At 42.0% G+C, this 72089-nt stretch overlaps 3 protein-coding genes across 3 annotated transcripts; 2 read left to right on the top strand and 1 right to left on the bottom strand.

The window, feature by feature from the left end:
- Positions 1-43866: 43866 nt before the first annotated feature.
- LOC127294255 (probable calcium-binding protein CML21) lies at positions 43867-44726 on the top strand. Its single transcript, XM_051324037.2, has one exon. It carries the CDS (start codon positions 44009-44011, stop codon positions 44513-44515), a length of 507 nt encoding a protein of 168 aa, XP_051179997.1. The 5' UTR covers positions 43867-44008; the 3' UTR covers positions 44516-44726.
- A 4676-nt stretch (positions 44727-49402) lies between these two features.
- On the top strand, positions 49403-52667 carry LOC127294251 (reticulon-like protein B2). Its single transcript, XM_051324030.2, has 6 exons — positions 49403-49566; positions 49795-50001; positions 50089-50269; positions 51230-51371; positions 51449-51518; positions 52180-52667. Exons 2-6 carry the CDS (start codon positions 49806-49808, stop codon positions 52341-52343), a joined length of 753 nt encoding a protein of 250 aa, XP_051179990.1. The 5' UTR covers positions 49403-49566; positions 49795-49805; the 3' UTR covers positions 52344-52667.
- A 519-nt stretch (positions 52668-53186) lies between these two features.
- LOC127331659 (uncharacterized) lies at positions 53187-53792 on the bottom strand. The gene has a single exon (XM_051357838.1). The coding sequence runs from the start codon at positions 53790-53792 to the stop codon at positions 53187-53189; it is 606 nt and encodes a 201-aa protein (XP_051213798.1).
- Positions 53793-72089: the final 18297 nt, after the last annotated feature.

Genomic DNA, 72089 nt, shown 5'->3' with positions numbered 1-72089 from the left:
GAAGGTTGATGGTGGCGGAATGTAGTGCGGCGCAACACCAGGGATTCCGGCGCCAACGTGGAACCTGCACAACACAATCACAGAACTTTGCCCCAACGTAACAACGAGGTTGTCAATCTCACCGGCTTGCTGTAAACGAAGGATTAGATGTATAGTGTGGATGATGATGTTTGTTTGCAAAGAACAGTAAAGAACAATTGCAGTAGATTGTATTTCAGATGTAAAGAATAGGATCGGGGTCCACAGTTCACTAGTGGTGTCTCTCCCATAAGATAGCAGATGTTGGGTGAACAAATTACAGTTGGGCAATTGACAAATAAAGAAGGCATAACAATGCACATACATATATCATGATGAGTACTATGAGATTTAATCAGGGCATTACGACAAAGTACATAGACCGCTATCCAGCATGCATCTATGCCTAAAAAGTCCACCTTCAGGTTATCATCCGAACCCCCTCCAGTATTAAGTTGTAAACAACAGACAATTGCATTAAGTATGGTGCGTAATGTAATCAACACAAATATCCTTAGACAAAGCATCGATGTTTTATCCCTAGTGGCAACAGCACATCCACAATCTTAGAACTTTCTGTCACTGTCCCAGATTTAATGGAGGCATGAACCCACTATCGAGCATAAATACTCCCTCTTGGAGTCACAAGTATCAACTTGGCCAGAGCCTCTACTAGCAACGGAGAGCATGCAAGAACATAAATAACATATATGATAGATTGATAATCAACTTGACATAGTATACAAATAGATGATCTTGATCATGATAGGCAGCTCACAAGATCTAACATGATAGCACAATGAGGAGAAGACGACCATCTAGCTACTGCTATGGACCCATAGTCCAGGGGTGAACTACTCACACATCGATCCGGAGGCGATCATGGCGATGAAGAGACCTCCGGGAGATGATTCCCCTCTCCGGCAGGGTGCCGAAGGCGATCTCCTGAATCCCCCGAGATGGGATTGGCGGCGGCGGCGTCTCTGGAAGGTTTTCCATATCGTGGCTCTCGGTACTGGGGGTTTCGAGACGGAGGCTTTAAGTAGGCGGAAGGGTAGGTCAGGGGGCCACACGAGGGCCCCACACGCCAGGGCCGCGCGGCCAGCACCTGGGCCGCCCCGCCCTATTGTGGCGGCGCCTCGTGGCCCCACTTCGTCTCCCCTCCGGTCTTCTGGAAGCTTCGTGGAAAAATAGGCCCCTGGGCGTTGATTTCGTCCAATTCTGAGAATATTTCCTTACTAGGATTTCTGAAACCAAAAACAGCAGAAAACAGCAACTGGCTCTTCGGCATCTCGTCAATAGGTTAGTGCCGGAAAATGCATAATAATGACATATAATGTGTATAAAACATGTGAGTATCATCATAAAAGTAGCATGGAACATAAGAAATTATAGATACGTTTGAGACGTATCAAGCATCCCCAAGCTTAGTTCCTACTCGCCCTCGAGTAGGTAAACGATAACAAAGATAATTTCTGAAGTGACATGCTATCATAATCTTGATCATACTATTGTAAAGCATATGAGATGAATGCAGCGATTCGAAGCAATGATGAAGATAATGAGTAAACAAATGAATCATATAGCAAAGACTTTTCATGAATAATACTTTCAAGACAAGCATCAATAAGACTTGCATAACAGTTAACTCATAAGCAACAAATTCTTAGTAGAAAGCTTTGAAACAACACAAAGGAAGATATAAGTTTCAGCGGTTGCTTTCAACTTCAACATGTATATCTCATGGATAATTTTCAACACAAAGTAATATAACAAGTGCAATAGGTAAACATGTAAGAATCAATGCACACAGTTTACACAAGTGTTTGCTTCTAAGATAGAAAGAATAGGTAAACTGACTCAACAATAAAGTAGAAGATAGGCCCTTCGCAGAGGGAAGCATGAATTACTATATTTGTGCTAGAGCTTTTCATTTTGAAAACAAGAAACAATTTTGTCAACGGTAGTAACAAATCATATGTGTTATGTATAAGATATCCTATAAGTTTCAAGCCTCATGCATAGTATACTAATAGTGCCCGCACCTTGTCCTAATTAGCTTGGATTAACACGGATTATCATTGCATAGCATATGTTTCAACCAAGTGTCACAAAGGGGTACCTCTATGCCGCCTGTACAAGGGTCTAAGGAGAAGGTTCGCATTGGATTTCTCGCTTTTGATCATTCCCAACTTAGACACCCATACCGGGACAACATAGACAACCGATAATGGACTCCTCTTTAATGCATAAGCATTCAACAACAGTTAATTTTCTCATAAGAGATTGAGGATTTGCGTCCAAACTGAAACTTCCACCATGATTCATGGCTTTAGTTAGCGGCCCAATGTTCTTCTCTAACAATATACATACTCAAACCATTTGATCATGAAAATCACCGTTACTTCAGACAAGACGAACATGCATAGAAACTCACATGATATTCAACAAAGGTAAAAGTTGATGGCGTTCCCAGAAACATGGTTACCGCTTAACAAGCAACTTATTAAGAAATAAGACACATAAGTACATATTCTTCACCACAATAGTTTTTAAGGCTATTTTCCCATGAGCTATATATTGTAAAGGCAAAGAATGGAAGTTTTAAAGGTAGCACTCAGGTAATGTACTTTGGAATGGCGGAGAAATACCATGTGGTAGGTAGGTATGGTGGACACAAATGGCATAGTATTTGGCTCAAGGATTTGGATGCACGAGAAGAATTCCTCTCAATACAAGGCTAGGCTAGCAAGGTTGTTTGAAGCAAACTCAAGTATAAAAGGTGCAGCAAAGCTCACATATGAACATATTGTAACTATTATAAGACTTTACATTGTCTCCTTGTTGTTCAAACACCTTAACCAGAAAATATCTAGACTCTAGAGATCAATCATGCAAACCAAATTTTAACAAGCTCTATGTAGTTATTCATTAATGAGTACAAGGTACATGATGCAAGAGCTTAAACAAGATCTATATGAGCACAACAATTGCCAAGTATCACATTATTCAAGACATTAAACCATTTACCACATGCAGCATTTTCCGTTTCCAACCATATAACAATGAATGAAATAGTTCAAATTTCGCAATGAACATTAAAGATAAAGCTAAGAACATATTTGTTCATACGAAACAGCGGAGCATGTCTCTCTCCCAAACAAAGAATGCTAGGATCCGATTTTATTCAAACAAAAACAAAAACAAACAGACGCTCCAAGTAAAGCACATAAGATGTGATGGAATAAAAATATAGTTTCACTAGAGGAACCTGATAAGTTGTCGATGAAGAAGGGATGCCTTGGGCATCCCCAAGCTTAGACGCTTGAGTCTTCTTAAAATATGCAGGGATGAACCACGGGGGCATCCCCAAGCTTTGACTTTTCACTCTTCTTGATCATATTGTATCATCCTCCTCTCTTGACCCTTGAAAACTTCCTCCACACCAAACTCGAAACAAACTCATTAGAGGGTCAGTGCATAATTCATATATTCAGAGGTGACATAATCATTCTTAACATTTCTGGATATTGCACAAAGCTACTGAAAGTTAATGGAACAAAGAAATCCATCTAACATAGCAAAACAGGCAATGCGAAATAAAAGGCAGAATCTGTCAAAATAGAACAGTTCGTAAAGACGAATTTTAAAGTGGCACCAGACTTGCTCAGATGAAAATGCCCAAATTGAATGAAAGTTGCGTACATATCTGAGGATCACGCACGTAAATTGGCAGATTTTTTGATTTTTCTACAGAGACTACTGCTCAAATTCGTGACAGCAAGAAATCTGTTCCTGCGCAGTAATCCAAATCTAGTATTGACTTTACTATCAAAGAATTTACTTGGCACAACAATGCAATAAAATAAAGATAAGGAGAGGTTGCTACAGTAGTAAACAACTTCCAAGACTCAAATATAAAACAAAAGTGCAGAAGTAAAATAATGGGTTGTCTCCCATAAGCGCTTTTCTTTAACGCCTTTCAGCTAGGCGCAGAAAGTGTGTATCAAGTATTATCGAGAGATGAAGCATCAACATAGGTGGTGGGAGTTTTCTCAACTATGCATTTTATCTTATCTATGTGAGTTTCAGAGGGTCCCTTTTCATTATTCTTAGGTTTGCTATCCTCGTCAAACAAATTTTCAGGAACCAACCAACCATAGTTATTTTCCAGTGCCTCAAACATTCCTGCGAGCTTGCAAGGTATTGATGTCTTAATATCCCCTCCATCATTAACATTATTAGTGTACTTGATACGTCTCCGACGTATCGATAATTTCTTATGTTCCATGCCACGTTATTGATGATATCTACATGTTTTATGCATACTTTATGTCATTATTATGCGTTTTCCGGAACTAACCTATTGACGAGATGCCGAAGGGCCAGTTGCTGTTTTCTGCTGTTTTTGGTTTCAGAAATCCTAGTAAGGAAATATTCTTGGAATCGGACGAAATCAACGCCCATGGTCCTATTTTTCCACGAAGCCTCCAGAAGTCCGAAGGGGAAACGAAGTGGGGCCACGAGGTGGGGACACAGTAGGGCGGCGCGGCCCAAGCCCTGGCCGCGCCGGCCTAGTGTGTGGCCCCACCAGGACTCCACCGACCTTGCCCTTCCGCCTACTTAAAGTCTCCGTCGCGAAAACCCTACCACGTTCGACGAAACCAGAGAAAACCTTCCAGAGCCGCCGCCATCGCGAAGCCAAGATCTGGGGGACAGGAGTCTCTGTTCCGGCACGCCGCCGGGACGGGGAAGTGCCCCCGGAAGGCTTCTCCATCGACACCACCGCCATCTTCATCAACGCTGCTGTCTCCCATGAGGAGGGAGTAGTTCTCCATCGAAGCTCGGGGCTGTACCGGTAGCTATGTGGTTCATCTCTCTCCTATGTACTTCAATACAATAATCTCATGAGCTGCCTTATATGATTGAGATTCATATGATGATGCTTGTAATCTAGATGTCATTATGCTAGTCAAGTGGATTTTACTTATGTGATCTCCGGAGACTCCTTGTCCCACGTGTGTAAAGGTGACAGTGTGTGCACCGTGTGGGTCTCTTAGGCTATATTTCACAGAATACTTATTCACTGTTATGAATGGCATAGTGAAGTGTTTATTTATATCTCTTTATGATTGCAATGTGTTTTGTATCACAATTTATCTGTGTGCTACTCTAGTGATGTTATTAAAGTAGTTTATTCCTCCTGCACGGTGTAATGGTGACAGTGTGTGCATCGTGTAGTACTTGGCGTAGGCTATGATTGTGATCTCTTGTAGATTATGAAGTTAACTATTGCTATGATAGTATTGATGTGATCTATTCCTCCTTTCGTAGTGTGAAGGTGACAGTGTGCATGCTATGTTAGTACTTGGTTTGGTTATGTTGATCTGTCATGCACTCTAAGGTTATTTAAATATGAACATTGAATATTGTGGAGCTTGTTAACTCTGGCATTGAGGGTTCGTGTAATCCTACACGGTTAGTGGTGTTCATCATCCAACAAGAGGGTGTAGAGTATAGCATCTATCTATTTATTCTGTTATGTGATCAATGTTGAGAGTGTCCACTAGTGAAAGTATGATCCCTAGGCCTTGTTCCTAAATACTGCTATCGCTGCTTGTTTACTGTTTTACTGCATCTTTACTTCCTGCAATATTACTACCATCAACTGCACGCCAGCAAGCACTTTTTTGGCGCCGTTACTACTGCTCATACTTATTCATACCACTTGTATTTCACTATCTCTTCGCCGAACTAGTGCACCTATTAGATGTGTTGGGGACACAAGAGACTTCTTGCTTTGTGGTTGCAGGGTTGCATGAGAGGGATATCTTTGACCTCTTCCTCCCTGAGTTCGATAAACCTTGGGTGATCCACTTAAGGGAAACTTGCTGCTGTTCTACAAACCTCTGCTCTTGGAGGCCCAACACTGTCTACAAGAATAGAAGCACCCGTAGACATCAAGCACTTTTCTGGCGCCGTTGCCGGGGAGGAAAGGTAAACGGCACACACACACCGGATCCCGGCAACGAAGCACTTTTCTGGCGCCGTTGCCGGGGAGGAAAGGTAAAAGGCACTCATACTCCGGTCCCAGGTAACTAAGTACTTTTCTGTTGCTGTTGTGTGTGTGCTCGAAGCTATTTCCTTTAGATCCTGCAATTGCATCTTTTTGTTTCTTGTTTACACTAGTTAGGCATAATGGACAACAATGAGCTTCTTATTCTATTTCCTAATTTAAGACATGGATGGTTTGATGCGAAAATTAAAAAACCTATGGAACATATTAGTATGAACGCTTTGAACACCATTGTTGCTAATGATATGGAAAGTTCTAAGCTTGGGGAAGCTGGCTTTGATGAGCATGATATTTTTAGTCCCCCAAGCATTGAGGAGAAAATTTACTTTGATGATACTTTGCCTCCTATTTATGATGATTATAATGATAGTGGTCTTCTGGTGCCACCTACTATGGAGAGTAAATTTTATTATGATTATACTATGCCTCCTACACTTGATGAGAATAATAATGATAGCTACTTTGTTGAATTTGCTCCCACTACAACTAATAAAATTGATTATGCTTATGTGGAGAGTAATGATACTTTTATGCATGTGAATAAGAATTCTTTATGTGATACTTATATTGTTGAGTTTGTTCATGATGCTACTGAAAATTATTATGAGAGAGGAAAATATGGTTGTAGAAATTTTCATGTTACTAAAACACCTCTCTATATGCTGAAATTTTTGAAGTTACATTGGTTTTATCTTTCTATGCTTGTTACTTTGCTCTTCATGAACTTGTTTATTTACAAGATTGCTATGCATAGGAAGCATGTTAGAATTAAATGTGTTTTGAATTTGCTTCTTGATGCTCTCTTTTGCTTCAATTCTTATTTCTTGCGAGTGCATCATTAAAATTCCTGAGCCCATCTTAATGGCTATAAAGAAAGCACTTCTTGGGAGATAACCCATGTGTTTATTTTACTACAGCAATTTTGTTTATATTTGAGTCTTGGAAGTTGTTACTACTGTAGCAACCTCTCCTTATCTTATTTTATTGCATTATTGTGCCAAGTAAAGTCTTTGATAGCAAGGTTCATACTAGATTTGGATTACTGCGCAGAAACAGATTTCTGTCTGTCACGAATCTGGGCAGAATTCTCTGTAGGTAACTCAGAAAAATCTTCCAATTTACGTGCGTGATCCTCAGATATGTACGCAACTTTCATTCAATTTGAGCATTTTCATCTGAGCAAGTCTGTTGCCATTTTAAAATTCGTCTTTATGGACTGTTCTGTTTTGACAGATTCTGCCTTTTATTTCGCATTGCCTGTTTTGCTATGTTTGATGGATTTTTTTGTTCCATTAACCTCCAGTAGCTTTGGGAAATGTCCAGAAGTGTTAAGAATGATTGTGTCACCTCTGAACATGTGAATTTTTGATTATGCACTAACCCTCTAATGAGTTTGTTTCGAGTTTGGTGTGGAGGAAGTTTTCAAGGGTCAAGAGAGGAGGATGATATACTATGATCAAGAAGAGTGAAAAGTCTAAGCTTGGGGATGCCCCCGTGGTTCATCCCTGCATATTTCAAGAAGACCCAAGCGTTTAAGCTTGGGGATGCCCAAGGCATCCCCTTCTTCATCGACAACTTATCAGGTTTCTTCCCCTGAAACTATATTTTTATTCCATCACATCTTATGTGCTTTGCTTGGGCGTCGGTTTGTTTTTGTTTTTGTTTGAATAAAATGGATCCTAGCATTCATTGTGTGGGAGAGAGACACGCTCCGCTGGTTCGTATGAACACATGTGTTCTTAGATTTTAATGTTCATGGCGAAGGTTGAAACTGCTTCGTTCATTGTTATATGGTTGGAAACGGAAAATGCTACATGTAGTAATTGGTAAAATGTCTTGGATAATTTGATACTTGGCAATTGTTGTGCTCATGTTTAAGCTCTTGCATCATATACTTTGCACCTATTAATGAAGAAATACATAGAGCTTGCTAAAATTTGGTTTGCATATTTGGTCTCTCTAAAGTCTAGATAATTTCTAGTATTGAGTTTTGAACAACAAGGAAGATGGTGTACAGTCTTATAATGTTTACAATATGTCTTTTATGTGAGTTTTGCTGCACCGGTTCATCCTTGTGTTTGTTTCAAATAACCTTGCTAGCCTAAACCTTGTATCGAGAGGGAATACTTCTCATGCATCCAAAATCCTTGAGCCAACCACTATGCCATTTGTGTCCACCATACCTACCTACTACATGGTATTTCTCCGCCATTCCAAAGTAAATTGCTTGAGTGCTACCTTTAAAATTTCCATCATTCGCCTTTGCAATATATAGCTCATGGGACAAAATAGCCTTAAAAACTATTGTAGTATTGAATATGTACTTATGCACTTTATCTCTTATTAAGTTGCTTGTTGTGCGATAACCATGCTCCTGGGGACGCCATCAACTCTTTGTGGAATATCATGTGAGTTGCTATGCATGTTCGTCTTGTCTGAAGTAAGGGAGATTTACCACTCATTAAATGGTTAGAGCATGCATAATGTTAGAGAAGAACATTGGGCCGCTAACTAAAGCCATGAATCATGGTTGAAGTTTCAGTTTTGGACATATATCCTCAATCTCATATGAGAACATTAATTGTTGCTACATGCTTATGCATTAAAGAGGAGTCCATTATCTGTTGTCTATGTTGTCCCGGTATGGATGTCTAAGTTGAGAATAATCAAAAGCGAGAAATCCAAATGCGAGCTTTCTCCTTAGACCTTTGTACAGGCGGCATAGAGGTACCCCTTTGTGACACTTGGTTAAAACATGTGTATTGCGATGATAATCCTGGTAATCCGAGCTAATTAGGACAAGGTGCGGGCACTATTAGTATACTATGCATGAGGCTTGCAACTTGTAAGATATAATTTACATGATACATATGCTTTATTACTACCGTTGACAAAATTGTTCCATGTTTTCAAAATAAAAGCTCTAGCACAAATATAGCAATCGATGCTTTCCTCTTTGAAGGACCTTTCTTTTACTTTTATGTTGAGTCAGTTCACCTATTTCTCTCCACCTCAAGAAGCAAACACTTGTGTGAACTGTGCATTGATTCCTACATACTTGTATATTGCACTTGTTATATTACTTTACATTGACAATATCCATTAGATATACATGTTACAAGTTGAAAGCAACCGCTGAAACTTAATCTTCCTTTATGTTGCTTCAATACCTTTTACTTTGAATTATTGCTTTATGAGTTAACTCTTATGCAAGACTTATTGATGCTTGTCTTGAAAGTACTATTCATGAAAAGTCTTTGCTTTATGATTCATTTGTTTACTCATGTCATTACCATTGTTTTGATCGCTGCATTCATTACATATGCTTACAATAGTATGATCAAGGTTATGATGGCATGTCACTCCAGAAATTATCTTTGTTATCGTTTACCTGCTCGGGACGAGCAGGAACTAAGCTTGGGGATGCTGATACGTCTCCGACGTATCGATAATTTCTTATGTTCCATGCCACATTATTGATGATATCTACATGTTTTATGCATACTTTATGTCATTATTATGCGTTTTCCGGAACTAACCTATTGACGAGATGCCGAAGGGCCAGTTGCTGTTTTCTGCTGTTTTTGGTTTCAGAAATCCTAGTAAGGAAATATTCTCGGAATCGGACGAAATCAATGCCCAGGGTCCTATTTTTCCACGAAGCCTCCAGAAGTCCGAAGGGGAAACGAAGTGGGGCCACGAGGTGGGGACACAGTAGGGCGGCGCGGCCCAAGCCCTGGCCGCGCCGGCCTAGTGTGTGGCCCCACCAAGACTCCACCGACCTTGCCCTTCTGCCTACTTAAAGTCTCCGTCGCGAAAACCCTACCACGTTCGACGAAACCAGAGAAAACCTTCCAGAGCCGCCGCCATCGCGAAGCCAAGATCTGGGGGACAGGAGTCTCTGTTCCGGCACGCCGCCGGGACGGGGAAGTGCCCCCGGAAGGCTTCTCCATCGACACCACCGCCATCTTCATCAACGCTGCTGTCTCCCATGAGGAGGGAGTAGTTCTCCATCGAGGCTCGGGGCTGTACCGGTAGCTATGTGGTTCATCTCTCTCCTATGTACTTCAATACAATAATCTCATGAGCTGCCTTACATGATTGAGATTCATATGATGATGCTTGTAATCTAGATGTCATTATGCTAGTCAAGTGGATTTTACTTATGTGATCTCCGGAGACTCCTTGTCCCACGTGTGTAAAGGTGACAGTGTGTGCACCGTGTGGGTCTCTTAGGCTATATTTCACAGAATACTTATTCACTGTTATGAATGGCATAGTGAAGTGTTTATTTATATCTCTTTATGATTGCAATGTGTTTTGTATCACAATTTATCTGTGTGCTACTCTAGTGATGTTATTAAAGTAGTTTATTCCTCCTGCACGGTGTAATGGTGACAGTGTGTGCATCGTGTAGTACTTGGCGTAGGCTATGATTGTGATCTCTTGTAGATTATGAAGTTAACTATTGCTATGATAGTATTGATGTGATCTATTCCTCCTTTCGTAGTGTGAAGGTGACAGTGTGCATGCTATGTTAGTACTTGGTTTGGTTATGTTGATCTGTCATGCACTCTAAGGTTATTTAAATATGAACATTGAATATTGTGGAGCTTGTTAACTCCTGCATTGAGGGTTCGTGTAATCCTACACAGTTAGTGGTGTTCATCATCCAACAAGAGGGTGTAGAGTATAGCATCTATCTATTTATTCTGTTATGTGATTGATGACCCACAAGTATAGGGGATCGCAACAGTTTTCGAGGGAAGTAAAACCCAATTTATTGATTCGACACAAGGGGAGACAAAGAACACTTGGAAGCCTTAACAGCGGAGTTGTCAATTCAGCTGCACCTGGAAACAGACTTGCTCGCAAGAGTTTATCAGTAGTAACAGTTTTATAGCAGTAGCAGTAGTGAAATAACAGCAGCAGAGTAACAAAGACAGCAGCAGTGATTATAGTAAACAGCAGGATTAAAATACTGTAGGCACGGGGACGGATGACGGGCGTTGCATGGATGAGAGAAACTCATGTAACACTCATAGCAGGGCATTTGTAGATAATAATAAAACGGTGTCCAAGTACCAATGTTACGGAAATCGATAATCGTTAACTGCTCGGCCGGGTTGGGAGTAGCGATTAATCAGAATTCAGACGATTAACTGATTTAATCGGTCGACTATTAATCGGTGCAACCTACACAAATTAGCACTTAAAACAATTTATATAAGAAAAATAATAGTATATGAGCCTCTATATGTCTCTCCCTACTTCTCTAAAGCCTAAAATCCTATAAAAACTTGTAGCTTCTCCTCCTTGACCTAATCTTTAAGGTCAGGAGCGAATCAGGATCCACTAGCCGAAGCCGTGTTCCTTCCTTCCACTTCTTCTCCTCTCACCTCTGAAGTTTATATTCTCCCACCACCTACTAGGGTACGACCCCTCTTACACCTCAACCACCTAACCTATTGAAGGCGTCCTCCAGTTCCTGGACAAGCTCCTCATGGTGATCGAGCTCCTATATCTGAGGTCTGGGAAACTATGAGTAACTGGTCTGGGAGGGCAAGAAACTATTTGGCAACAGTGGAAATGAAGCTACTGGAGGCTGCAATCAAGTGGGAGGCTCGCAAAATCTACTTTATTGGGGAGGGGGAGCGCATGTATTAGCGATATGCATTGAAAATATTGTAAATTTTTTGACCAAGTGTGGTAGTTAGTCGGGAAAATACCTAGTAATCGGACTTTCGGACTGATTAATCGGGCTAAAGGATTAACACAAGAGATTAATGGTAATCGACACGGTCAAGCCCCTAGTAGCGATTAATCGGCCTAGTAATCGTTGAATCGGCCTAGTTTTTAAACAATGCCAAGTACAAAGCAATCAATAGGCATGTGTTCCAATTATAGTCGTACGTGCTCGCAATGAGAAACTTGCACAACATCTTTTGTCCTACCAGCCGGTGGCAGCCGGGCCTCAAGGGAAACTACTGGATATTAAGGTACTCCTTTTAATAGAGTACCGGAGCAAAGCATTAACACTCCGTGAACACATGTGATCCTCACATCGCTACCATTCCCTCCGGTTGTCCCGATTTCTGTCACTTCGGGGCCATCGGTTCCGGACAGCGACATGTGTATACAACTTATAGGTAAGACCATAAACAATGAATATCATGATGAAACAATAACATGTTCAGATCTGAGATCATGGCACTCGGGCCCTAGTGACAAGCATTAAGCATAACAAGTTGCAACAATATCATCAAAGTACCAATTACGGACACTAGGCACTATGCCCTAACAATCTTATGCTATTACATGACCAATCTCATCCAATCCCTACCATCCCCTTCGGCCTACAGCGGGGGAATTACTCACTCATGGATGGGGGAAACATGGCTGGTTGATGGAGAGGCGTTGGCGGTGATGATGGCGATGATCTCCTCCAATTCCCCGTCCCGGCGGAGTGCCAGAACGGAGACTTCTGGCTCCCGCGACGGAGTTTCGCGATGTGGCGGCGTTCTGGAGGGTTTCTGGCGACTTCGACTTCTCTCCGTGCGTTTTTAGGTCGAGGCCAATAAGTAGTCCGAAGGAGGGCGTCGGAGGCCGGCCGAGGGGGCCACACCACATGGCCGCGCGGGCCCCCCCTGGGCCGCGCCGCCCTATGGTGTGGGGCCCTCGGGCCTCCACCTGACTTGTCCTTCTGGCTCCGTCAGTTTTCTGGGAAAATAGGGCCTTCTGCATAAATTCCGAGGATTTTCCCGAAAGTTGGATTTCTGCACAAAAACGAGACACCAGAACAGTTCTGCTGAAAACAGCGTTAGTCCGTGTTAGTTGCATCCAAAATACACAAATTAGAGGCAAAACAATAGCAAAAGTGTTCGGGAAAGTAGATACGTTTTGGACGTATCAACTCCCCCCAAGCTTAGCTTATTGCTTGTCCTCAAGCAATTCAGTTAACAACTGAGCGATAAAAGAACTTTCACGAACACATTTGCTCATATGATGTATATATTCTCATACTATGGCTAATACTCAAGCAGTTCATAATGAGACACATGCAAATAAGATCATCTAACAGCTATGTCAATCATGAAGAGGTACCAACAATTAATAATAAGCATCATGAATCATGTATATAAGCAGGATTGCAATGTTCATAAGAAAGTATGATAAAGTGGTATCTCGCTTGCCTGTATTTGATTGGCAAAACATAAATGCCCGGGCACCTCTGGAGTTCATAGAAAGACTAGAAGTAGTGATTGTCAAAGATAAAAGCATCAAAATTATACCACAATCAATCATATTTTGAGACAAGCATATTATACTAAGAATGACAGTTGTGCTCTCAAGATAGTGCTCAAAGAAATAATGGAGACACAACATAAACGTAAAAGATTGACCCTTCGCAGAGGGAAGCAGGGATTAACATGCGCTAAAGCTTTTCATTTTTATAAAGACAGGAGTAAAATTATTTTGAGAGGTGTTTGTTGTTGTCAACGAATGGTAATGGGTACACTAACTACCTCGCCAACCGGACTTTCAAGAGCGGCTCCCATGAATTATTTCATATTTATTTGGCACTCCTTCCAACCTTTCTTTCACAAACCATGGCTAACCGAATCCTCGGGTGCCTGCCAACAATCTCATACCATGAAGGAGTGCCTTTTTATTTTAGTTTTATTATGATGATGACACTCCCCCCAACCTTTGCTTACACACGCCATGGCTAACCGAATCCTTCGGGTGCCGTCCAACAATCACAAACCATGGAGGAGTGTCTATTTAAGTTAATTAATTTGGGACTGGGAATCCCATTGCCAGCTCTTTTTGCAAAGTTATTGGATAAGCGGATGTGCCACTAGTCCATATGAGAGTCCATCAAAAATAAATGACAAGGTTGAAAGCTAAACACCACATACTTCCTCATGAGCTATGAAACATAAACACAAATTGAGAAGCATTTTGAAGGTTTTAAAGGTAGCGCATGAGAATTTACTTGGAATGGTTTGAAATGCCATGCATAGGTATTTATGGTGGACACTTTGGAACAACTTGGTTTTCATGTGTTTGGAAGCACGAGCAGCATTCCCGCTCAGTACAAGTGAAGGCTAGCAAAAGACTAGGGAGCGACAAATCAAGAGAGCAGTAACTGTCATAATCATGCTTGCGGCAAAATAAATTAACTGAGGCATAAAAGTGGTACAAGAACTCTGAAGCAATATAAATCATCAAGGCTTAATTGACTTTTTGTTCAGTCATATGCATGCGTGAGCATGTGCCAAGTCGATATAAATGAATTATTCAGAGGAGGATACCACAATGCCATACTTACTTATGAATAAAACAATGCAAGCAAACATCCATGACATGCTACTCATATTAATAGATTGGAGCTAAACATGAGAGATCATAAACTACTAGACTTTCTCAAATAACATATACCTCACATGAACCAACTAAGCATGCTCACATGGATGAGTATATGTACAAAAATGAAAACAAATAGAGTTTATACCAGCCTCTCACCACAATCAGATTGTCGTAGATCGTCATTATTGCGTTTCACTTGTGTAGCTTGGATAATATGAAATGAAAACCACGCTCCAGCCACCGAAGACCATTGATCTCAAGATGAACTTTACAAACCAAAGAAGAACAGCAAATATTTTTGGTGTTTTCGAATTGCAAATAAGAACAAAAGGAAACAAGCAAACAAAGCAAAATCTTTTTGGGTTTTCTTATAGCAAACTAGCAATAGCAAATAAAGCGAAACAAATGCAAGAAACCAAAGCAAACAAATGGTGAAGAGAAACAACAGAAATATTTTTGGTCTTTTTGTGTTTTGGAAAGGAAACAAAGCAAAAACAAGAAATAGCAAACTAGAAGAAACACAGAAAAGCGAGATGGCAGAAATCTGCCAAAACCTGACAGCAGTACAGAAATCGATTTTTACAAAAATCTTACGTTGCTCAGCTCGAAAAGTGTTCAACTAATGAAAGTTAGATAACAACCTGGGGAACCTGCACAAAAATTGGCAGCTCAAAATAACGTTCTGGCTGTGCGCACGAATTTTTCTAGTAACAGTCCAGAATCTGTTTTCAGGCAGCACTTCCCCAAATATCATCTCCCTCTCATTAGAAAACCACTCAAAGAGACTAAACAAGTATGTACAAGTATCCAGCAATCATAATATGCAAAGAATGAGTGATGCCGGTATACCTCCCCCCAAGCTTAGGCTTTTGGCCTAAGTGGAGTTCAATCCCATCGAGACCATGAGGTAGTATCTCCGTAGTACGACGAAGATGGATCGTATTCCTGGCATGTGCTAGAAGATGCACCCGGATACGTGACGGTGTAGTCGTGGGAGGCCTCGGCGTCCTCGGAGTCATGCTGCTGGTGGAAGTCTTGTATCTTCATATGTTCATCCACCTCCTCCTTAGTGCACGACCATGATTGCCTGTCAATACTGAACAAACCTGGTTGGGGAAGAGGGATTTCCTTCTCATCCCCGTCAGCAAACAATATTCTATAGACCATATTATCTAAAGTAGAATCAGTGGTAACAAAATGATGACTCTTCATAGCAGCAATATCGAGTCTCCTAGGGGCCAATGGCACATCATTAGGATCAAGAGGAAGCCTTAGATATGTTAAAACGCGCAGTGCAATAGTTCCTCCAAAAATAGGCCCTCTATTAGACATGCGGCGAGCAATAAGAGAACCAAGGTGATAAGATGTCCGACCAGTAAGTGCAATATTCAAGAAAGCAAGATGGTAACTAGAAATATTGCTAGTGTTCTCCCTACCAAGAATGCTAGTAGCAATGTAATATGCAAAATACTTAATGGCGGGGAGTTGAATGTTCCTTATCTTGCCACACTGAATGGTGCGACAATCATCATCGGTAATCCCTCGATAGAGCTCCAACAAATCCCGGGGGTTGTCATCAATCCTACTTGCTGTACCTACAGGGGCAATATCCAATGCACGACAAAAATCTTCCAGTTCCATAGTAACAGGATTACCATAGATCTTGAATGCAACTGTCGGCTCATATTGCTTGTTGTGGAACTTGAAACTCTCGACGAAGATTTTGGTGAGCATGTAGTATTGCTCCCTTTCATCTCCCACATAGGTGGCTAAGCCCGCCCTATTGACAAGGGTGAAGAAATCCTCCAATATCCCTGCATTCCTCAGAAAATCATAGCATGGAAAAGACGAAGCATTAGGAGCCCCATTGTCCTCTTCGGGCGCGAAGCTAGGCGCGATGATATCCTCGTTGTACGATCGCCTAAGCCGGGTGGCGGCCCTAGAAGGCCTCCCGGTGCTGGTTGTTCCTTTCTTGAACAACTCTCCAAAGTTGAACTTCTTCATCTCTTCTCTGAAATTTTCAACAAGCAACATAAAATTTGATTTGGTGACATATAATTGAGGGAAACTACTATAGGAACTTGCTAGAGTACTAATCATGCATCAAAACTAGTTTATACAACTTAGAACAAGCATGCAAGCTCACTAAACATGTTACCTACTGCAGCAAAATATTCAAGATATACTCAACCAAACAAAATTCTACTTGGATAGGTGGAGGAGTCACATACCGGAGAGCAAATGTGCCAAATTTCAGACAAAAATCTGGGCTGAGCAAAGAGATCGAGAAATCTGGAGCTCTTGAGCAAAAACGCGAGTGAGAGGAACCTGGTGCGAGTTTTTTTGGGAGAGAGAAGATGCTGGGAGAAAGAGATGAGATAGTGGGGCAAGGAGGGGCCCACACCACAGGGTGGCGCGCCCCCCTCCTTGGCCGCGCCGGCCTGTGGTGTGGCACCCTGTGGTGCCCCACAGGTCATCCTCAGGTGCTCCCAGGTGCCTCATCGAAAAATAGGACCAACGGTATAATTTTTGTGAATTTTTGAAAACTTTGAAAAATGCACATTTCTGGGTATTTAGTTTATTATTACTGGCCAGGAAAATTTTGAAATCTCCAATTAACTAAGGAACTTTGCAAATTAAAAGTGCTACAGCAACTAGAGCAAATGGAGGAAGAAAGAGATGTTGTTTACCTCCTCTATGCATATAAAAAGTATTTGTTAACAAGGTTGATCAAGTCTTGCCACCAAATAAATTTTACATAGCATAGGAAGAAATAAACCTCAAATCAATCATGTTACCTTGAATTGTATTGATATGGATCCAATCACGAGAGTTTGATATTCTTCTTTAGGCTCATATATAGGACAATCAATAGTTCCAACTTTGATAGTTCTCACATTAAAAATAGTATTGACTCCACATACTTTATCAATCTTCTTGGGGAAATAGACGGTATGCTCCTTATCATCAACATTAAAAGTAACCTTTCCTTTATTGCAATCAATAACAGCCCCTGCGGTGTTAAGAAAGGGTCTCCCAAGAATAATAGACATATTATCATCTTCAGGCATTTCCAACACAACAAAATCAATTAATATCAAGCAGTTAGTAGTAACTTGAACAGGAACATCCTCACATATACCAACAGGAATAGCAGTAGATTTATCAGCCATTTGCAAAGATATGTCAGTAGGTATCAACTTATCTAAGTAAAATCTCTTGTAAAGAGAAAAAGGCATAACACTAACACCGGCTCCCAAGTCACATAGAGCAGTTTTAACATAATTATTCTTAATAGAATAAGGAATAGTAGGTATACCTGGGTCGCCCAACTTCTTTGGCACTTTGCCATTGAAAGAGTAATTAGCAAGCATAGTGGAAATTTCCTCATTGGGGATTTTCCTTTTGTTAGTAACAATATCTTTCATATATTTTGAATAAGGAGGCAATTTAATAGCATCAGTCAAAGGGATTTGTAAGAATAAAGGTTTCATCCAATCACAAAATTTATTATAGTGTTCTTCTTCCTTTGATTTTAGTTTCTTAGCAGGAAAAGGCATTTGCTTTTGCACCCAAGGTTCTCTTTCATTACCATGTTTCTCAGCAATAAAATCTTCTTTAGTTTACTTTTTATTTTTAGCATGCTTTTCAGGTTCTTCTTCTACCTCTTCTTTATCAGAAGCATCCTTCTTATCATTATCTTTATCATGTTCATTACCACTTTCAGTTTCAGCATCAGAAATAGAAATACTATTAGGATCATTAGCAGGTTCAGAGGATTCTACAACATTTTTATGTTTCTTCTTCTTTTTCTTCTTAGAAGGAGCACTAGGTTCAATGCGTTGAGAATCTTGTTCAATTCTTTTGGGATGCCCTTCAGGATATAGAGGATCCTGGGTAGAGACACCACCTCTAGTTGTTACTTCATAAGCATGTTTCTCTTTAGAATTATTCCCTAATAAGTCATTTTGCACTTTAGTGAGTTGATCAATTTGAGTTTGAATCATATGAAAATGTTTAACAAGCATCTTAACATCATTGGAGGTTCTCTCTACAATATCATGCAATTCACTAATAGCTCGAGAATTTTCCATTAAATGATTCTCTACTCTCATATTAAAATTTTCTTGCTTAACAATATAATTATCAAACTCATCTAAGCATTGTGCAGGAGGTTTCGAATACGAAATATCTTCCCTAGTAAAGCGTTGAAGGGAGTTTACCTCAATCATGGATGAAGGGGGAATTATCTCACATATATCTTCTATGGGAGGAAGATTCTTCACATCTTCAGATTTAATACCTTTCTCCTTGAGAGACTTCTTGGCTTCCCTCATATCTTCATCATTTAATTTAATCATACCCCTCTTCTTCAATATTGGCGTTGGAGTTGGTTCAGGCGTAGTCCAATCATCATGATTCCGGCCTATTTTAGCCAATAATTCTTCAGCGTCGTCTGGAGTTCTTTTCCTGAAAACACAACCAGCACAACTATCCAGGTATGCCCTAGACTCAATGGTTAGTCCACTATAAAATATATCAAGTAAATCATGCTTTTCCAAATCATGATCAGGCCGATCTCTAATAAGAGAGCAAAATCTCGCCCAAGCCTCAGGCAATTTCTCTCCATCTTCCTGGTCAAAATTATAAATTCTCTGCAAAGCAATATGTTGAGCACTAGCAGGAAAGTATTTACGGAAGAAAATATCAAGCAATTCTTTTGGACTTTTAATAGAATTAGGCGGCAATCTATTATACCAAGTTTTAGCGTCATCCTTTAATGAGAATGGAAAGATTTTAGCAACAAAGTAAGTATGCATCTTGACATCATCAGAAAACAAGCTACTTAGAGTAGATAACTCAATCATGTGTTCAACAGCACTTTCTTTTTCAGTACCACAAAAGGGTGTTTTCTCAACAATAGCTATATGAGATAGATCAAGAGAAAAATCATAATCTTTATCCTTAATGTTTATAGGAGATGTGGCAAACTTAGGATCAGGAGACAGTTTATATCTAACAGCATGTTCTGCAAGCAACTTTTTAATTTTTTCTTGCATCAGTAGTAGCATTGCATTTTTCAATAAAATCATCATTAAGCTCCACATAATCTTCATCAGGATCATCACTAGAATAATCAAGTTCAGGTGAATTAACAGGTGTAGTAGCATTAGGAGTTTCAGTATTTTCAATTTGTCTAGACCTAGCAATCGTAGCATCTAGAAAGGATCCCAATGAACCACTATCATCAAGCACAGCAGAAATATTATCAATATTATGAGAGTTTTCAGATTCAGCAGAAGTACCCGCATGTGAAGCATGTGGCGGTGAAACAAGTTTATCAATCACAGATGGTGAATCAAGTGTAGCGGAGGTACTCAGAATTGTACCTTTTCTTGTAGTGGATGGTAATATGGCGATCTTAGTATCGCGAGGTTTACCCATGATGGAAAATTTGCAGCGAACAATATCAATCCAAGTGAACTTCCAAATAAAGCTATGCTCCCCGGCAACGGCGCCAGAAAATAGTCTTGATGACCCACAAGTATAGGGGATCGCAACAGTCTTCGAGGGAAGTAAAACCCAATTTATTGATTCGACACAAGGGGAGACAAAGAACACTTGGAAGCCTTAACAGCGGAGTTGTCAATTCAGCTGCACCTAGAAACAGACTTGCTCGCAAGAGTTTATCAGTAGTAACAGTTTTATAGCAGTAGCAGTAGTGAAATAACAGCAGCAGAGTAACAAAGACAGCAGCAGTGATTATAGTAAACAGCAGGATTAAAATACTGTAGGCACGGGGACGGATGACGGGCGTTGCATGGATGAGAGAAACTCATGTAACAATCATAGCAGGGCATTTGCAGATAATAATAAAACGGTGTCCAAGTACAAAGCAATCAATAGGCACGTGTTCCAATTATAGTCGTACGTGCTCGCAATGAGAAACTTGCACAACATCTTTTGTCCTACCAGCCGGTGGCAGCCGGGCCTCAAGGGAAACTACTGGATATTAAGGTACTCCTTTTAATAGAGTACCGGAGCAAAGCATTAACACTCCGTGAACACATGTGATCCTCACATCGCTACCATTCCCTCCGGTTGTCCCGATTTCTGTCACTTCGGGGCCATCGGTTCCGAACAGCGACATGTGTATACAACTTATAGGTAAGACCATAAACAATGAATATCATGATGAAACAATAACATGTTCAGATCTGAGATCATGGCACTCGGGCCCTAGTGACAAGCATTAAGCATAACAAGTTGCAACAATATCATCAAAGTACCAATTACGGACACTAGGCACTATGCCCTAACAATCTTATGCTATTACATGACCAATCTCATCCAATCCCTACCATCCCCTTCGGCCTACAGCGGGGGAATTACTCACTCATGGATGGGGGAAACATGGATGGTTGATGGAGAGGCGTTGGAGGTGATGATGGCGATGATCTCCTCCAATTCCCCGTCCCGGCGGAGTGCCAGAACGGAGACTTCTGGCTCCCGCGACGGAGTTTCGCGATGTGGCGGCGTTCTGGAGGGTTTTTGGCGACTTCGACTTCTCTCCGTGCGTTTTTAGGTCGAGGCCAATAAGTAGTCCGAAGGAGGGCGTCGGAGGCCGGCCGAGGGGGCCACACCACATGGCCGCGCGGGCCCCCCTGGGCCGCGCCGCCCTATGGTGTGGGGCCCTCGGGCCTCCACCTGACTTGTCCTTCTGGCTCCGTCGGTTTCGGGAAAATAGGGCCTTCTGCATAAATTCCGAGGATTTTCCCGAAAGTTGGATTTCTGCACAAAAACGAGACACCAGAACAGTTCTGCTGAAAACAGCGTTAGTCCGTGTTAGTTGCATCCAAAATACACAAATTAGAGGCAAAACAATAGCAAAAGTGTTCGGGAAAGTAGATACGTTTTGGACGTATCAGTGATCAATGTTGAGAGTGTCCACTAGTGAAAGTATGATCCCTAGGCCTTGTTCCTAAATACTGCTATCGCTGCTTGTTTACTGTTTTACTGCATCTTTACTTCCTGCAATATTACTACCATCAACTGCACGCCAGCAAGTACTTTTCTGGCGCCGTTACTACTGCTCATACTTATTCATACCACTTGTATTTCACTATCTCTTTGCCGAACTAGTGCACCTATTAGGTGTATTGGGGACACAAGAGACTTCTTGCTTTGTGGTTGCAGGGTTGCATGAGAGGGATATCTTTGACCTCTTCCTCCCTGAGTTCGATAAACCTTGGTTGATCCACTTAAGGGAAACTTGCTGCTGTTCTACAAACCTCTGCTCTTGGAGGCCCAACACTGTCTACAAGAATAGAAGCACCCGTAGACATCAGTACTTTACTCTATCAATGTCCATCTTTTCAAGGGTACTAGCAAAGTTGGTGTAGGAACCAAGCATCTTATATTTAATAAAGACTTTTCTAGCCTCTCTTGCTACACCACCAAATTCTTTAAGAAGGGTTTCTAAGACAAAATCTTTCTTTTCTCCTTCCTCCATATCAGAGAGTGTAAGAAACATATGCTGAATTATAGGATTGAGATTAACAAATTTAGTCTCCAACATGTGTACTAAAGAGGCAGCAGCAATTTCATAAGTAGGAGCAAGTTCTACCAAGTGTTTATCTTCAAAATCTTCAGCTATACTAACATGAGTGAAAAAATCTTCTATATTATCTCTTCCTATTATAGACCCTCGGCCTACCGGTATGTCTCTTAGAGTGTACTTAGGAGGGAACATGATGAAATAAACAAAAGGTAAATAAAGTAAATGCAAGTAACTATTTTTGTGTGTTTTTAATATAGAGAACAAGACAGTAAATAAAGTAAAGCTAGCAACTAATTTTTTTGTGTTTTATTTAAGTGCAGCAAACAAAGCAGTAAATAAAATAAAGCAAGACAAAAACAAAGTAAAGAGATTGGAAGTGGAGACTCCCCTTGCAGCGTGTCTTGATCTCCCCGGCAACGGCGCCAGAAATTTGCTCGATGCGTGTAGTTGACACGTCCGTTGGGAACCCCAAGAGGAAGGTGTGATGCGCACAGTAGCAAGTTTCCCTCAGTAAGAAACCAAGGTTTAATCGAACCAGTAGGAGTCAAGAAGCATGTTGAAGGTTGATGGTGGCGGAATGTAGTGCGGCGCAACACCAGGGATTCCGGCGCCAACGTGGAACCTGCACAACACAATCACAGAACTTTGCCCCAACGTAACAGCGAGGTTGTCAATCTCACCGGCTTGCTGTAAACGAAGGATTAGATGTATAGTGTGGATGATGATGTTTGTTTGCGAAGAACAGTAAAGAACAATTGCAGTAGATTGTATTTCAGATGTAAAGAATAGGACCGGGGTCCACAGTTCACTAGTGGTGTCTCTCCCATAAGATAGCAGATGTTGGGTGAACAAATTACAGTTGGGCAATTGACAAATAAAGAAGGCATAACAATGCACATACATATATCATGATGAGTACTATGAGATTTAATCAGGGCATTACGACAAAGTACATAGACCGCTATCCAGCATGCATCTATACCTAAAAAGTCCACCTTCAGGTTATCATCCGAACCCCCTCCAGTATTAAGTTGTAAACAACAGACAATTGCATTAAGTATGGTGCGTAATGTAATCAACACAAATATCCTTAGACAAAGCATCGATGTTTTATCCCTAGTGGCAACAGCACATCCACAACCTTAGAACTTTCTCACATCGTCCTGCATTTAATGGAGGCATGAACCCACTATCGAGCATAAATACTCCCTCTTGGAGTCACAAGTATCAACTTGGCCAGAGCCTCTACTAGCAACGGAGAGCATGCAAGAACATAAATAACATACATGATAGATTGATAATCAACTTGACATAGTATTCAATATTCAACGGATCCCAACAAACACAACATGTAGGATTACAAATAGATGATCTTGATCATGATAGGCAGCTGACAAGATCTAACATGATAGCACAATGAGGAGAAGACGACCATCTAGCTACTGCTATGGACCCATAGTCCAGGGGTGAACTACTCACACATCGATCCGGAGGCGATCATGGCGATGAAGAGACCTCCGGGAGATGATTCCCCTCTCCGGCAGGGTGCCGCAGGCGATCTCATGAATCCCCCGAGATGGGATTGGCGGTGGCGGCGTCTCTGGAAGGTTTTCCGTATCGTGGCTCTCGGTACTGGGGGTTTCGCGACGGAGGCTTTAAGTAGGCGGAAGGGTAGGTCAGGGGGCCACACGAGGGCCCCACACGCCAGGGCCGCGCGGCCAGCACCTGGGCCGCACCGCCCTGTTGTGGCGGTGCCTCGTGGCCCCACTTCGTCTCCCCTCCGGTCTTCTGGAAGCTTCGTGGAAAAATAGGCCCCTGGTGAAAGGACACGGATGTCGCCTAGAGGGGGGGGGGGTGAATAGGCGATTTAAAACTTTTACGAGATGGGCTTAACAAATGCGGAATAAAACTAGCGTTTACTTTGTCAAGCCCAAAGCCTATAAACTATGGTTCACCTATGTGCACCAACAACTTATTCTAAGCAATGGTTCACCTATGTGCACTAACAACTTATGCTAAGCAAGACAAGCAACTTATGTGATAGCAAGATATATATATAACTTCAAGAACGATGGCTATCACAAAGTAAAGTTCATAAGTAAAGAGCTCGGGTATAGGAATAACCGAAGTGACGCGGAGACAACGATGTAGCCCGAAGTTCACACTCTTGCGAGTGCTACTCTCCGTTGGAGCTCTGTGGAGGACAAGTCACTCCAAATGCACGAGGGCCACCGTATTCTCCTCGAGAATTCCCACCAAAAGGGATGTCCTCGATCCACTATGGGACCTTAGGAAGGTCACCGAACCCGCACAGAGCTTGGGGCTATCTCCACAACACATCAGGATCAGATGTGTAGTATATAACACCACATAAGATAGGTTTAGGTTGTGATACTTAGCACGAATACGTGAATTTCTACTATTTGTCTCAACATTTATCTTAATTGCATATTTGCAATGAGACAAACTTGAAACAAAATGGCTTGGGATAGTTAAAGTTAACCTAGTTTTCTTTGGAAGTACTAACAAAATAGTATACCATATATATGTGCTATTGAGGACTACTTCCTATAGTATAATTAGTTCTAACATGTCTACTCTAAACACATAATTGTTTAGAATATACCACTTATAACTCTACGATTTCTCTATGTGGTATGCTCTAGATAAGCCTTCTTTAAATTAAGGACTATGGTTCTAACATTATGGACACAGTTTCCAGGATTTTAAGGCCTAAGCTTTCGAACTATTCCCTAAATCCTACTCCTTATCATCCTTTTGTTATCGTACTTATGATGTTCTACTCCATCATACCATGATTCTCAAGTGAATCATATATGATTACCCACTTTACCATGAAATGTAGAGTTGTATAACACTTATCACTCTTCCTTACCTCCTATGATTGACTCATCATAGACATATATTACCTTATATTACTTATCTCCCTTACTTAACATCCGTCATTTGACATTTTAAATGACTCTTACTTAACATGACTTGGTATACATCTTCCAATAGGATATCTTCCTTATGGTTGTATCCTCTCTTTGGACTACCATGTGTTGTATACCAACTGTGGTCTACTACCACCAATTATCTTAAGCTCCAATGGTGTTCTAGTTATTTGGAATGAAGCAAGATAACTAATTTTACTTAAGAAAGATAGATAAGAAGAATTGACTCAAGTGTGTCAGGATTATTCTCAAGTGAATACCCATCTCAAGTCAAAAGAATAGTTGGTTTAGCATAGTTGACTTAACTAATACACTTCCTATAGACACTACCAAACCTATAGGTCTCCTTTAAAGGGTTTTAATCCTAGGGTCAAAGCATTTGCTCTGATACCAGCTGCGGTGACCCAGCGTACCACTGCATGGTGTAGTACACAAGTCGTTGACATAACATAAGTGAAACACCGTTTCACTCATATTACATCTCTCAGAGTGGTACAACAGAAACATATGCGAGTCCAAGGTATGTCTATAGAAGTACACACGAACTGTTTACATAAGATCCACACAGCCTCCTACATTACAGTGAGGTAAAACTTCAAATAAAGCTCCAAAAGAACGACTCGTAGTCTATCTTATAGCTAACTCAAGTTTAAGAGCTAATTGGCTTTCTATAGAAATCTAGCTACTTAGGTGCTAGGATTAGGGAAATGTTCCCTTCTATTACTAGTCTAAGTTTCCACTCTAGCTGATGCAGAAGTTGACTCCATTGACTTCTTTGATTGGCTTCTTCATCTTGTTGCAGTTGACTCCTTTGTCTTTGAGTTCCACGGTAGTTTCTCCTTCGGTGCCTCCATAGCTAAGCAGGGGATTTAAGAGTGGGATGAGTACGAGCGTACTCAACAAGTTCATATTAGGAAATAGGTGTATCATGCACTAGCTATAGCCACAGACCAGAAACTCATAGGCCAATGCAAGTTTTCATAAACATTTCTTCAAAAGGTTTATTTTATTCTGAAAACTATGCCCGTCAGTCTTCACAGGTTGACTAGAACTTCGTGGAGTTCCTTTCCTGCCGCGTTCGCAGTTCCCTTCCCGGAACAGGGAGTGACAGTCACAATTCAGTATCCTTTGCAGAGGTGCGTTACTTTTCCCATAAGAGACCTTATCCTTGATACCTATCCGAGATGCATGCTCGTCCACACTTCCTTGGTGTGGGGCCAGGTGTAAGATCCAAGCCAATCACTGCCTTCTCCGCGACCCTGCAAACCCACCCTTTTGTCCAACCGTACACCCCCAGTAGACTTCCCCCGATAATACGGCTTTACTCACGGTGTACTCCGGACAATCCATCATAGATGGTAGAGCTTAACATCACTAATGGATGGGGATTTAAAAGGATATCCCAACCTATTGCGGCAGTGCCTCCAACACCCCACCGGCTCTACCAATCCGTTGGCATGCAGAAGGGAAAAGATACAGCTGACTTCCCCAGAGCCATTATAGATCTTATGGTCAACGCGATATGTACGGCGCTAGAATCACTGGACGGCATTATTAATTAATCCTAGGGTGATATAACCCATGCAATGGAACCTCCACCATATCAACACATACCATGGTTCCATTGCCCACCACATAGTCATATTCATAATTGTAAAATAATACTTTGCTTTTCAATGCATGAGTGATAAGTATAGTACTTTGCATATAGTTTGATACAAATAATCAAATGACATGAGCAAGCGATGAACTTGCCTTTCTTGACTGCAAGATTATGCAGGCAAAAGCTTCGATACGTGATAACTCCAAATGCTGAAATACCATCATCGTCCGGTAAGGACAATGCTTAAAGAACGAGCAAAGATGATATAATGCATAGTATGAGATGCAATCGTCCCGAGCGTAACCTAACCTCAATGATTTAGGATGTATGAGTTGTAAAGATTTCTTTAGGGTTGGTTGCATTTTTAGAATGGTTCTCAAACAAGGTTCTTATTAGGGTTTGGTTATATTAGCATCATAACCAAGTGATGTAAGGCATCATAACAATCATACACATAAGAATAGTGATGGAATAATATGTAAAGAACAGTTGTCAATTTTAAGTTCTACAGAACATGGTTGATGATTATTTATATTATACTTCAAAAGAATAACTTTTGAAGAACATGTTGTTTAAGAAATAATGAGTATTTCAAAGAAGGATTAGGGCTTCTAAGGTTTGATTGACATTTGTACTTCAAAAGAATAACTTTTGAAGAACAGGTTAAATAAGGGTATGAATTACTATGCATAGGAGCTATGGCTTTCTAGGGTTTACTATTGAATTCATTTAGTTCCACTAATAGGAACTAGTTGGGTTCTTAAACAGAATGGGTTTCTATATAGCAAGTATTGGTAAGGTTATTACTATGGTTTCCCATATACATCATGTCAAAGGATGGTTATTTAAGATGGTTCTATAAATTAGCTATTAGGGTTTACTATGGTTTCACAATTGTTTTACTAAATAGTCTCTAATGGTTTCTAAGCTAAGTGACTTATCATTTACTAAGTAGGGTTTAGTTGATTAGGAGCATGTGATGTGATTTGCTACACAAGGTTGGTATTAGGGTTTATCACTATGGTTCTACTAGGGTTTGATGGTTGAGGTTGATCCTAATGGTGTGGTATATAGAATTGATGATCAATGGTGCTAATATGTGGTAACAAGCTAGGGTTTATACCTAGGTGAAACTAGTGAATCATATAGGTTTTAATTAAGAATAGGAACATGAAATGATAATCTCATGTGACTTGGTTTATGCTAATGGATCATAAGCATGCATTCATTGGTTTCTTATTAGGGTTCTATAGGTATATGTGAATCTCATATGATCTCATATGACACATAACTAGGGTTTTAGAGTTACTACTAATTTAGGTTGATCTCCTAAAATGATAATTGGTAATAGAGTTGTGGTTACTAATTACTTTGAATCAAAATTAGTAATGGTTTAACATTTTATTAATTTTCCACAAGAATTAATAATTAGGGTAACTCCTATTTTGGTTTAATTAAGAATCAGGGTTTAATAATTGTTATTAGGGTTTAAAATAATTAACTTGTTAACTAAAGATGTTTAAGTAAATAAGTTTTGGATTTACCAAAATAATATTGGCTTATAATATTTTCTTGAGTTATTACTTATTTAAAGAAAATAGGAAATAGTAATTTGCAAATTAGGGTTTATGAATTACCACTAATAATTAAGTTAATGCAAATATGATAAAGAAAATTAATCTTAACATTTTAATTAGTTACTGAATAGTTAAAATTTAATTTTGGAACTTAATTATTTATTGAATTCAATTTGCATTTTGAATAAATGAAATGGCATAATTAATAAGGTTAAAAATAAGTGAATTTTTATTTTGACACACATTTTTGTTTTATATTTTATTTGAATAGAGTTTATTTTTGTGAGCATTTTGATATATAATTTATATTTTTCTGAGTTGAAATGAATTTTCTATGATATTACAAAGTTTCTGAAATTTTCTGGAATTTGAAATTAACAAAAAAACTAAGTGTACCGGTTCACTGCCTAACTACAGATACTGACGGGTGGGTCCCTTTGACTAGTCAACTGCCACGCGGGCAAAGACTAGTCAATGAGGTCCTGAGGCCCCACCTGCCACGTCGACCTGCCGGCGGCTCAACGCCGGCGACCAGGGCACGACGGAGACGCCGTTTTAAGGCCTCCCAGGACGGGCTACTGGCGGCATTCGATTCACTGCAACATCCTGAGCAAGATAGTGGTGATGGTTTTCACGGGGAGTCACCGGAGCGTCGACGGCGAGAGGAACTGCGGCGGTGAACTCCGGCCAACATGCGAAAATAAGCTACAGACGGCGAGAAGAGGCAAATTAGGGGTCTATGGATGCGCAATCTTACGCTGAAGCTTCAGGCGTGGTCGACTCCAGCGATTGTCGACGGAGATGATGGCGATTGACGAACTCCCGGCGAACCCGACGGAAAGGGAACGCCGAAATTCTTCCTCGACTTGGCTTCCCCCGATGCTCTACTCCTCCAGGATGCTCTAGGCGGCCTGGCGCTTCCAACGAGCCACTGCACGGACCCTGGGGTGCCCTCCATCGACGGCGCCATGGAGGTCGCCGGTGACAGAGTCTTGTAGAAAGAGGAAGAACTAGGAAACGAGAGAGGATAAGGATGGGAGTCTAGGGTTTCTTGAGCCGTGGCGATCTCTCCGACCCTCTTATAGCTCCAAACACGGTCTCGTTCGACGGCGAGGCTTGGCGGTGAGCGTCCAGGATGCGGCGATGTTCTAGGTTAGGGTTTCCGGGCGGGAATCGTGATGCTCCGACTGGCAGTGGATGCAGATGGAATTCCCTTCGACTCTGGGTGAGTTTTGGCGTCCGGCGGCGTCCTTATCCACAGCGAGGACGTGGCGGAGCTTCGTCGGCTCGCTGTCGAGCGTGGAGAAGAGAAGGAAGATGACGGTCTCCTTTTTGTTTGACGCCAGCGACGAAATGGTAAGTGGTGGGTTGGGCTGGTTTCGTTCGTGGGCTGGGTTACTGGTGGGCTTGGTGTGGACGTGGTAGTGATGGGCTGCTGCGGTGCTGAGGTCCACCAGGTAAGGCTTTCCCTCTCTTTTCCTTTTTAAAATTTTCTGCTTTTATTTTCTGGTTTGAATTTGGTATTTGAATTCACATTTGAATTCTGTTTTGTTTTACAGGTTCTAAAATACTTGAGTATCAAGATAATTTGATAATCATGCTTACTGCATGGTTTTATTATTTTAAACAAATAGTTTGGTTAGGATTTAATTGAGATCTTGTGAGACTTGAATTAAATAGAAATGGTTTAGGTATTTATCTTAACTCTTTAAATTTGGGAATCAAACCTATTTTGAATGATTTGAAGTTTATAACCAGTGCATAGTAAACAGGTCCTTAAGTTTTGTTATTACTTAACAATAGTGAGGTTCACATATATTTTAATTAAAGTTAGAGTTTAAAATGAAGGGTAATGTGAATGGGTTGGTTCATAATTTTATGTGAGTGATTATTTCTAGGGTCTAAGAAAATGGTTGAACAAACTCTATAATTACCAATCTTGCTTAGCAACTTCTAGCTTAAATTATCTGAGATAGATCCTATGCTCATCCTGGTTAACTCAACTACTTATCTGAATACTATTTCATTTGGTTCATTTAGGCAAAGTATTTGAATTGCAAAGTAGAATAGGATATTGGTTTCCTTCTACTCACCCAATGGAATCTAGTCTAAAGGTATATATGGCTTGGGTTATTATTTGTGATACATGATACACAAGTTAGGAAACAATATTCTATGTGGGGTGAATTCTACTTGAAAGGTTTAGAGTTTTGGGAGTACTTCACTAATTGAAGTATTGAATAGACATGAGGTATGGCAGGGTTGTAATTATAATCCAAGTTAATCCATGGGTTGGAATTCAAATGTAGTTTAGGGTTTAAGTAGTGATCACCAATGTGATACACAACTAGGTTTAGGATATGGTATAAGCTTTGATCATATTTTAGTGGCTAGGGTTATCCTCCTCACTTAGGTAGAACTAATGTATCAAGGCAATGCTAGATTTGTCTTAAGTGTTTGAATATGCAAGGTTTAAATACAATACCATTACTACTCTATACAAGGCATGAGTATTGGTCTGGTTAACTACTAATGATTTAATTATCATTTCATGTGAAGAATGAGATCTATGAATCACTTGTAGAGGTTTAACTTAGCATCTCAATTTATAAGGTAAGATCATGCATTAGACATGATCCACTTATTCCTCACTAATCTCTCTTCTTTAATCCTTATCTCAACACACTCACTTAAACTCTTAGGGTTTATGATCATCACTCAATTTGTAATGATCAAAGTATTGGCCTTCTAATAATTCATTAGTGAATCATGGTTCTCTCTCCAAGATCAAGTATTTGTCCATATACTTGAGTATACATATGTAGCTTAAGCTCTCTGAGATAGGTGGGGTTTCCTCTAGGGTTTATGATCATTACCAAGGTGTAATGATCACAACTCTTGTCTCTCCATAATTACTAGAAGAATAGGTTCTTACTTACTATCAAGTTTTAGCTAGGTCAAATAGGGTTTAGTACTTGACTTATATTTCTTGTATCATTGGTTAGTATCAACAAGTACCTCGATTGGATAAGGTTTAAATAGTAATCTAGGTTCTATTCAATGGATAGAATAAGCATATGAATGATTCTCTCCTTCCTCTAAGGTTTAATGGAATGAGTTAGGAAACAAGGTTGGAATGATCCACAGTTAATGATGAATGAATATGAGTGTTCTTGACTTGGTTCAAGTATTGTAGTTGAAAAGATATACCATGTGACTCATGGTAGGAACATTTATCTAGTAGAAGACATGGATAAGATAAGTAAAGAATAGTTTCTTAATTAATTGTGTTCTTTGATTTATAGTTGAATAATTATTCATGTGTTGTTGTAAGGAATGTCAGGTTGAGATCCTTTATAAGATCTTGTAGTTGATCCTTACTTAAGGTGTTGTTTGTTGTAAATCTAATTCATTTGATCTAGCCCATAGATCAAACCATCTCTACCCAAAACAAGGTTTTAGCAAAGGTCACAGTGAAGTTTATAGCGCTTGACTTGATGATCTACTTCAATTCCAGCAAGTCAAGTGAAACTTCAGTTACTATGGTAAGTTTTATTTGAAAGCGCGAAAATTCCCCGGATTTTCTATGCATGGATGCAATGCACACTTTGGTGTTCTCTCATTTTGTTGCCTCTAAACCTGGGATATTACAACGGTTGAAGTTGTTGGTGTTGTTCTGGTAGTTGTGGTGGTGGTTGGGATGGCTTCCTAGCCTGGAGTATCCTCCACTCCGGTTCTGGAAACCGGGGCGTGAAGTCTGCATCTGAGGTTTGTTGTTTCTGGGGGCAAAACCTCCGCTTGAGCTGGGGCGATACTTGGGAGTATTGCTGGGCCCACTCTGGTGCATCATGCGGCGTTTGCGGTTCTCATTGGCTTGGTTCAACTTGCCCTCCATCTGAATGGTGGAGTCAACAAGGGCTTCAAGGTCGGCAAAGGGGATGTTGACTAGGACAGTTTGCATCTCATCATGCAGTCCATTCAGGAATCTCTCCTGCCTCTTCTCTGTGGTGTCAGTCTCATCGGGGGCGTACCTTGACAGGGTAAGGAACCTGTCGCGGTATTCTACCACCGTCATCCGTCCTTGCTTCAGTTCGCGGAATTCATCCCGCATCTTCTTGATGAGACCCGGGGGCACATGGTACTTGCTGAACTTGAGCTTGAAATCTGCCCAAGTCATGACTTGACCTCCATTCATGGCACGGGTGCTGGTCCACCAGGCTCGGGCTGGTCCGACAAGATAGTGGGTTGCAAACAGGACCTTCTCATTGGCTTCAACTCCGGCGACCTCCAAGTTGTTCTCCATGGTCTGGAGCCAGTCGTCGGCGTCGAGGGGTTCCTCAGTCTTGCTGAACACCGGAGGGTTGGTATTCTGGAAGTTCTTGAGTTTGGATCCGGGATGATCATGATTCCCATGGCCTTGATTAGCAAGGTTTTGCAGGGCTGCTATGTTGGCTTGACGTTCAGCCCTTTCAGTCTCCCTGTCTTGAAGCAGGGTTTGCAGCAGTTGCATCATGGCATCGTTGTTGTTGCGATTGGGAGGGGCCATCTGAATATACAGGAGATTATAAGATAAGAGGGAAATTCTATGGTTTATTTTGAATTGAGTTCAAAAACTTGTAAAAACTTGAATGCTTTGGATGACACACACAAACATTCATTCATTCATTCCACATCACATATTACAAACTAGTAGTTCAACACTCCAATGGTTTTAAGAACCATTTCACATGCTACGATACAACCGACGGGATACAACTCATGCCTACATCAGTGCTCAGGTGTGGCTGCCCTCATCCTCAATGTCGATGGGAACGAGATCATCAGGTCCAGGCTCCAGGAACGCGTAATCCTCCTCCTCAGTGAACTCGTCATCCTCGAAATCGTCATCGTCACTCAGGAAGGCACCTCCTCCCTGAATATCGATATCGGCTTCGTCCTCCTCCATCTCCTGCAGCTGTTCCTCCTGGGCCTTCACCGTGGTCTCAAGTGACGCTATCTGAGCGCGAAGGCGCGTGATAGTGACATCCTTCTTCGCACACCGCAGGCGAAGCTTGTTGCGGTCCCGAGACAGCATCTTGATAGCGTCGCCATGGGTGGCCAGGGCGAGGTGAGTCTGGTTCGCGTACATCCTGGCGTTATCCAGATCTTGCTGAGTATGGTACAGCATGAAGTCTAGATGCTCGGCGTGATGCCTCAGCTCAGGGTGAGACTGCAGTGCCATGGGTACTCGTGCGGCATCACGCTTCACTAGGTGAGCGAAACGGGACGCAAGCAGGCGCACCGCGTTCTGTCCGCAGAGGCATGCCAGTGCCTCCTGCAGGCCACGTGCAAGGCCATCGAGCCAGTTGCTCTCACGGAAGGAGAACAGGATTCTCTCCATGGTAGGAGACTCCATGTTCCCCCTCAGATCTACAGTAATGATCCATTGCATCTCGCCGCCAGGCTGATCGTTCACTTGGATCCCATGGAACTCGGGCTGGAGGCGCCCCAGAAAGTTCGAGACCGCAGTGAGATCATGCTCGAAAATCAAGCTGCCTCCATTACCAAGTTGGTAAAACTTGGTGTTGACGGGTGCGTTGGGCTCCATCTGAAAGTGAATTGGGAGAGTAAGTTAGAGATTTGAACAAGTGTGGCAAAATTTTAAGTAGACATAGTAAGAGAGAGCATGTTTTAACCATTTTCGAAAAATCCTCCAAGACAAGAGTACGAATAAGTTTTTCATAAATATTCTTTTCATGTTGATTTCAAAGGTAGGTTTTTATGAACGCCCATTCTAACTAAGGTTTTCTAAGGTCAAATAATGGCTCTGATACCAACTTGTCAACACCCGGATTTTTAAGTCCAGATGCATATTATGTCATTCATCGCAATCCCAGGATAATGTTGTTGCGAGGCATAATAGTCGAATATCACAGTCATTATTTATTACAAGCCATAATGTCATACAATCTTGAATCACATGATTCATCTTACATAAATAGTTGATCCTTCAATCAACATACATACACAAGTTCATACATAGCGGAAGCGTAACTATAGATGGACTCTCTAGTCCACAGGCCAACATCTGACGTCAGAAACCCCTAGTTGTCGTAGGCGTCCTGCTGGTCATCCTCGTGATAATTCTATTCATCATCGTACTCTGGCCATTTGAATAGCCAGGGACAAAACCGTAAGTACTTTAAGTACTTGCAAACTAATACTAGTGTAAAAATGCTCACTAAATGTATTCAAACTCTAGTTTACTTGCATAAGCCAAATTTTAGTTCACAAGCTTGAATCATGTGCTAACTAACTCAAATGGGAACATTAGTGTCATTCCCACATCATTGGTAATATTTCGACAAGTCACCACATCACCCTTCACATTCACTAAGGTTTTCAAAATATCTGACACTGGAAACTGTATGACCCTTCCAACCGTCCGTAACCGTGGACACGGCTATTCGAATAGATTGACACTCTGCAGAGGTTGCACACTTGTGCCACAACATTTGATTTCATCCGTCGGAATAACTCCGAGTCACCGTAACACAGTACGCGGATCATCAACCATAACCTTTCACTTACACATCCTAGTATGAGCACCTCTCCCCATGAGCTTGGCCTCCCAGTGAAAACCAACTGTTAACCTGGGAACTGCACAGGGCTTGGCCGTACAATTTCACCTCAATTCACATCATATCTTAACAACGGAGGCAGCCTCGGCATAACCCCTATGATGTGTGTTCAGAGGGAACTCATACTAAAATCTATAAACTTCCAGTTAAGCCCTACCCATAATCAGGTATTGTGGGGGTACTCAAAAATTGGAAAGGTATCGCATTCAAACCAATATCAGGGTTTTATCAAAAATCACTATCTTCTCTTGTTCACCATCAACTTCTCATCATTCAATGGAATGCTTCACCATTCCAAGGTTTCAACAAGTCATATGTTCCCATCTAGAGTAGTCAAGTTTTAGTATTTTAGCACTAGCACTAATCATGAGGGGTGCTACATTGCTTCGCTAACTTTGCTACTCTAGTAGTTATATTTACTATGCCATTTGATATCAACTCTTTGAAAACACAACAAGTAAAACTTGTATAGTATAAAGGTAGGATAGGATGGTATGAATAAAGATAAGAATCATGGTGCCTTTCCCAAGGAGGGCTTTGCACTTTGCAAGAGTATTAGCTTGCCTTGGTAGTTCTCTAGGTTTTCTTCTTCCTCTTCTGGGTAGAATTCTCCTTCCTCTTGGAAATCTCCGGTGCTAGCGTCTAAATTTGAATACGAGGTATAATCACTAAACAAGCTCAAGGACTATGCTAAGCACATCATTATCTCACACAATCTAGGCTAAACACACACATAAAATAATTAGGTGCATTGGTTTTCTTTATTAAAGAGAAAATGATTTCCTCTCATAGCATATGTAGTTAATAAATCCTCATTTAGTTCTTGAGGAAACTAATTTCCTCTCATTGAAATCTTCTTAAGATTTAACTTCTCAAATAACCATACTTGAATTCATATTGACCAAAGTCAACATTCATTATTAGTATTTGAGAAAATGATTTAAATGAGGTATGTCACCTCATACCATTTTATAATTTTATAAATGATTTAAATCTCCAAATACTCATATAGCAGTGTTTGGACCTGGGATACAAACATCACATGAATTCATTTGGGACAAGATTTAAATGAAGTAAAATACTTCACATGTTTTACGTAATAGTTTTGGACAATATCACATAGCTAAACTAGCCATATAGTCCATTAATTAATCTAGGGCATGATCATGCAGAGTGACCACACCATTTTCTTGCAGAAACAATTAGTGTAAGTCAAATGTGAGCTATAGGAGTTGGAATTAATTCAATATCTATTTTGGTTGATTTTTAATAATTATTTGAATGTGAAAAAGTCCCTGACTTCTTCTTTTTATCATTTTATTTCCACAACAGATCTCGAGGTGAGACCAGTGGCATAATGTAGATCTTTTTGCTAGCTTTCCAAATATATAAAGTTTGTTAAATTTGGCCAAGCCAAACAGATTCTATGAATTTTCAAAGGTGGGTTATGTATTGAATTCAAACTAAATTTATTAAACAAGTTTTGAATTAAAAAGGCCGGCGGGAAAAACTACTGGGATCAATTGTTTAAAAACAGCCCAAGGCCAGCCCACCACGCATCTGTGCACGCGCGGGCCGCCTGACAGTGGGCTCCACCCGTCAGCGACGCTTAACGCCGAAGCGGTATGAATCAACAGGGGGCGTTGGATTAGAACGCGATCTAACGGCTCTGGTGCATCGTCGTCGACGGCGAGAGAGAGTTCGCCGGCGGCGCAGGTAGGGGGTCGGAGGGCTTACGGTGGCTCCAACTAGGGTTGGCAGTATGCTCGACGAGGTTGTAGACGACGGCGAGGCTCCTGGTAGCAGTGGCGTCGCTTGGGGAGGCCTGGATCGACGGCGATTGCTGCAGAGCTTCCGCGGCAGTGATGCGTCGATTGGCCTTGCTCCGGCGACGATTGAGGTGGCTACTGGTGCTGGGCGAGGTGGTGGTGAGTGGTGATCATGGTGGTGTGCTTGGTGGTGTCCAGGGAGTGCTCTATTTATAGGAGGGAGGGGGTGCTGCGAGGCATGGAGCTGGTCGTCGCGAGCGCGGCGTCTCTGGCGAGCTAGAGGGCTAGGCGTGACGCAGCGACGATCGTGAGGGTACGGCGAATCCACGAGCGTCCGCGGCGAGTTAATGCGACGCGTACGGTGGTCGGGCGGGCGCGTGTACTGTCGCAGCCGTGGCGGGCGCGTTCGTCCTCTCCGGCGGCCGTGGTCGCCAAGGCATGACGTCGGCGTGTCCGGCGAGCTCCGCGTGGCGAGAAAAGTACTACGGCGCGCGGATGTGGTCGGGTACGGCGAGATTTGGCGGGCGCCGCGTGGGCATGTCCGTGCGCCAGTGACGTCGCCCATGCCGCTCGCGGCGTACCTGGGCGCGCGTTGTCCGGGTCCTGTCGTCGTCTCCTCGGTCAAAGGCGAGTACGGGAGATCTTCTGGGATCGAGGGCGAGCTACTGGACAAGGTGGCGAGGCCGATCGTGGAGGGAAAGAGAGGGGAAGGTGTCGAGGTGGAACGTGGCCGGCATGGCCATGTCCACGCCATGTCTGGCCTCTCCTGGTGTTTCCTTGGCATGGGCTCGGTGTAGGAGTGTCTAGGGGTCATGGCTAGGGCAAGTAGTGGTCAAGGTTTGGCCAGGTTTGATCACATTTCAAATTTTGGGAATCTTACATATGTTTCAATGTCTCATCTTCTCTTGATCATAACTCTTGATCCATACTGAATTTGATATCATGATCTTTACAAAAGTTGTTCACCTTGTTGTGTACTTGGATGACATGCAAAGAGTTGGATTTGTTTAGTTTAGAAATTTTGAAATAGAGAGGCTCAAAGTGGTGACCAGACTATAAAAGTCAGAAATGACCATTATCATATGTGATCATATTTTCAATTTTGAGTTTGGTTTAAATGGTATATCTTGGATTCTCAAAGTTGTAATTACTCTTTGATATCATTTTACAAATATTAGTGAAGATCAAATGGGTCTAGGGTCAAATTTACAAAAATGACATAGACCATATGTTAGGGTTTTTAGGGTTTTAATAATATTTGATTTCTTTCTCTTTTTGATTGATTTGATTTGTGATCATCACTTGATCACTCTAGGGTTTTAGAATTCATCATACTCACAATTATAACAATCATCATGGCATATCACTCAAAATGCACAAGTCCTATGCAGGGTACTATATGCAAAGTAAAAGTTTTTGTTGGTTCTGAAATTTGGATATTTGTAATTGTTCTTCTTCCTTTATTTGAAATTTGGGATGTTACATACTCGGTCTAAATTGCAACGGTCTATTATGCACTCTAGAGGTTACTTAAATATGAACTCCGAACATTGTGGAGCTTGTTTACTCCGGCTTGAGGTGTGCTCTTGTAGCCCTACACAATGAATGGTGTTTGTTATCCAACAAGAGAGTGTTTGAGAGTAGCATTTATTCATTCAGTTATGTGATCATTGTTGAGAGTGTCCACTAGTGAAAGTATGATCCCTAGGCCTTGTTTCTAAGCATTGAAACACCGTTTCCAACAAGTTCTGCTACATGTTCGCTTGCTGCCATTTTTATTTCAGATTGCAATTACTACTTACAATCATCCATATTACTTGTATTTCACTATCTCTTCGCCGAACTAGTGCACCTATACATCTGACAAGTGTATTAGGTGTGTTGGGGACACAAGAGACTTCTTGTATCTTAATTGCAGGATTGCTTGAGAGGAATATCTTTGACCTCTACCTCCCTGAGTTCGATAAACCTTGGGTGATTCACTTAAGGGAAACTTGCTGCTGTTCTACAAACCTCTCCTCTTGGAGGCCCAACACTGTCTACAGGAATAGAAGCGTGCGTAGACATCAAGCGCTGACAACTTGCATCTTCAACCTCTCCAATAACCTCTCATTCTTCTCCATGCCGAAGAGGTAGTATTCCACCCCATGACTATGGGTTTGTGGCAATAGATCTCTCTCTCTCTCTCTCTCTCTCTCTCTCTCACATTCTTCAATGATTCTAGAGTCACATGATATGTCCTCACGTGACCATCTATGTAACCCCTTTGTGGTGGATCTTTGATTTTTATGAGATTGGTATTTGAGATTTCAATTTTCATTTTGTATTTGATATATGAGTAGATGTATATTATGTACCCTGTTCTTGAGTACACGTTTTGATCCAACTAGTATGATAGGACATAAGAGGAGGAACATGTGCATTAGTTGGAGTAACATGTAACATGCATGGCAGTATGGAACTAGATAGTGACCATAAAGTTTGGGTCCTACTATGGATATTTTACCTTCCATTTGTTTCCTCACTAGGTATAAATGAATGTATGTGTTACAATCACCAAGTGACCAACAATGGTGATCACATATCTTTTGAGGTAGCATATTTGATATTCAACATAATGTCATGAAAGCAAATGCAATACTCTATTTTTCTTAAATCTAGTTTGTGGAGTTTTCTTTTACTAGAGAAATAGTGAGATGTGTAGTATCATCTCAACCATAGGAAATAATGCCCATATGGATACTTATCAAACACATATTGAAGTGACATTGATACTATGCCTTTCTTGAGGTTATTTGATTCCATCATGTTTATTAGGGAGTAGAGAAGTGAAACCATGAACCGCAGCCATTTTTAATCATAAGAAATGCCTTTTACTTGCATTTACACACCTTTAAAATTGCAGAACTTAATTAATCCAAAAATACAAAAAATTATCTCTCTTGCATTTAATTCTTTCACATAAACTACACCGCTACCATTGCCATACCACTTTACTTATGTAGCATTTATTTACCTTTCCTATTGCATTTACTTCATTTAGTTTTCTTCATATTACTTTACTTTGTTTCTTTATATATTTGTTTTCAATTCTAATATGAAACCTTGTGCTTGACAACCACTTGGTGGAGTTGGGGACCCAAGGCAACTCTACTTGTTTTGTAGGTTGCTGGAAGAGGAAAGAGAAGTACAATTCTTACTAGAGTTTTCCCGTGAGTTTGATATAAAAAGTCAAATCACCCTTGTGGGGAAGAAGCCATTGCTTCATTACTTCACGCTTGGAGTCCCAACGATTTGGTATCCTAGTGAATCTGGTGCCATCAACAAGTGCAGGTGAAAACCGAGCTCCAACTGCAGCCATGATGCGTGCTAGCGGCGTATTTCTGTCGTTACCTTGTTGAAGGCATCACTATTGTAGCATGCATATGCTCACTCATGTTGCTCTAGGGAAAACCCTAGATCTCTGCAATCGGACGATGGCAATGCTCTCAACATTGTTCTCCCTCATCCGGGTATTGTTTCTAGAGCAGTTGTCAGATGATGGACTTAGGAGGTGGAGTTGTGTTCTTCGGCTGCATCGACGTTGGCAAGTCTCCATGGCATGGTGCGGTGGGGTCTCTCTGACGCTTGCGGTGTGATGGGCTCACATAGGGTGGAGGCATTGTCTCGCGTCATCATGGTGTCGACAACAAGCCTAGCATTGGCTATAAGGATCTCTGTCCTGAAGAGGACCAACGGTGATGACTTTTGTAGCGTGTGCATGAATTGCTCGCTAAGAGTATGCTAGACCGGATGAGCTCTTTTGTTTCTCTTAGTGGGTGTCATCAGGGTATACGATGCTCCCGGGTCCTAGTTGATGGGGGTTTTCATGCTTTGAGGGTGTAGGCCATGTTGGCACGATCATCTTTTACTGTTGTGTTGGTAGGTGTTGCGTGGTGGCTTCTGATTTGTTGATGTATGATTCTTGTTAGATCTTTGATGAATAAATTAATAAACAAGAATGTATGCATCAATCAATATAGAGGCTGAGGCATAGCCTCCTTTAAGACCTAATATGTTCAATGTTTAGAAATTGGCTGCATACACAAGTTTATGTTTTTCTTGATCTTCTTTATTACTTTGTTATCCATACTTGCAATTTTTAATACAACCTTCATTCGGAAATAATGGAAACAACTTTTTCTAGATACAAATATATCTACACACTGAGATACATCTAGATAGATCTGTAGACAAAATTGAGTCACTTATTTCAAAAGAAGTGAGTGTTAATAATATAAAAACCGCGGGAATCTCTCCTATAGTTTTCTCTAAGAAGGAAAGTATAGTGGAAGTGTTGTCGGAGCGGGTTGACTAATAAGCACAATGATGATTACATAATGGTGAAACAACTAAGCTTGGGGCCGGTGGGAAAGGAAAAGGGAAGAGAACTGCATCATTTCCATGTGAAATTAAAGTGAGTCATATATTGCAGTTTTATCCAAACAACAGTATGCTCCCCTCGGTTGGATGGTATTGCCACTGAAATCTTGACTAAAAATGTTTCTTCGTTCTTATTCTCTATATCATTGCGGATTTTCATGTGCATTATGTTTAAACAAATAATATCATAAACTAATGCAATATTCATTGACACGATGTGTTCTGTTCGCATAAGATATTTTACGACACAGCTACAGGTAGCAAAAGGGTTTGTACCTTATAGTTTGTGGGAGGTGACTCATGGTTAGGGTTCTCGTCCTCTGGTTGGGCCGGAAGCTTCTGAGCGTTCTCCTCTAGCGACGATGATGGATACGAGACGACTACCATTCTCACAGATTGGGGTGTCACGAGATAGTGGATCTTTCCATGTCGATCTTTTCCTCGTCTTCGTCGTCCAACTTCCCGGCTTGGTTGCATTCTCCTCCTTGGCTCGTTCTCAGGCCACAACCGGTGCCTACCCCTTCTTCCCTCCCTCCACACACAACGCTCCTCTCATCCTAAGCATGGTGAGTCGTGCTCCGGTTATAGCCTTCTCGGTGCTAGGTCTGGCCAACAAGGAGAGTAGAAGGTACGGAATTTAGCCGATGAGGAGGAGCTGGCATGCTCTCACACTACGGCATACTCTCTCGATGAAGAGGTTCAACAGAGCGAGATCATGGAGATCGCCGCAGCCACACCGCCACTCGATCAGGGAGAGAAGTGAGGGAGAGAGACTTTGATTTTATTCCTCTTACGGTTACACAAATGTATATAATACAATGGTCATATCGTCAACGTTTGATCTCGTTTAACTGTTTGCTTAGAGTTGCACAATTGGCACAAACATCTTTTGTGTCCGATGTGGCATTGCCCACCACATCGGCAACTATCATACATTATGGAATGTGTGAGACGTCGGGTGGCTCGTGGTCGGCGATTTCTAGCATGTCTCATCGCAAACATTAGGTTTGCAGGATGGGAAGAGATACGGGACGATTTTCTCATTTATACCCAACTTCTTCGTGTCTCCTCCCCATATCTACTTCTATTAAGCGGGACGCCGCTTGCCGCCCTAGCACACATGCCTTTTTTTACCAGCTCCCAATGGCGCCCGCTAAATCTTGTCCATGGTAGAATTTTATTTTTTCTAAACTTTTTTTTGATGTATTTTTTTTCTAAACTTGATTTCACACTTCAAATTTGAATTTAGAGAAACTTCGATTAAGCATAGTCTGACATTCGAGAATTTTTACAGACTAGGGAAGTGGGCAGCCGCGCGAAGGGGATCCTCCGTTGGCTATGGCGGCAGCGCAAGTACATAGATCAGCGGCAGGGATAGGTTTTGGCCGAGCTGATTTGTGGGTGGCTAGGACGATGGCGGTGGGCGGTTGCGGTTAGGGTGCTACAGTTTTCCGGTGGACGGGAGGAGTAGTAGAAATAAAAAAAGGAAGAAGAGGAGCGGCAGGCGGTGGGTGGCTGCTAGGTCGGCTAGGGAGGACAAGGTAGGGCCGCGGACACGGTCTGCCGGCACTCATTTCCATCCCATATTTGGGGACAAATTGGGTCGTGGACCCTCCCTCAGTTCAACAGTTTGGGGCCGCGGTTGGGTGATAGATCGGTCGTGTTTGGCAAGCCGTGTTATGATTTGCCCTACTCGATTTCATTTCTAGGGTCCGCTCCCAGAGAGACGCCTTAGGAATTTTAGAGAGGTGCATAACATGTCTTTTTGTTCTTTTCATTTTAGATTTTAAAACATTCTGTTTCCGATAGCAAAGGCCAAGATATGACATATTGACACGGCAATACAGCAAACGACTTCCTCTCGATGTCCAAGGGACTACGTAAAATTTTTTTTTTTTTTTTTTGCGAATTACTACGTAAAATATATGCAGTTCATTCGTAACGAGGTTTCTCAAGTCCTGTCACTTTCTTACTTTTGTCTTCCCTGTTCATTTTCTTTACGTTTCAGCGGCAAGACCGTGTGGTTCCCGCGTTGCGTAGACCTTGCACCAAGCTAGACAAGTCTTGCTGATAACGATCAGAGGTAGCGTAGTACATAACACAACGCGTTTTGCTATATAACAATCTAATCTAATGTATCACTATTACTTTAACGATGGTCTTTCAAGACTGCGACGTTGACTTGCAGCCAAGGTTCACCCACATGTGCTACAAAACCATTTGATGTTTAATACTAGCACTTACAATAACATGCAAACAGAGCTTGGCGGTGGTTTGGTTCCTTGTGGTGGAATCAGCCTACCCAGATTTAAGTCCTAGATTTAGCATGGGTGTTTGCATTTACCTGGATTTATTTCAGGATTTAACCGACGCCATGCTTTCAGTGGTACGTGACGTGTCCGTTAACAGCAAGACACCAGTGGTGACTTCGTCAACCTCAAGATATACCGGCTCAATCCCTCGGAGATGCTCATAGGGGTAGGGTGTGCGTGCGTTCATAGGGGTGTTTGTACGTGCGTGTTTGTGAGCGTCTGCGTTGTACTGTGTTTAAAAAAAAAACATGGGCTAGCTATCGATTAAACATGGAAAAACTTCAAGGATGGAGCACCTACGTCAACCACTGCCAATCAGCGAGGCCGCCTATGTTTTTGAAACTGCATGTGTGCATGAACTAGGTTCTGCTTTCCAAATGACATAATGACACAGTTTACGATTGCTAAACTGTGGTGCGCAATTGCACTTTGGTCCACACGTCCATTCGTCCAATGGCAGCCCAAGAGGGAAGAAATCCGGCGGAACCAAACAGACGACCTACACAGCAGTCCTGTGTTTATAAACTTACCGTCAACACCATCGTCCTTTTGCTTCCAGATATAAAACATCTGCGATTCTCAATCAACTTAGAAAAGTTAAACATTTGTATATATACCTTATCGCCTTCGTAGGTATCTGATCGAAGACCTTATATATCGAGGCCATGAGCACGCAACTTCCAACTTATAGCTAGCCTCCGTCTACACACGCGCGTGCTCATGTCAACAGCGCCGCGACAGAGCCAGCAGCAGCGCCACCGGAGGCTCCGGCTGCGGCGCGTGTTCGACCTATTCGACTGCGATGGCGACGGCATCATCACTCAGGCCGAGCTGTCAGGCGCGCTAGGCCGCCTCGGTGTCGCCCTCGGCGCGCAGGCGGGCGCGCTGGACTCGGTCGTCGCCTCGTACATTGCGCCGGGCATGCCGGGCCTACGGTTCGCGGACTTCGAGGCGCTCCACGACGAGCTAGACGGCGGCGAAGGCGAAGGGCCGGAGGAGGAGGACGAGGAGAGCGAGATGAGGGAGGCGTTCGCGGTGTTCGACGAGAACGGCGACGGGTACATCTCCGCGGCGGAGCTGCAGGCCGTGCTGGGGCGGATGGGGATGCCGGAGGCAGGGAGCATGGCGCGGGTGCAGGACATGATCGCCGCACATGACCGGGACAGCGATGGCCGAGTCGACTTCCAGGAGTTCAAGGCTATGATGGCTGACGGTAATGGCGTGTAGGCTTAGCTAATCGAGAACTGGATTTCTCGTTCAAAGCCATGCGTGTGTTCTTTTTTTTTTTTTTTTTTTGAGAAGCCATGCGTGTGTTCTTGTGTATATAGTCTTGTAGCCTTTTGTAATCAAACGTCTCCCGGTGGGCAATTAGGATTTCTTCTTTATTTAGGGTTGTGTGTCTAACTGTATAATTCAAGTTGTTTTACATTTTCTTGTCTGACAATCGTTTTCTTAAGGACAGTGCTGGTCGTCGGGCCCGACAGAAAGCAAGTCCCTACCGTCACATCATGATCCAACGTCAGGAGTAGCTCAAACATAGTTTTGCACCCCCATGGGTTTTTATTGGAAATCAACTCCCAATCCGAGTTTCTCCACTTAAAACGAAGGGGCATATAGAGAAGCTCATTCAACAAATGTTACAGAATTCTGAAATAAGGTTGGGTTCCAGCCCCTTCTCATCACCGGCAATACTGGTGAAAAAAAAAAGATAAATCATAACGATTATGCATGGACTACAGAGGCCTAAATGAGTTGACAATAAAGAATAAGTTCCCAATTCCAGAAATTGAGGATCTCCTGGATGAGCTTAATGGGAAAACCATCTTCTCTAAACTTGACCTACGCTCTGGCTACCATCAAATCCGGATGAAAACTAATGACATACACAAAACGGCTTTCTCCACTCACCTTGGCCACTACGAGTAATTGGTGATGCAGTTTGAATTGAGTAACGCTCCTGCCACATTTCAAGAGCTCATGAACTCCATTTTTGCCAAATATATCAGAAGCTTTGTGCTTGCCTCCTTCTTGACATCCTCATCTACAATAGATTTCCTCAGGAGCTCAGAAGACACCTCTGGCTTGTGCTCCAAACATTGAGAATCCATGACTTGAAAACCAAACTCAACAAGTGCTCTTTTGGTCAGCCAAAGGTAGAATATTTAGGCCATGTTATTTCGGCTGAGGGGGTTGCCACTGATCCAGTGAAAATTAAGGATAGAGTCAACTTGAAGAAGCTTCGAGGATTCCTTGTTTTAACTGGTTATTACTGCCGCTTCATCAAGGGCTATGTTACCATGTGTGAGCCTTTGCACAAAGCTCTCAAAAAGGGTGCTTTTGCTTGGGGACCAGAACAACAAGCAACATTTTCTCAATTGAAACTGGCCATGACAACACCACCTCTCCTTACATTACCTAATATCCAGAAGCCTTTCACTCTAGAGACAGCTTGTGCTACTGAGATTGGAGCAGTGATCATGCAAGAAGGGAAACCACTTGCTTTCTTTAGCAAAGGATTAGGTCAATGAACGGTGCACTCTCTATATATGAGAAAGAAGCAATGGCAATCTTGCAAGCCTTAAAAAAAAGGCGCCATTACTTCCTTGGGAACAAAGTGGTTATCAAAATAGATCAAAATATTTTAAAGTATCTGAGCAGTCAAAGGTTGATCGAGGGGATTCAACACAAATTTATGCTCAAGCTACTGCAGTTCGACTATTCAATAGAATATAAAAAGGGGTTGAAAATACAGCTGTTGTTGCCTTGTCTTGACAGTTCCAGTCCAGCGAAGATGGTTCCTGTTCTACTAGTACTATTTCTCAAGCCATCCCAACTTGGGAAGAAGATATCGCAACTTCATATGAGGGTGATGAACATTGCACCAAGTTACTCCAAGAACTAGCAATCAACAAAAGACATGAACCCTAGATTTTCCCTCCAAGCTGGTATTCTCATATACAAGAGCAAATTATACATTGGGAAGAACGCTGATTTAAGAGAGCGGATATTTCATGCCTCCCACTCTTCTGTGATAGGTGGCCACTCCGGCAGCAGGGTCACACATCACAGGCTGAAAAACCTCTTCTGTTGGCCACGCCTAAAGCAATTCATCACTCAACAAGTTGTGGAATGTCTCCAAGACAGAAAAGGTGCAGTACCCGGGACTCTTCAACCCTCTACCCATACCTAAGATCAAGTGGTCAGATATTAGCATCGATTTCGTCGAGGGATTGCCGAAATCAAAGTGAAAGGATGTCATATTGGTAGTCATCGACCGATTTGACCAAGTACGCTCATTTCCTACCTCTCTCACATCCATATACAGCCCACAAGGTTGCCTCCCTGTTCATAGACAACATTTTTTAAATCCATGGTCCACCATCAGTCATTGTTAGTGATAGAGACACAATCTTCACAAGAACAATTTGGAAGGAGATTTTCTCAGCATTACATGTCTATTTAAAATTCTCCACGGAACACCACCCGGAGATAGAGATGAGCAAACGGAGCACATCAACCAATGCCTCGAGCAATACCTACGCTGCATGGCTTTCAATGAACCAAGGAAATGGTGTGATTGGTTACCAGCCGTTGAACTATGGTACAATTACTCTTATCCTACGACCGATGCAACTTATCCTACGACTCTTAGCAACATCAGCTCATCTCGATGACATCGAGGAACTGTCTCATGGCCTCCCGAAAACTCTTCTGCCACAGTCCCATTTTACGTGACTAAAGGCCCATCATCCGAGACGAAATGAAAAATCCGTGGTATATCCTTTAGCAACGTGATATGCACCACAGAGACCGTTTCGTCGGCTGACTCATTAACCACGAAAATTACCCCTTAGCCGATGATTTTTGGCTGTGATAGATAACGACTTTTTTTTGTAGTTTTAGGCGTAGTGGTAGGCAATTTCACAATAAATTGTGCGGAATTTCACAACCATGGTGGTGACCGACTTAGTACTAATGGTAGGCAACATAGATAAAAGGATAAAGCAGTTAAAAACAATGATACACAACTTCATCATGAATGGTGTTAGCCAACTTAGTACTAGTTAGACAATAAAATGCAACTTAATCCTGGTTAAACAACCGACAAAATCAAAAAACTGCACAAAACGGATTAAATAGAAACAAAAAGCAACTAGATCTGATCCATGTACAACTATGCTGGACAACGGATGAAACATGACCCTATTGGATATACAACTTAACAATAGTGAGTATTCAATTTATCGCTAGTGGGTGTACAACTTAGCAAGAAATTGGTATACAACTTAGCACACGTGTGAAACAACCATTTACCGTGTACAAACATAACTTAGCAAATGTGCAAGTGAAGAATTTATTGTATGCAAAAAAACTACCTAAGTTATATGTGAACCAATATTACCGCCACAAAAATACATCAAGCTGTCGTCTGGTGGTTGATCTTTAGCATGTGATGAAGAGGATTTACATCTTAGCACTTGTGTGAAGCAACTTAAGAAATAGTCGGTATGCAACGTAACACTAAGTTTCCGAGGTAACTAGAGTTTCATCCATACACCAATCGAGTTGCATTTGGTGCAGGCTATATAGTTGCAGCCACTCCTTGAAATAAGTTCCTACCACTATTGTGCATGAGTTAGGGGGCAGCACCAACGCCTAAGCAAATGCAATTGATATGTAATTCGACCATGTCTTTGAGTCCCGAAGAGAAATACAACACGTATGCATAAAAACAGTAGTGGTGGAGGACTAGACCTAAAAATAGCCAAAGAGATAAGATTTGGATTCTGGGACGGAGATTTGGTGCACATGAGCACCAGCGATTACTTTTTAGAAAAGTAATTAAAAATTATATTTTTAAGTTTCAGAAAAATCTGGAAAATAAAATCATGACGTAGTCACTATTGTATCCCACAAACATGTAAATTTTCAACTGGAAATAATGTGTATTTTAGGCTACACAAAAATAACAAATATGTGGATCTGAGTATAGTGATTCAAATCTAAAAAAAAAACTTAACAAATATGTGGATTGTATAGTGATTCAAATCTCAAAAAAAAAAAACTTTGTTATTTTTGTGTAGCTCAAAAAACAAAATATTTGTAATTGAGATTTTATACTTTAGTGGAATACATCAGTAGCTACTTTTAAAATTTTGTTACATAATTTTTTGAAATATATAAATATAATTTTCGATTTTTTAATACAATGAGAGCAGTGGTGTCCACGATGTAAAAGGACTTTTCGTGGATTCTCTCTTCTATCTAGCTATCGATTATGTCCAGGCTAGACTTGAGAGCATGCTCGTGCCCCTCTCCACCCTAGGAGTCCCCGCCTCCACCACCTCTCCTCATTCACAATTTTCGCTGCGTGGGGACCTGCGACATATGAATCGAAGTTCACGGACAGTCGGACACCTACATCTTGCTGCAGCATGAGGCGAGGCAGAGAACCACATCAGCATATGGGATGGCGACGACGGGCGGGAGGGTCTGGAGGGCGGCGCGCAGTGCAACATCAAGGTGGAGAGCAGCATCGACCAAGTGGAGGGCGGCACCTGGTGAGAGGAGGACGGTGTGAGGCTGGAGGTGAAGAGCTGCGAGCTGCAGGAGTTAGAGGGCGTCGCGGCGGGAGGGGTGGACAGCGGCGCATGTCGGTGGGGATGGCCAGCGCTATTGTTGTTCGATTCCAGGCCTGCGGCAGCTGGAAGTTCATTGTAGGTGGTCGTGCTAGGTGGGGGGCCTCAGGAGGGCATCTGTCGGAAGAGGATCTAAGAATTTTTTTAGTACTACCTCTAACCATAAATAGATGTCGGAAGTTTGACTAAATTTAGATGTACCTAGACTTTTTAGTGTGTAGATACATTTGAATTTGAATAAATCTTTTAGATTTTTTTTTATAGACGGAGGGAATACTTGGGTTCCTCTTTACCTGGACGGCCACACGCTGAAGTCACGACGCACTCGTTCACTACCACACGGCCCGTTTCCCGACTCTCGCGGGGACTCGTCCACGGCTTATCGCCATCCCACCGTCCACGATACACAAGCAACGATCAAGACCGTCCACTTCCTAACTGGACGAGGCGTTAAATAGCGCCCCCGCATTTGGCTCCCGACCGTTTATATCTGCAGAGTCGCACCTCCCATTTCGGTTTCCTCCCAGAGTAAAAACAGACAGGGGGAAAACAGAGTTACCGAGAGGTAAAACCAAGAATAAATTAACTGCAGGCGAAGAAGAAGAAAGTGAGAGTAAATAAACCGTCGATCGTCTCACTGTAAGCATCGATCCTTGATCTGATTTTCTTTCGCCATGTATCTTATGATCTTGGGTTTGGGAGGTCAATCGATCGATCAGGTTCTTCTTGCACGATTTAAACTGTTGATTCATCTAGATGTTGCGATGGTATTCGCATCACGTAGTTCATCTGAGTCGATCTCAGCCTTTGTGTTCTTGATGTGATTCATGAAGCATTGCAATTGATCGATGTGAAGTTTTTTTTTAGGCCGGGAGGGGATGATGTCCGAAAGCGAGGAGCACGGCTCGCTCCTGGAGAAGATCAACGATAAGATCCATGACTACAAAAAGGACTCATCGTCGTCCTCCTCGGACTCTGACGACGACAAGAAGAAGTCTCATAAATCCAAGAACAAGAAGAAGAAGCTGTTTGGCAGGATGCACCCGCTTCACCACGTCCTAGGCGGAGGCAAAGGTATAATAATCCTGACAATGCCTACGAAAACTGGTCGATGAAATGTAGCAGTACATCTAAAAATAAGGTTGTGTTTTCGTGTTTCAGCTGCTGATCTTGTTCTGTGGAGGGACAAGCACACCTCTGGAAGCATTCTTGCAGGGGTGACTGTGGTCTGGTTGCTGTTCGAGGGCATCGGTTACCACCTCCTCACCTTCCTCTGCCACTCGCTCATCGTCTTCCTCACTGTCTGCTTCGTCTGGTCCAACGCTGCATCCTTCATCAACAGGTCTTTCCCACTACTTCTTTTCTATTCCTCCTCTACTGCCTACACTTCATACTGAACCCCTGCATATCCACAACTTTTACTTTTTCAATTTTCTTACAGTAACTGAAGATTAGTAATATTATGAATATGTTCGGTGTGATCACAGCATCTATGGTAAAGATTAGTAAATAACTCCACAGTGAAAACAAAAGTCATGGTGTGGCACATTTAACCACAAACAGATCCATAGAAAACAATAGGTTTTGTATTTCAAACGTTTATACACGACTATTGCGAAGCAGTGGCAATCACCCAAATTTGGAGATTGCCATCAAACTCACGTATGTGAATTTTTCATTACTTCTCTTTTCTCCATTCTTTCATCACCATTTGGATTGTTATATTTAGTTTCTTCATTGATGCCATTTTTTTGAATATGCACTTGTTTTTCAGTGCAAAGATTTCTGTGCAAAGTCAATTTGCAGATGTATGCTCTATTTGTTTTTTTTCTTTATCAAGGCAATTAGACCTCGCTCGACCGAGATTTTCTCAATCGATAAATGACGTCATTATTTCGAAGCAGTCTTGTTGAAGATTAAAAGAAAAGAAAAAAAGACAAAAGATGGAATTAATTATTTTTATACCTGTATAGAAATAAAGCATGCCACGCACGCATCTTAGAGCAAGAGCAATCTCATTGACCGAGACTTAAACAATTGAGAGTTCGTAATTCCATCAAAATCGATTAACCTATAACTTGTTCCATAAAATGAAAAAAAGTAAACCCAGAATGAGAAATTGGTTCGTCAAGTCCCCGTAATTTGAAAAGAGAGGTTGTCAAATATAATTTTTATGGTTTGTTAGGAAATTATATATGTGATTAAGACGTAATTTTTATCGATTTAACTTTCTTGAGCTGCTAGATCAGATATTAAAAAATGAATTTTGTGAAGGAGATATATAACATCTTCGGATTCTCAGGTCTCCTCCACAGTTCCCAGATGTAATTTTATCTGAAACCCAGTGCCTGAGGATAGCTCATGTTCTGAGGAAAGAAATCAATGAAGCATTCCTGACCTTACAAAGTGTTGCTTCCGGAAAAGACCTGAAAACATATCTTAAGGTACCTAGTTCTACCATTTTTTTCTTGGTTCAACTAATTTGATGCATTGTTCTCATTCTGGCTCAATTTTCTTGCAGTCAATTGGGGTCCTCTGGTTCATTTCTATAATTGGTAGCTGCTTTAGCTTCTTGACTCTGTCTTACACTAGTAAGCCCCTTACCTACTTTCTTTGTTGCTTCCACTGCAAACTAATTTATAGTACTTATTATGGATCGAAGGGAGCACTATATTTTGACAATTTATGATGTATGTTACTCTAATTAACCTGACTAATCCTTCAAAAACTAGAATATGATTCCATGGTTTTGTGTTTATACAACGGCATGATTGATTTCACTTTTATGGATCAAGTACTTGATGCATGAATATCTTCACTGTGATCTTTAAATGTGTGCTTCCAACTAAATGTGAGGGACAGACCGGAGTACAGATGGTCTCCCGCCCCTGCCAATATCTCTACCGTGTTTCTTGTACTAGTTATTTTTGCGTCTGAGACCTTTTCATTGCATTCGTAGCTTGCATGCTACCTTATCTGTTGTTGGATCTTTGATCCCTGGACTGTTATGAATTGTTTGGTTTGTTCGCCGGCGTTGGCTTTATTAATTTAACAAAAGCAGGATCTTCTCGAGCCTTCCATCTATCTTTAAATGTCTGATTTACAACTGTTTGATTACATTAAACCTAAAATGATATGTTCAGAGAAGTCTAAAAAAAATATAACTGCACCGTGTTCAATTCTTCGTATTAGATCATCGCATATATAGCACGTTGCTATTTGAGCAACACTGAATTTGATTTGTGTGTGCAGTTTTCCTGATGGCATACACACTCCCCATGCTCTATGAGAAATATGAAGATGAGGTTGATGTCGTGGGCGAGAAGGCCCTCATCGAGATCAAGAAGCAATATGCAGTGCTGGATGAGAAGGTTCTGTCGAAGATCCCAATGTTATCCGACAAGAAGCAGCACTGAAACTAATGCTTTGAAGCGTGAAACCCTCCACACTTTCAGCACATGAGAAAAATAGTGGTTTCGTCTGCTGTCATCACCTAGCAATCTTTAAGATACGGCATTATAGATATTATCTCGATTCTTATGCATCGGAAATTTGACTTTTCTGAGTAGTAGAAGAGAACAATGTCGATGGTCACGCGAAGTAGTTGCCTCCGCTTGTCGGTTTCGATTCATATTTTGAGATTCTGTTTGGTCACACGATACATATGTCAGACTAATTTCTATAACCATTTTCACTGTGCATGTATGTTTAATACTTTCTGATGCTGAAGCATTTAGGTCGTTCTGATTGCAATTCATGTGGGAACCTCATGTGGCTAACAGATTACTTCATGCGTATTCTGTGACCCATTCATACTGTAGTTCTATGTTCTGTTCATGCTTTAGGTGTTCATCAAACTAGGGAGTTGGTTTTATTCAACACATTGATCTGAATTTATTCTGTACCTAATTTTGATCAATAAAGTAGGAGAACGTAATTGCCAATTCGTACAGTATAAAACTATTATTCCTTTTTCAGTGGAAAATGATTTTTTTTATATAGATAGGCAGCACCCAAGAAGCAGAGAATTCAGACAACAGAAGACAACTTTCTGTTGTCCAAAGAATCCCCAAAAATAAAATAAAAGCGTGGTAAGAACCTTGAAAGAAATTGGGATTGGTTGAGGCCAAATAGTCACCCAGTTAAACCATCAAACGTATCAGTTTTCCAACGAAGCAACTGATCACATCCTCGTGTACAATGTTGCCGTCTGCTGGAAGCCACAATACTCAACGTACACTGAAACCATGGGGAGGTAGCTAGAGCTTGGTCCGGTACTGGCACGACGAGCTCTGCGCGCCGGGCCGGCGGACGCTAACCGTGACGTGGCACACCGTGATCACAACGGCGTGGTGCCTGAGCAGGCCTAGAACCGTGACAGTTCCCGGCACGGTCGTCTGAACGGTGAGCGACACGTCCCCGGCGCCGCCGACCACGTCACCGTACAGCTGCGGCGCGTACGAGGCAAGGCGGTCGGCGAGCACCGTGAGCCTGAGCGTCACCGTCTCGTTGCCTCCCGCGCCGACGCGTCCGGGCGGGACGTCGGCGTCCGCGGCGACCGCGCCGCGGTAGAAGACCTCGGCTTGGCCGGCTGCGTGCGCGAAGGACGCGACGGGGCTGGGGTTGCGGATGGAGAGGACGGCGTCGAGCGTCACGTTGAGGGAGAGTGATCCTGGGGAGAGGGACACGGAGGTCAGGCGCATGGCGGAGATGGTGGTGTCGGCTGGGCGCGGGCGGAGCGCCGTGATGGCCAGTGCGGTGACGGCGGCGGCCAATAGGAGGAGTACGATGAGGGAGACGACGGCGCAGATGCGGAGCCGGCGGCGTGACGCGGCGTTGTGGTGCTTGCAGGCGGCATTGGGCATGCTTGATGCTTGGTAACTTGGTTGGCTGCTATCTAGTACTCTCTAGTCTCTAGTCTCTCTACAGGGTGTCTGCCAGGCGGCGGAGTCCTCGAGCCGGAAGTGGAGGGAAGAAGCAGCCAGGGGATAGGGAGGCAAGTTTCATGTAGTGTTCAAATTCGCTTTTGCTCCCGTGTCCCCCCTCTATGAAAGTTGCCTATTGTGAATGATCAGGATCTCTTGATACTTCATGGCCTAACTTATTAAAAGTTTACATAACCCCAGGTATTTTAGACTTTAGACACTAAACCCCCTCAGCTCTAAACTGACATACTTAAATCTCCAAAATTCTAAAATCAAACAATTATCCCCTAACATCTAACCTTTGGTAAGCTATTTGGGAGACCGGTTTTGGGGACGTGGCACTATCAAAATTAGGTACAACTTGGAGCGGCTAAGGAAGTCTATCACCGTCGAGGCTACTAATGGTGTCACCATGTAGGCGTCCATGAAACCGCCTGAACATGCTGGTGTACTGCATCAGGCCGCTCATTGTCAAAGGGGCAGGGGCGCCGACAAAACGAGAGCGTCACACTGCCTGTCGAGTATCGTGGCCGTGGCTAGATGTGCAGTCAGAGCGTCGCTAGTTTAGGAAATTGGGCGCCGACGAGCTGCAAAGCATCGTAACTAGCATGGGATTTCCATCATTGGATCTTGTACATAAACGACCACGGAGAAGTGCAAAATTCATGCAAAGCTGAACTTTCATGGAAACGGCCACGGTTGTGGCAGACCTGAACGTGACGACAGTGGCTGAAGCTCCGTCCCGTACTTCGCCCACATGGTGATACCGGCGGCGTTCTTCGGCTGCTGCTGCTCCTCGTACTTGTGCCGCTCGCGGACATGCTCTATTACCTCGCTCCGATTCCGACGGCTCCGACATGGTAATCGGGACCAAGTTTGTGACGTGACGCAGCAGGGCAACATGGCTCGTCCCTTCCCCCGACGTGCACGTCAGCGAGAAGAAGACGGATGTTGAGTAATTTTTTACAACCCAATCCCATGTTGGACGAATGATGGAGCGAGGCAAAACCAGCGTCCAAAGTAGCTTACCCGAGTCTAGGGTTCAATTGCCTCGTTTTACATAATTTTCGGAATTAAAGATACGTACCAGTTTAAAGTTGAGGGGTTACTGTCCAAATTTTAAAACTCCCAGGGGTTATGTAGACTTTTTCAGTAACTTACCGTGGTGGGCTTGGGGGGGGGGGGGGGGGGGGGACACCGGAGCAAGGCTCGTTCAAATTTATTTATATAGTATTACTTTTTCGGTTTATAAAATAGGAATAAGCATGTCTAATAGAAGAGGTAATTGCACTGTTAGTACAACAACTTATCTTTGATGTCCATTTGCCCACCGCAGCTGACAAGCAGTAGTACGGAAAAGCCTACAAGTCACATATCATTTTTGCTATTAATCGCGTGCCCTCACCCGCCATGGTAAATCTTACTAGTCACGTGTGAACCTGGCATGCCACTAGTTTGATATATCACTATAGCTATATTGTTGCAAGTATGTACTACTGTGGCCAGTGTGAATGAATAAAGCAGAATTATAATGTTAGTGTGTTTCATACCTTTTGCCTATCACTTAGGACTGTGAAAGGGCTTGTGTTTGAAATTCCTAAATCATCCCTTAAATGTTGTCAAGATCCATTCCCATGAGCTTGTACACTCAACTTCCACTAGCCCCACTACAATAGGATAGATGCAATCATTTGGATCAATACCAACTATAGTCAACAAATTGCGTTTGTATCTTGTTTTACTGTGACATCCATCTGTGCATATCAAGGCCTGCAAACTTCCAAGAAACCGCTCTTACATGCATCATATGACCAATATAAAGTAGTCAGATGCTCTTTAGAAACAGGATCTGCATTTTCTTTAATTTGTTTTGTGCTTAGGAAGACCTAGGGCTTGATTTCCTCAACTTTTGTCCATAATCACACAACAATGCAAACTGCTCCTTTTCGTCCCCATGAATTATGGTAACTGTTGTCTTTCTTGCCCTGTCCAATAATCTGTTTGGGCACATATTGAATTTCCTTTGAACTTTGGCGGCAAATACTTGCAAGCCTAGTTTTTGATTATCTCTGAACTCATCAATGAAGACTTGAGTGAGAAATGGAGATGTCAGTGTCCAGTGCCGCTCAACAAGGTATGAGCAGACCATGTAGTGCATCTGGCACCATTGTCCTCTTTAATGGGAATGCAAAATAAACTTAGTAAGAACAGTAAGAAGTTACCTACTTCATTGTGAGTTTTATAAGATAGTCCTTTTTGAAAGGACACAGATGTCGCCTAGAGGGGGGGTGAATAGGCGATTTAAACTTTTACGAGATGGGCTTAACAAATGCGGAATAAAACTAGCATTTACTTTGTCAAGCCCAAAGCCTATATACTATGGTTCACCTATGTGCACCAATAACTTATTCTAAGCAAAGGTTCAACTATGTGCACCAACAACCTATGCTAAGCAATACAAGCAACTTATGTGATAGCAAGATATATATATATATAACTTCAAGAACGATGGCTATCACAAGGTAAAGTGCATAAGTAAAGGGCTCGGGTATAGAGATAACCGAGGCACGCGGGAGACGAAGATTTATCCCGAAGTTTACACTCTTGCGAGTGCTAATCTCCGTTGGAGAGGTGCGGTGGCTTAGTGCTCCCGAACGCCACAAGAGGCTCACCTTGAGGTGTGGTTGCTCGATGCACACCAACGCCACAAAGGCCTCACCCCAAGATGCGGTACTCACACCACACACCGAACGCCACGAAGGCGCCTCACCTTATTCTCCGGTGACCCTCGCCACAAAGGCCTAGGTCACGGTTCCACTAAGTGATTTCCTTCGAGGCGAAAACCGGGCCTTACACAAAGATTGGGGCACACTTCCACAACTTAATTGGAGGCTCCCAACAAATCGCCACAAAGGCCTAGAATCCGTCTAGGGTTCCAAGAACCCAAGAGTAACAACCTTCTTGCTTTCACCACCACGAATCACCGTGGAGAACTCAAACCGATGCACCAAATGCAATGGCAAGAACACCACAAAGATGCTCAAGTCCTTCACTCTCAAATTCGAACAAAGCTACTAAAGCTATTGGGGGAATAAGAGAGGAAGAACAATATAAGAAGAGGAACACAAAATTTCTCTCCAAGATCTAGATCTAGAGATTCCCTCACAAAGAGGGGAATTTGATTGGTGCAAATATAGATCTAGACCACCTCTCTCTTTTCCTCAAATTTGAGAAAGAATCATGGAGGGATTGGGGGAGAGGAGGAGCTCTCAAGATGCAACAATGGTGGAGAGCCAATGGTTGAAGAAGAAGTGCCAAGAGAGAGAGAGAGAGAGAGAGAGAGAGAGAGAGAGAGAGAGAGAGAGAGAGGAAAGAAGGCTTAAATAAGGAGACCCCAATTTCTGCCCGTTGTGGCTTGCCAGTCGACTTGGGGCTGGTAGTACCGACCAGCTAGGGGCGGTACTACCGCCCGTGTGTGCTGCGTGCGCGGGGGCGGGGGGAGCGGTACCTCCGGCCAGGCCGGAGCGGTACCACCGGCTGCGATATCGGCCGCATGTCCCAATACCCTGGAAACATACTGTGATCTTGGCCATATTTCCGGTACCTCGGGCGGTACTATCGTCCGTGCACGGGCGGTACTACCGGCCGTGCTCGAGCGGTACTACCGGCCAGCCCAAACTCCTCTCTTTGGGCAATCTTAGAAAATCTATAACTAGAGTTTGGAAACTCCGATCGACATGAAACCAATTTTGTTGGCCCAACAAAGAGTGAAAATATGGAAACTAGTTGGGGATGATTTTCTATTATTTTTAGAGGTGCAACACCTCAACATGAGAAACCGAGAAAATCACCAAACTCGAAAACGCAACAAGTGATCTATGCGAAATCCGTTTTCGATGAACTAGAGCTTGTCATGAGAATAAGCACAAGCACTAAAACATCACATGGATAAGATCCAAATAACAACCAAGAAATATGATGCAAGGATGCAAAGGTTTGAGCTCTCTGAAGGATACGATCAAGTTACTCACTCGAGAGCCCTCTTGATACTACAACAACTAAACTATAAACCGGTCTCCAACTACACCATGAGACCGGTGAGAAAGAAACCCTATCAAGAGCAAACCTTAACCTTGCGCATTGCACTTGAGCTTGATGATGACGGTCTTGACCGCAACAAGATGTCACGCCTTTCTTGATTGTGCTTGCTTGATGAAGTCATGCGAAATGCTCCCCCATACTCCACTATGGGAGAGCTTCTTCTTCGGCATATCTATGATCACCATATGGATGGCAAGCTTCAAGCATATGATCTCTTCAAGTTTGGCTCATCTTGAACTTGCACTACATTTCTTCATTCTTCATCATGTTGATGTCTTGAAGTAACTTGAGGGCTCACTTCATCTTCATCTTCAAGACATACTTGACACTTGATATCCTCCATCAATTTCTTCTTATTGCAACCTTGAAGCTAACATATGGTTCAAGCATTGCCTATGGACAACTCCTAAAAATATAACTCAATGCAAACATTAGTCCATAGGGATTGTCATTAATTACCAAAATCACACATGGGGGCTCCATGCACTTTCAATCTCCCCCATTTTGGTAATTTATGACAATCTCTTTGAGAGGGTTTATATAAGGAATTTAAGTAACAAACAAGTTGAATATATAGAACAAACTCCCCCATAATATATGCATGTGTGAATGATCTTGACTTTCATTGCATATATTGGCATTCAAATCCTAGTGAGAGTTTCCTCTAAATATTCAACTATGCAAAGAAACAAGATGCAATGCAATAAAGGCACATGCTTAAGCACAAAGCAAAGACATAACCAAATTCCCTTAAACCCTACAAACTTCTCCCCCATTGGCACCAATTGCCGAAATGGGTGAAAAAATTAGAAGGCCAATATAGTGAGAGTTCCACCATAGCGTGTGTATTTCTCATAATTTGAGTGGAATCAAATGCACGTATCCAATGACGAATAATCGGAAGGAATCACACTATAGATAGGATCAAAGATTGCAGAAAGATGACAATGTCAAGAAGCTTAAATAGATGAATCAAGCAACCAAATGAACCACAAAGAAGATACCAAAAGAAAGATAGATATTATGATAAGATCAAGAAGATTGCTCTAAATAATATGAGGAAGCTCCCCAAGGTTCGTGCACAAAACTAGACAATTTGCATTGGAGTATAAAGTGCACAAACATGGAATCATCACTCCCATAATATCATTCAAAACAAAATATACCAAGTGAATCAAACTCTAATGATCATCACAAAATAGTGCCTTTAAATAGACTGAGGAAGCTCCCCAAGGTACATGCATAAATTAAAATGTTGTATTTAAATACAATATGCATAACATGGAATCCTTACTCCATCATTTCTATTTAAAACACAGACATTCGCAATAGATCATAGATAGAAAATTAAGCTTAACACTTGCAACAAACAAATGGTTGAGCAACAAGTAAGAGGCACCATAATAAAAGGCTCAACCAATAGGATATGTGGAAGGCATGATAAAGCGTATTATAAGACTACTAAAAGGATGAGCAAAAAACATCATCATAGTATTTAATGAATTATATTGCTTAGCATGACCAATCAACACACAACAAAAAAAAATAAGATATCAAATGAAGATGTATCATCTCTTATGTGTATAAGTTTCACTAAGTGGACAAAATCACTAAGATGTTTATCCACAACGAAACATGTAAATACAAAATAGATACGCAAGAAATATAGCATGATATCCAAAATGAAGTCATGCAATATACCAATAAGAATTTTTGCTTAATAGCATGGCCAAAGGCTCAATTTTATATTATTGTACATTCATGAACTTCAACCACAAACATCTAAAATACATCACAAATATCAACAAGGGATAGAAGATAGTTTGCATTTGAGAAAGGCAACAAGTATCACAAACAAGGATACCAAAAGAAATAACTCAATTTGCACTTTCATCGATATTGCCCATGTGAGAGACTTGAGGAATTGATATGCAATAAAATCTCTAGATAGGCATAGTGGGGATAGATGAATCATGAGCATGATTTTATATACTTCCCAACATATGTGCTCATCTCAAATTACTCACATTTGCAATAAAGAGGTTTCATTGAAATCTTTGCAAGAAGCATAATATTTGCAAGTCAAGAGATTCATGCCAAGATGCAACCACATGGTTGGATGCTAGAAAAATATGCATGAGAAGATACTTGTTACCGAGATAGCATTGGTGTGGATGTAGTAGATATGTGTTCGTTGACTATCCTAGCTTGCCTCAATTTACCATTGAGTCACCATTTCTTCCCAAGAGTGAGACAAGCATCCAATGCATATCCATTGTACCTAACACAAAGGTAAGTACAAAATGGTTCCCAAACTAATTGGGTCCGAAGTAGTTAGACACACTACAACATATAGGACAAGCTCCACAATTCTATGTGCATATAGATATGAAATTGAATTTCATGCACATATCAGCCAAATTAGGATTTGATGGAGTTTACCCTATATATTGGATCAAAGAAAGTAACACATGCCATAAGATATACATATATTAAATATGCATGCACAATACTTTCAAGAACCAAATGGAGATACAATTTGGACAAAACACCAAATAAATCAAGGGACAATGGTTGCCCAAATTATATCAAAGAATCAAATCAACATAAGATTGACTCCAAATACTTATCTCATTATAAGAAGCTAATTAAACCTAAACACAAGGAATGAGATAACCAACTCCCAAGAGAGAAAGGTTCCAAAAAATAAACCAAACCTTCAACACTTTTTTATGATGGCACAAAGTACCAAAAAGAAAATGTTTGTCTCCCAAAACCAAATTATTGATAATGATCTAGAGATGTTAAGCATTCTAACAAATATCGAAGAGCTCCCCCAAGATTAGTGCATTATCTAGGATTTTTCATATGAATACAAAATGCACAAAACTAGGATCATCACGCTACCTATATCTACTAGAATGCTAAGAAAGTTTGAATAGACAAAATAGATCCATAAGATGCAAGGAAGACACATGGGAGTCAAAGCAAAACAAATTCATGGAAATAAATATGGCAATTTAAACACAAGAGCCAATGTAAATATGATCAATAAAAATCTACCTCATAATAGATTGCCAATTGTCCTAGGACAAGAGGTATTAGGAAATATTTCCCGGTGGTAGTTTGTAAGTATACGAAAGATCATATTTACAACAAATAAAGCATATGGTAAAAGATAAGAGTTAACCATCATGCAAAGAGAGTTTGTTGATAGCTTCAATTAGTCATACCAACATGCAAAGCAATTAATAGCATTCATGCCAACATGCAAAGAAATTAATAGAATGACTTGAAGCACATGGTTTCCCAAAAGTGTATTGAGGGACATGTTGTGAAAAGCCATTCCAAGAAAAACTTTCACAAATAAGATCCACAAAGATATTAGCAATGAAGCCATTTAAACAAATTGGAACTTGTTTAGGCAAACATGCCACATAAGAGAGAGATAATTTACGGTATCAATTCTATGTGACACAACCTCAAAAGTTCACATTTTCTACGCTTGTAATATGCACAAAGCTTATTACTCCCCCATAATGTGATAAGGAATTTATTTTCACAAGAGGAAAATAAGATCCAACTAGAGATATTAATGGACATTAGAATTTGAATTTCTCATGAAGATGACATACCACATAGAGACTAGATAATCTTGCAATATCAAATCTAAGTGATATTCCTCATGTACACACATTTTTAGGATTATGAAATTCCCAAAGGAATATCACTCCACCAAAATGGGATAGTCCATTAATCGCTCATAAGAGCCATATAAGATACAACAAGATGCAAAGAGGCTCCAACACAAACACAAATACATGGTGTGCAACCCAACATACATAGACTTGATTTCTCATGAAAAGCAAGTAGGAAGCACAACATATACAAACACATGATAGGAACGAAACTAACACATGCAAAGGGGCGAGTAACTTTCAATATAAATGAGTTGAGCACATGTTACCGCAAGGAGGAACATTGAATATATGATAGAAGCAAGATAACCAAAAGACTTGGCTTGATATAATATAAATAATGAAGATCCCTTAATTCTTCATGATGTAGCCAAGTCTCCAATGTCCTCCAACAAGCACCTATTGATCAAGTTTTGGATTGTTGGTCCCCAACTAAGTTGGGTCCTAAGAGGTTAGTCACAATAGGCTTGGCAACCCAAATGGTTCTTGTCTTGACACCACTTTGAGCACCAACAAATTTGGCAAACACATTGCTACCCTCATCCTTACGAAGAGAATAAACATCATCAATGGTGATAGAGTTGGATGAGGTACCGATAGTGCAAAAGGAGGAGATGTGGCCCTTCTCACGGCATATGTAGCAAGTTCTTTTCTTCTCCTTCTTCTCACTAGATTTCTCCACAATGGGAGCATTGGCTTGCTTCTTCTTGGGAAGTGGCATTTCTTCAACTTGAGGTTGAATATGAATTTGAGCTTGAGGCCGCTTCCCTTTTTGCTTCTTTTTCAAAGGGCAAGATCTAACATGATGCCCTTCAATTTTGCACTTGAAGCAAACAATCTTGGCCGAGTCTTTGACTTGTAATTGGCCCTTCTTAATCTTGTTGTTCTTGGACTTGTTTTTATTGTTGGAGTTGAATCCAAGTCCACTATTGTCATTGGGGGATTGTTGCACACTCAACATCTTGTCAAGTTTGCATTTCCTTTCATGACTCTTCACCAAGTCGTTCTTCAAAGAAGTGACTTGGGCCTTGAGCTCTTTGATTTCCTCTACATGGTTAGTAACAACACAAGTACTAGAGGAAGTAGAACCTTCATTGTTAGAGCAACAAGGCAAGGAAGATAATTCATCACAAGGTTTAGCAATACTATGAGTGGATGAATTACTAGGACTAGCACATGGCAATATAATATTTTGGGTAGTAGTGCTAGTATCCACATGAGGCTCACAAGGTGTTGCCTTTGATATGATAGCCTAATGAGCTAACTTTAGCCTATCATGGGAGGCTAGAAGATCCTCATGGGAACTAGAAAGCTTTCCATGATTTTCTTCCAATTTTCCATAATTGCTAGTTAGCAATTCAAGTTGAGCCCTTAGCTCAACATTCTCCTTCAAGATAGATGCTTCACAAGAAGTAGAGTTAGTACCACAAGCATCATTATTAATAGCAATAGGAGAAGGCAAGTTGGCATGCTCTTTTAGATAAGAAGCTTTAAGTTGCTCATGCGACTCGGTGAGTTTGGTGAGCGCACTCTCAATGACCCTTGAGCCCTTTTTGAGTTTCTCAAAATCCTCAAGGAGTTTAGCATTAACAAACACAAGCTTATCATTTTTTAGCTTTAGTTCATTTGCCACCTCAAGAGCTCTATCATGGTTTTCCTTTTCTCTAGACAATTCTAGAGCAAAGGTCTCCTCAAGAGCTTCCTTGGTGGTTTGTTCTTCTTCAAGTTCATCCTTTAGGGATGCCACATCATTGGCGTACTCACGTTCAAGAGTGCCCATTTTATCAATGGTGTTCTCACACAACCAAATACATTTTTGGCTCTCAATAGCGGTAGTCAAGATTTCAAAGAAGTGAGATCTAGCAATTTTATCTTTGCAAAGAATCTTGAATACACTCTTACCCTTATCGCGTAGAGAGACAACCCAATCCTCTTCTTCATATTCATCCTCATCCTTATCACCACGATACATATTAGGTTCCATGGTAGGAGGTACTGTGGAACCCTTGGCCATAAGGCATATATGAGGACCGTGAGATAAAGATGAGGAGTTACTTGAGGCTCCTTTCAAGATCTTGTCTTGACCAATAGAATATTTGGTTTCCTCTACATTGTTAGTCACATAGCAACTAGAGGAAATAGAAGAATTTTTATCATGGCCACAAGACAAAGCAAGCACATCATCATTAGATTTATTCAAGCAACTTACACATGATATGCAAGGACTATCAACACAAGCATGTAAATCATTTCTAGTGCTAGATGTGTTTAAGTCCAAAGATGAACCATTGAAATGAGATATAGATGAAGGGTCATCAATAGTAAGCTCAATACCAACATTGCAACTTCCATCACCACTCACCAGATCATTACCTTGTGTCTTGCCACACATTGGTGAAGTGGATGAAGATGAGAACTCATCACGGCCGGAAGTGGAAGCAATACAATCATCCTCAATAATATTGGACACATCATATTTGTCTTGAAGCTTTGTCCATAATTCATGAGATCTCCCAAAAGGCATGATTGATGAAGTAACTACATTGCGCACAACAATGGAAAACACATGAGAAGCAAGAGCATCGAGGCAAGAGTTTTTCTTCTCCTCAAGAGATAAATTTTGAGGATCCTTAAGAGAAGAAAAACCCATGTCAAGAAATCGCTCATGTCCGGGGAAATACCCCGCAAATTATTAAGCACATAAATTTTCCATAGATCATAATTTGTGCTATCAAATATAAACAAGTTATTGTGAGCGAATCCTCTAACCGAAATTTTTACTCTCAAGGCAGTGAAGCCTAAGAATGAGAGACCTTGCTCTGATACCAATTGAAAGGACACGGATGTCGCCTAGAGGGGGGGTGAATAGGCGATTTAAACTTTTAAGAGATGGGCTTAACAAATGCGGAATAAAACTATCGTTTACTTTGTCAAGCCCAAAGCCTATATACTATGGTTCACCTATGTCCACCAACAACTTATTCTAAGCAATGGTTCACCTATGTGCACCAACAACCTATGCTAAGCAATACAAGCAACTTATGTGATAGCAAGATATATATATAGATAACTTCAAGCACAATGGCTATCACAAGGTAAAGTGCATAAGTAAAGAGCTCGGGTATAGAGATAACCGAGGCACGCGGGAGACGAAGATTTATCCCGAAGTTCACACTCTTGCGAGTGCTAATCTCCGTTTGAGAGGTGCGGTGGCTTAGTGCTCCCGAACGCCACAAGAGGCTCACCTTGAGGTGTGGTTGCTCGATGCACACCAATGCCACAAAGGCCTCACCCCAAGATGCGGTACTCACACCACACACCGAACGCCACGAAGGCGCCTCACCTTATTCTCCGGTGACCCTCGCCACAAAGGCCTAGGTCACGGTTCCACTAAGGGATTCCCTTCGAGGCGGAAACTGGGCCTTACACAAAGATTGGGGCACACTTCCACAACTTAATTGGAGGCTCCCAACAAATCGCCACAAAGGCCTAGAATCCGTCTAGGGGTCCAAGAACCCAAGAGTAACAACCTTCTTGCTTTCACCACCACGAATCACCGTGGAGAACTCAAACCGATGCACCAGATGCAATGGCAAGAACACCACAAAGATGCTCAAGTCCTTCACTCTCAAATTCCAACAAAGCTACTAAAGCTATTGGGGGAATAAGAGAGGAAGAACAATATAAGAAGAGGAACACAAAATTTCTCTCCAAGATCTAGATCTAGAGATTCCCTCACAAAGAGGGGAATTTGATTGGTGCAAATATAGATCTAGACCACCTCTCTCTTTTCCTCAAATTTGAGCAAGAATCATGGAGGGATTGGGGGAGAGGAGGAGCTCTCAAGATGCAACAATGGTGGAGAGCCAAAGGTTGAAGAAGAAGTGCCAAGAGAGAGAGAGAGAGGAAAGAAGGCTTAAATAAGGAGACCCCAATTTCTGCCCGTTGGGGCTGGCCAGTCGACTTGGGGCCGGTAGTACCGGCCAGCTAGGGGCGGTACTACCGCCCGTGTGTGCTGCGCGCGCGGAGGGGGGGGAGCGGTACCTCCGGCCGTGGCTGAGCGGTACCTCCGGCCGGGATGGAGCGGTACCACCGGCCGCGGTACCGGCCGCATGTCCCAATACCCTGGAAACATACTGTGATCTTGGCCATATTTCCGGTACCTCGGGCAGTACTACCGGCCGTGCTCGAGCGGTACTACCGGCCAGCCCAAACTCCTCTCTTTGGGCAATCTTAGAAAATCTATAACTAGAGTTTGGAAACTCCGATCTACATGAAACCAATTTTGTTGGAAAGAGGACGACAAGAGCTGCCCCAACAAAGAGTGAAAATATGGAAACTAGTTGGGGATGATTTTCTATTATTTTTAGAGGTGAAACACCTCAACATGAGAAACCGAGAAAATCACCAAACTCGAAAACGCAACAAGTGATCTATGTGAAATCCGTTTTCGATGAACTAGAGCGTGTCATGAGAATAAGCACAAGCAATAAAACATCACATGGATAAGATCAAAATAACAACCAAGAAAGATGATGCAAGGATGCAAAGGTTTGAGCTCTCTGAAGGATACGATCAAGTTACTCACTCGAGAGCCCTCTTGATAGTACAACAACTAAACTATAAACCGGTCTCCAACTACACCATGAGACCGGTGAGAAAGAAACCCTATCAAGAGCAAACCTTAACCTTGCGCATTGCACTTGAGCTTGATGGTGACGGTCTTGACCGCAACAAGATGTCACGCCTTTCTTGATTGTGCTTGCTTGATGAAGTCATGCGAAATGCTCCCCCATACTCCACTATGGGAGAGCTTCTTCTTCGGCATATCTATGATCACCATATGGATGGCAAGTGAAAGGACACGGATGTCGCCTAGAGGGGGGTAAATAGGCGGTTTAAAACTTTTACGAGATGGGCTTAACAAATACGGAATAAAACTAGCGTTTACTTTGTCAAGCCCAAAGCCTATATACTATGGTTCACCTATGTGCACCAATGTAACATCCCAAATTTCAATAAAAAGAAAGTTAGAGAAATCTAGAGAGCAAAAATTTCAAACAAACAAAAACTTTTTAAATTGCATATAGTGCCATGCATAGGACTTGTGCATTTGAGTGATATGCCATGATGAGTGTTATTATTTGTTTGTGCTATACTCTAAAACCCTAATGTGATCATATGAAGATCACCAACCAAATAAATCAAAGAGGAAGAAAATCCAATAAATGAAAAACCCTAAAAACCCTCACATATGCTCTATGGCATTTTTATAAATTTTGACCCTAGACCAATTTGGTCTTCACCATTAGTTGAATAATGTTACTAAACACTTATTACAACTTTTGGAATCAAAGAATCACAATTCAAATAAATTTCAAATGCAAAACTTGCTCACATATGATAATGGTCAAATCTGCCCATTTTAGTCTGATCACTACTTTGAGCCATTACAATTCAATTTTCTCAAACTAAATTTTGCTAACTCTTTGCACCACTTCAAAGTCAACATCAAGGTGAACACTTTTTGTAAAGATCACCATGCCAAAAGCTTTCTTGATCAAGAGCTATGCTCATCCAAAGTTTCAACTTTTTAACATATGTAACAATCTCCCACTTATCAAATTTTGCAAAACTTTGAATTAAACTTTGCCACCACCACCTCTCATCATCTCTGGTCAAATACAACTCAACCAAACACACACAATTCAAATTGGTCAACCATTTGAATTAAATCAAATTTGGACAAATTTACAAATTTCCAAATATGGCACTATTTGACACTATTGCAAATAGTGATCTACCTCATCAACTCTACCTAAACCCTAGCCCAATTGGTCCCCTGGTTCCCTCTAACTAATCAATGATCAATAGAACCCTAGAGAGAGGGAGAGCAAGGCTAGGACATGGCCATGCCGGCCATGTCGCCACCTTGCCGCACCACCTCTTCTCCCCTTGCTTCTCTGCCCTGGCCACCGTGCCACAGCTCGCCACCGCACCTCCCTACACCTTCCTAGCACCGCCACTGTCGAGCTCAACGACGACCAACGCCGGAGGACGCGCGCCCAGAACGCGCCCAGATGCTGATCGTGTCGCGCGTGTGCACGTCGTGGACACGCACTGGCCATGCGCCGCGCCACCAGCTCGCGCTCTCCCTGGACCCCCTCTCGACACGTTGAGCATCACCACGCCACCGCGACGCCGCCAGACACGCTCGGAGCCCAGACCCGTGACCACCGCCGCCGGAGAAGGAGACCCCGATCCGCCGCGGACGCGGCAGACATGGAAACAATGCGACCGATCCAGGCGCCGCCCGACCAAGCTGTCGCCACCATTAGCTTCGCCAGGAATCGTAGAACACTGCCGCACCCTTGCCTAGCTCGCTAGCTCGCCGGATACGCCGCGAGCGTGTCGCCCACCTCACTGCCCCGCAGCACCCTCGCATTGCTATAAAAGGAGACCTCCCCTGGATGATCTGAGCACACCACCTCACTCCCCACCTCTCACTGCTTCTCAACCACCTCACCACTCACTCGATTCTCGCTGGAGCAAGGCCAATCGCAAGATCACCGCCGCGGAAGCTCTGCAGCAATCGCCGGCGAGAGACCACCTCGAGCTCCGCCACTGCTACCAGCCGCTTCGCCGTCGTCCACATCTACCCCGAGCACATTGCCAACCCTTGCTGGAGCCGCCGTAAGCCCTCCGACCCCCTACCAGAGCTGCCGGCGAACTCCCTCTCTCGCCGGCGAGACGATGAACCAGAGCCGTTCGATCTTGATCTAATCCTACGCCCCTGGTTGCTCCATACCGCTTCGGGTTTAAATAGCCACTGACATGCGGGACCCCCTGGTCAGGCAGCCCACACGGGTGATGTCTACGTTCCCCCTCCTTTCCTGTAGACAGTGTTGGGCCTCCAAGAGCAGAGGTTTGTAGAACAGCAGCAAGTTTCCCTTAAGTGGATACCCAAGGTTTATCGAACTCAGGGAGGAAGAGGTCAAAGATATCCCTCTCATGCAACCCTGCAACCACAAAGCAAGAAGTCTCTTGTGTCCCCAACACACCAAATAGGTGCACTAGTTCGGCGAAGAGATAGTGAAATACAGGTGGTATGAATAAGTATGAGCAGTAGCAACGGTGCCAGAAAATAGCTTGCGGGCGTGTAGTTGATGGTGGTGGTATTGCAGCAGTAGTAACACAGTAAAACAGTAAACAAGCAGTAGTAACGCAGCAGTATTTAGGAACAAGGCCTAGGGATTACACTTTCACTAGTGGACACTCTCAACATTGATCACATAACATAATAGATAAATGCATACTCTACACTTTTGTTGGATGATGAACACATTGCGTAGGATTACACGAACCCTCAATGCCGGAGTTAACAAGCTCCACAATAATGCTCATGTTTAAGTAACCTTAAGTGTAAGATAGATCAACAGACTAAACCGAGTACTAGCATAGCATGCACACTGTCACCTTCATGCATATGTAGGAGGAATAGATCACATCAATAATATCATAGCAATAGTTAACTCCATAATCTACAAGAGATCATGATCATAGCATAAACCAAGTACTAACACGGTGCACACACTGTCACCTTTACACACGTGCAGGAGGAATAGAACTACTTTAATAACACATCACTAGAGTAGCACATAGATAGTAGTGATACAAAACTCAGATGAATCTCAATCATGTAAAGCAGCTCATGAGATCATTGTATTGAGGTACATAGGAGAGAGATTAACCACATAGCTACCGGTACAGCCCCGAGCCTCGATGGAGAACTACTCCCTCCTCATGGGAGCAGCAGCGGTGATGGAGATGGCGGTGGAGATGGCAGCGGTGTCGATGGAGAAGCCTTCCGGGGGCACTTCCCCGCTCCGGCAGCGTGCCGGAACAGAGATCCTGTCCCCCAGATCTTGGCTTCGCGATGGCGGCGGCTCTGGAAGGTTTTCGTGGGTTTCGTCAATTGTCCTAGGGTTTTCTGATCCAGGGGCTTTTTATAGGCGGAGAGGCGGCGCAGGAAGGTCGAAGGGGGGCCCACACCCTAGGGGGGCGCGCCCCCCCCTAGGCCGCGCCGGGGTGTGGTGTGGTGGCCCTGCCACCCTTCTCTGGCGGTTCTCGTGTGTTCTGGATGCTTCCGGGTAAAATAGGAACCTGGGCGTTGATTTCGTCCGATTCCGAGAATATTTCGTTACTAGGATTTCTGAAACCAAAAACAGCAGAAAACAGGAACTGGCACTTCGGCATCTTGTTAATAGGTTAGTTCCAGAAAATGCACGAATATGACATAAAGTGTGCATAAAACATGTAGATAACATCAATAATGTGGCATGGAACATAAGAAATTATCGATACGTCGGAGACGTATCAGCATCCCCAAGCTTAGTTCTGCTCGTCCCGAGCAGGTAAAACGATAACACAGATAATTTCTGGAGTGATATGCCATCATAATCTTGATCATACTATTTGTAAAGCATATGTAGTGAATGCAGCGATCAAAACAATGTGTATGACATGAGTAAACAAGTGAATCATAAAGCAAAGACTTTTCATGAATAGCACTTCAAGACAAGCATCAATAAGTCTTGCATAAGAGTTAACTCATAAAGCAATAATTCAAAGTAAAGACATTGAAGCAACACAATGGAAGATTAAGTTTCAGCGGTTGCTTTCAACTTGTAACATGTATATCTCATGGATAGTTGTCAATGCAAAGCAATATAACAAATGCAATAAGCAAGTATGTAAGAATCAATGCACAGTTCACACAAGTGTTTGCTTCTTGAGGTGGAGAGAAATAGGTGAACTGACTCAACATTGAAAGTAAAAGAATGGTCCTTCAAAGAGGAAAGCATCGATTGCTATATTTGTGCTAGAGCTTCTATTTTGAAAACATAATGAGAGCATAAAAATAAAGTTTTAAGAGGTGTATGTTGTTGTCAACGAATGGTAGCGGGTACTCTAACCCCCTTGCCAGACAAACCTTCAAAGAGCGGCTCCCATTTTATTTTATTTTTGGATGGCACTCCTTCCAACCTTTCTTTCACAAACCATGGCTAACCGAATCCTCGGGTGCCTGCCAACAATCTCATACCATGAAGGAGTGCCTTTTTATTTTAGTTTTATTATGATGACACTCCTCCCAACCTTTGCTTACACAAGCCATGGCTAACCGAATCCTTCGGGTGCCGTCCAACAATCACATACCATGGAGGAGTGTCTATTTTTGTTAATTAATTTGGGACTGGGAATCCCATTGCCAGCTCTTTTTGCAAAATTATTGGATAAGCGGATGAAGCCACTAGTCCATTGGTGAAAGTTGCCCAACAAGATTGAAAGATAAACACCACATACTTCCTCATGAGCTATAAAACATTGACACAAATTAGAGGTGATAAATTTTGAATTGTTTAAAGGTAGCACTCAAGCAATTTACTTTGGAATGGCGGAAAATACCATGTAGTATAGGTAGGTATGGTGGACACAAATGGCATAGTGGTTGTCTCAAGTATTTTGGATGCATGAGAAGTATTCCCTCTCGATACAAGGTTTAGGCTAGCAAGGTTGTTTGAAACAAACACAAGGATGAACTAGTACAGCAAAACTCACATAAAAGACATATTACAAGCATTATAAAACTATACATCGTCTTCCTTGTTGTTCAAACTCAATACTAGAAATTATCTAGACCTTAGAGAGACCAATTATGCAAACCAAATTTTAGCATGCTCTATGTATTCTTCACTAATAGGTGCAAAGCATATGATGCAAGAGCTTAAACATGAGCACAACAATTGCCAAGTATCACATTACCCAAGACATTATAGCAATTACTACATGTAGCATTTTCCAATTCCAACCATATAACAATTTAACGAAGGAGAAAACTTCGCCATGAATATTATAAGCTAAGAACACATGTGTTCATACGAACCAGCGGAGCGTGTCTCTCTCCCACAAAAGCATTTATTCAAACACAAACAAAAACAAAAGCATACAGACGCTCCAAGTAAAGCACATAAGATGTGACGGAATAAAAATATAGTTTCAAGAGAAGGAACCTGATAATTCGTCGATGAAGAAGGGGATGCCTTGGGCATCCCCAAGCTTAGACGCTTGAGTCTTCTTTATATATGCAGGGGTGAACCACCGGGGCATCCCCAAGCTTAGAGCTTTCACTCTCCTTGATCATGGTATATCATCCTCCTCTCTTGACCCTTGAAAACTTCCTTCACACCAAACTCGAAACAAACTCATTAGAGGGTTAGTGCATAATCAAAAACTCACATGTTCAGAGGTGACACAATCATTCTTAACACTTCTGGACATTGCATAATGCTACTGGACATTAGTGGATCAAAGAAATTCATCCAACATAGCAAAAGAGGCAATGCGAAATAAAAGGCAGAATCTGTCAAAACAGAATAGT

Source organism: Lolium perenne, chromosome 1 (genome assembly GCF_019359855.2).
Source record: "Lolium perenne isolate Kyuss_39 chromosome 1, Kyuss_2.0, whole genome shotgun sequence".
Taxonomy (NCBI): Eukaryota; Viridiplantae; Streptophyta; class Magnoliopsida; order Poales; family Poaceae; genus Lolium; species Lolium perenne.
This window is presented reverse-complemented; position numbering and strand designations above follow the sequence as displayed.

Excerpts from the sequence above, each read along its gene's own strand:
- LOC127294255 (XM_051324037.2), top strand. The coding sequence starts at position 44,009 with ATGTCAACAGCGCCGCGACAGAGCCAGCAGCAGCGCCACCGGAGGCTC.
- LOC127294251 (XM_051324030.2), top strand. The coding sequence starts at position 49,806 with ATGATGTCCGAAAGCGAGGAGCACGGCTCGCTCCTGGAGAAGATCAAC. Across the intron at positions 50,002-50,088 it reads CGTCCTAGGCGGAGGCAAAG|CTGCTGATCTTGTTCTGTGG; the intron begins GTATAATAATCC and ends TTCGTGTTTCAG. Across the intron at positions 50,270-51,229 it reads GCTGCATCCTTCATCAACAG|GTCTCCTCCACAGTTCCCAG; the intron begins GTCTTTCCCACT and ends TCGGATTCTCAG.
- LOC127331659 (XM_051357838.1), bottom strand. The coding sequence starts at position 53,792 with ATGCCCAATGCCGCCTGCAAGCACCACAACGCCGCGTCACGCCGCCGG.